This window comes from Spermophilus citellus, assembly GCF_964194105.1.
Source record: "Spermophilus citellus genome assembly, chromosome: 4".
Lineage (NCBI taxonomy): Eukaryota > Metazoa > Chordata > Mammalia > Rodentia > Sciuridae > Spermophilus > Spermophilus citellus.
In genome coordinates, this window is record NC_138185.1 from 145,865,515 (window position 1) to 145,937,603 (window position 72,089).

Consider the following 72,089-nt stretch of genomic DNA (forward strand, 5'->3'; position numbering starts at 1 on the left):
CTTTTCATTTTTACAGCTTATTCTTTTTAGTGTGAATTCTAAAACACTCTTATTTTAATTTGCTCGTTTTTTTTTTCATCTGATACGTTTTAAAAGTCTCTTCCTATATATAGGATTCTTTCCATTTTTATTTCCCTTAATTTGTTTGTTGAAAACATTTATCCAAATGGCACTTGGCTCCAGAGGTTTGACTAAAACACATTTGTTTCTGTTTATAGGTTTTGTGTTCATGCATCAGGAAGCATATTTATGACTTTCCTCTGTTATTAGCAGCTCTTAATGTTCAATATGAATATATATATATAAATGTATATGCCTAAGTATATTATATATGTAGTATGTTATATAGGTAACACATATATAATATAAATACTATGAAAGAGAGAGAGTTTGATTTGAACATCAATGCTAATTCAACCCAGTAAGCATCTTGCCTTCTATTCCATATTTGTATCTCTCTCCTTTCATAGTGATAACCCGGGTTCCTTACATACATACATTTATTTATTGGATTAATTATATGATGCACATGCATTTGTTTCAGAATTACTACGTTAGTACCACTGTAAAAGAAAAAAAGCACATAATATGAAGACAACTTTTTTTTAGTTATTTTATTTTTTAATGAAATTGTGTTAACCTGAATGCCCAGGAAAACTCATGTATTGGAAGTATGGCCCCCAATATAGCAATAACAGAGGTGGGGCTTTTAGGAAGTGATTAATTTGCTCATTTAATTCGTAACCTCAACAGTGTATAAATTGATTTTGATGGATTAATGATTTGGACTAGTAGGTGGTAACTGTAAGCAAGTAGGTAATGTTGGTGGAGGTAGGTCCCTGGGGGTGTGACCTTGGATTGTATCTGTCCCTGCCCTGGTCCCGCTTGCCCTCTCTCTCTCTCTCTGTCTCTGTGCTTTCTGGCTGTGAGAAGAGCAACCTTTGTCTACCACACTCTTCTATCATGAAGTTCTGCCTCACCTCAGACCCGGAACAGTGGAATTGGCTGATCATGGGCTGAAGCTCTAAAAACTATGAGCACAAAATGAACTTTTCCTCCTTGAAGTTGTTCTTGTCAGGTATTTTGATTACAGTGATGAAAAACTAACAAAAATGATATGGATTCAAAATATTATGTTCAAAATTAATTGTAAAATAAAATAGGAGCAGTCAAAATTAATTGGATCAGTTCATATTTTTTTTTCTTCAGTTTGGTTATGTCACTGGGTTATTTGAAATGTATTTGGATTCATTTGTATCTCTTTGCATTCAGTTTAAGGGTTTTTATCAAGGTATGTTTGTTACTTAATGTTACATTTTGAATATGTAAAATATGAAACTGGACTAAAAATTTAAAATTATTAATAAAGGCATTCTTACATGTATGTTCCATTCTCCTATGTATCTTCTACTATTGCTAAGAGCCATAGCCACGTAGTATGATGCATGGCATTTTTGGTTGAAAGGTGACGCCAGCAAGCCATTGAGATGATATGATTATGTTAAGATCTGCATTCATACGGATATTAGACCCCTGCTGTCCACCTCAGCCTGCTAGGGACTCCTGGAGAGTTCCCAATGGTTGGGGAAGTGCGGTAGGAGGGAATTCCGGAGAAGGGATTTCCTGTTGGAGTGGGTGCCCCGAGAACAGCCACGGGTGTGGGTTGGCATATTTTCCCAGAACATACAGGGCATTGGCGGGAGTTTTAAAATAAAGTTTGTTCCTGATTGAGTGGCTCGTGATTTTGTGCCCAGCCAGACTGTGGCATACTATATCAAAATCTGGGACATTTTTGCAGCATTTAATTTTGAACAAATGAGAGGTCGCCGCCACCTCCCGCGGAGCACCATAGAGCAGACTCTTCACCGCGCGAGTGACCTGCCGAGTTAAATGAAACAGCGGATAAGATGAGTGACAATTTAAAATCCAAGTGATCCGAGAACACGCACTGAGCCCTGATCGGCTGAATTCAAACTCCCGGTCACCTGCTTCCCGCAGACAAACAGCTATGACTCAGCATTAATCCATCCGGCTGAAACAACTGGTCAGCCCTTCTCATCCTACGAAGGTAAATGCCTACCGAGCCTTCATAAGTAGTGGCCATAGGTTTGAAACGGGGCTTGGGAGAGACAGTAAGGACCCACCCGTTGCATTGGTCGCCCGGCAAAGGGAAACGAACTGTCGCCATTTGCAAGAGACACCACTATGGCAGAGAACTGACGTCATCAGACTGCTGCGGGGAGATAACTTCATTGAAACCTGCAGCTACAGGTGTGTGATCCCCTAGCCTTCCCTCTCCACACATTGGGGAAACCTTAAGGGCCCCTCCCAGCTCTCCCGTAAGGGCCCCTCCCAGCTCTCCCGTGAGTGCTACAGCCAGCCCAAGGGAATCATAGGTGGTGCGAGACCCGCGGCGCGGAACTACCGCTCCCACCAGGGCTGACTGCTGAGGTCTCTTGCACCAGCTACGGGGAAGTGGATACCGGAGGGCAAGTAAAATCCGCTGAGGATTCTCAGCCCCAAGCTCTACAAACTTAGAGTTTGAGGGAATGGCAAACTGGAAGAGTGTGCCCAGTCGTTCATGAAAACAGGGCTCCTGGGAGCAGCAGACCTGGCGTGTAGCCAGTATTGTGGTGAGAGGGGCCTGGCTAGAGAAAAAGTGGGAAGTGACTAGACACAAGAGGAGGCCCTAGTCACTCAGGATTGGAGACTCGCCCAGTCTGGGAGGAGCTGCTGCACAGTGATTGGTTCCCGCGTATTGACAGGAGAAACTTGACCTGGTGGGCACAGCGCCACCTACTGGAAGAGAAGTTAATCAAACTCTAAGATGGCATTTATTAGGTTTTTTTTCTTTTTCTTTTCTCTTTTTTTTTGATTTGGGTTTTTCTTTCATTTTCATTTTTCTTTCTTGTTGTTTTATTAATTTTTTTTTACAAAATATTTTTTTTAATTTTTTTTCTACTAATTTTAATTTTAATTTTTTAAATTATTATTATTATTTTTTAAATTTTTTTTCTTTTTTTAGTTCCTATTTTTTTCTTCTTTAGTCTTTTCATGTTTCTTATCCCCCTTTCCTTGAATTCTACCTGCCTACTCTCATTCTCTTTAGTGACTTCTTCCCTTCCCTTCAAATACCTTTCCTCCCAAGCATCAAATTAATTTATAGGAGTAAACAGTAACACAGCAGTCAAACAGAACAAGAAGTAACATGAGAAGCTTCAAAAAACAAGGAAGAAAAGGAGTACAAACAATGCAGGACAGCCTAAATATTCAGGAGGACCTAGAGTCATCAGAAAAATGGTCATATAAAGAACTCAAGGAACACCTTAGACAGATGGAATGGAACCTTAAAGAGGATACAAAGACAGCAAATTCAAGCAGCGAAAGAACACATTGAGAATGAATTTCATAAACAGATAAAAGAAGAAGTTAATCATCTTTATCAGGAGATAGAGATTATAAAAAATAATCAAACAATAATTCTAGAAATGAAGGAAACGATAAACCAAATTAAAAACTCAATTGAGAGTATCACTAACAGAGTGGAGCAAGTAGAAGCCAGAACGTCAGATAATGAAGACAAAATATATCATCTTGAAAAGAGTCTAGCCAACTCAGAAAGGCTGGTAAAAAATCATGAGAAAAACATCCAAGAGATATGGGATAACATAAAAAAATCAAACTTACGAGTCATCGGGATAGAAGAAGGTACAGAGATTCAAACCAAGGGAATGAGTAACCTGCTGAATGAAATAATTACAGAAAACTTTCCAGAAATAAAAAAGGAAACAGATATACAAACTGAAGATGCATACAGGACACCGAGCACAAAAAATCACAGTAGACCAATGCCAAGACACATTGTTATGAAGATATCCAATATACAGAACAAAGAGAAAATATTAAAAGCTACAAGAGAAAGGAGACAGATTACATTCAGGGGTAAACCAATAAGGTTAACAACGGATTTTTCATCACAGACACTGAAAGCAAGAAGGTCATGGAATAATGCATTTCAAACACTGAAAGACAATGGATGCCAACTAAGAATTCTGTATCCAGCAAAATTAAGCTTCAGGTATGACAACGAAATAAAAATATTTCATGATAAACAAAAGTTAAAAGAATTTGCAGCCAGAAAACCAGCATTGCAAAGCATTTTGAGCAAAACACTACAAGAAGAAGAAATGAAAAACAATAACCAAAACCATCAGTGGGAAGTGCCTCAGTAAAGACAGAGGGCGAGGGGAAAGACAATCATGGAGAAACAAACTAATTTTTTTTAAAAAAAGGATAAACAATCAAACATGGATGGAAGTTCAAACCATATATCAATAGTAACTCTGAATGTTAATGGCTTAAACTCTCCAATAAAGCGACATAGGCTGGTATCATGGATTAAAAAAACAAATCCAACAATATGCTGCCTCCAGGAGACACATCTGATTGGAAAAGACATACACAGGCTGAAGGTGAAAGGATGGGAAAAAATATACCACACACACGGTCCTCGTAAGCAATCAGGGGTGGCCATCCTCATATCGAATAAAATCGACTTCAAGACTAAGTTAATCAGAAGGGATAAAGAAGGTCATTATATACTGTTAAAAGGAACGATTCACCAACAAGACATAACAATTATCAATATTTACGCACCAAATAATGGTGCTGCGACATTCATAAAACAAATTCTCCTCAAGTTCAAGAATCAAATAGACCACAACACAATAATTATGGGAGACTTCAACACACCTCTCTCACCATTGGACAGATCCTCCAAACAAAAGTTGAATAAAGAAACTATAGAACTCAATACCACAATCAATAACCTAGACTTAACTGACATATATAGAATATATCAACCATCATCAAATGGATATACTTTTTTCTCAGCAGCACATGGATCCTTCTCAAAAATAGACCATATATTATGCATTAGGACAACCCTCAGTAAATATACAGGGGTGGAGATAATACCATGCATTTTATCTGATCATAATGGAATGAAACTGGAAATCAATGATAAAAGAAGGAAGGAAAAATCCTACACCACATGGAAAATGAACAATATGTTACTGAATGATCAATGGGTTACAGAAGACATAAAGGAGGAAATCAAAAAATTCTTAGAGATAAATGAAAATACAGACACAACATATCGGAATCTATGGGACACAATGAAAGCAGTTTTAAGAGGAAAATTCATCGCCTGGTGGTCATTCCTCAAAAAAAGAAAAAAACAACAAATAAATGAGCTCACACTCCAACTCAAAGCCCTAGAAAAGGAAGAGAAAAACAACAGCAAATGTAGCAGAAGGCAAGAAATAATTAAAATCAGAGCAGAAATCAATGAAATTGAAACAAAAGAAACTATTGAAAAAATTAACAAAACTAAAAGTTGGTTCTTCGAAAAAATAAATAAGATCAACAGACCTTTAGCCATGCTAACGAAGAGAAGAAGAGAGAGAACTCAAATTACTAACATACGGGATGAAAAAGGCAATATCACAACAGATGCTACAGAAATACAGAAGACAATTAGAAATTATTTTGAAAACCTATATTCCAATAAAATAGAAGATAGTGAAGACATCGATAAATTTCTTAAGTCATATAATTTGCCCAGACTGAGTCAGGAGGATACACACAATCTGAACAGACCAATATCAATGGATGAAATTGAAGAAGCCAAAAAAGACTACCAACCAAGAAAAGCCCAGGACCGGATGGGTATACAGCGGAGTTTTACAAAACCTTTAAAGAAGAATTAATACCAATACTTTTCAAGTTATTTCAGGAAATAGAAAAAGAGGGAGCTCTTCCAAATTCATTCTATGAGGCCAACATCACCCTGATTCCGAAACCAGACAAAGACACCTCAACGAAAGAAAACTACAGACCAATATCTCTAATGAACCTAGATGCAAAAATCCTCAATACAATTCTGGCGAATCGAATACAAAAACACATCAAAAAAATTGTGCACCATGATCAAGTAGGATTCATCCCTGGGATGCAAGGATGGTTCAACATACGGAAATCAATAAATGTTATTCACCACATCAATAGACTTAAAGATAAGAACCATATGATCATCTCGATAGATGCAGAAAAAGCATTCGACAAAGTACAGCATCCCTTTATGTTCAAAACATTAGAAAAACTAGGGATAACAGGAACTTACCTCAACATTGTAAAAGCTATCTATGCTAAGCCTCAGGCTAGCATCATTCTGAATGGACAAAAGTTGAAGGCATTCCCTCTAAAATCCGGAACAAGACAGGGATGCCCTCTATCTCCACTTCTATTCAATATAGTTCTCGAAACACTGGCCAGAGCAATTAGACAGACGAAAGAAATTAAAGGCATAAAAATAGGAAAAGAAGAACTTAAATTATCACTATTTGCAGATGACATGATTCTATACCTAGAAGACCCAAAAGGATCTACAAAGAAACTACTAGAACTAATAAATGAATTCAGCAAAGTGGCAGGATATAAAATCAAGACGCATAAATCAAAGGCATTTCTGTATATCAGCGACAAAACTTCTGAAACGGAAATGAGGAAAAACACTCCATTCACAATATCCTCAAAAAAAAATAAAATACTTGGGAATCAACCTAACAAAAGAGGTGAAAGACTTATACAATGAAAACTACAGATCCCTAAAGAGAGAAGTAGAAGAAGATCTTAGAAGATGGAAAAATGTACCCTGTTCATGGATAGGCAGAACTAACATCATCAAAATGGCTATATTACCAAAAGTTCTCTATAGGTTTAATGCAATGCCAATCAAAATCCCAACGGCATTTCTTGTAGAAATAGATAAAGCAATCATGAAATTCATATGGAAAAATAAAAGACCCAGAATAGCAAAAGCAATTCTAAGCAGGAAGTGTGAATCAGGTGGTATAGCGATACCAGATTTCAAACTATATTACAGAGCAATAGTGACAAAAACAGCATGGTACTGGTACCAAAACAGGCGGGTGGACCAATGGTATAGAATAGAGGACACAGAGACTAATCCACAAAGTTACAACTGTCTTATATTTGATAAAGGGGCTAAAAGCATGCAATGGAGGAAGGATAGCATCTTCAACAAATGGTGTTGGGAAAACTGGAAATCCATATGCAACAAAATGAAACTGAATCCCTTTCTCTTGCCATGCACAAAAGTTAACTCAAAATGGATCAAAGAGCTTGATATCAAATCAGAGACTCTGCGTCTGATAGAAGAAAAAGTTGGCTCCGATCTACATATTGTGGGGTCGGGCTCCAAATTCCTTAATAGGACACCCATAGCACAAGAGTTAATAACAAGAATCAACAAATGGGAATTACTTAAACTAAAAAGTTTTTTTTCTCAGCAAGAGAAACAATAAGAGAGGTAAATAGGGAGCCTACATCCTGGGAACAAATTTTTACTCCTCACACTTCAGATAGAGCCCTAATATCCAGAGTATACAAAGAACTCAAAAAATTAGACAATAAGATAACAAATAATCCAATCAACAAATGGGCCAAGGACCTGAACAGACGCTTCTCAGAGGAGGATATACAATCAATCAACAAGTACATGAAAAAATGCTCTCCATCTCTAGCAGTCAGAGAAATGCAAATCAAAACCACCCTAAGATACCATCTCACTCCAGTAAGATTGGCAGCCACTCTGAAGTCAAACAACAACAAGTGCTGGCGAGGATGTGGAGAAAAGGGTACACTCGTACATTGCTGGTGGGACTGCAAATTGGTGTGGCCAATTTGGAAAGCAGTTTGGAGATTCCTGGGAAAGCTGGGAATGGAACCACCATTTGACCCAGCTATTGCCCTTCTCGGACTATTCCCTGAAGACCTTAAAAGAGCGTGCTACAGGGATACTGCCACATCGATGTTCATAGCAGCACAATTCACAATAGCTAGACTGTGGAACCAACCCAGATGCCCTTCAGTAGATGAATGGATAAAAATAATGTGGCATCTATACACAATGGAGTACTATGCAGCAATAAAAAATGACAAAATCATAGAATTTGCAGGGAAATGGATGGCACTAGAGCAGATTATGCTTAGTGAAGCTAGCCAATCCCTAAAAAACAAATACCAAATGTCTTCTTTGATATAATGAGAGCAACTATGAACAGAGCAGGGAGGAAGAGTAGGAAGAAAAGATTAACATTAAACAAAGACATGAGATGGGAGGGAAAGGGAGAAAAAAGGGAAATTGCATGGAAATGAAGGGAGACCCTCATTGCTATACAAAATTACATATAAGAGGTTGTGAGGGGAATGGGAAAATAAACAAGGAGAGAAATGAATTACAGTAGATGGGGTAGAGAGAGAAGTTGGGAGGGGAGGGGAGGGGGGATAGTAGGGGATAGGAAAGGTAGCAGAATACAACAATTACTAATAGGGCATTATGTAAAATTGTGGATGTGTAACCGAAGTGATTCTGCAATCTGCATTTGGGGTAAAATTGGGGGTTCATAACCCACTTCAATCTAATGTATGAAATATGATATGTCAAGAGCTTTGTAATGTTGTGAACAAACAATAAAAAAAATTTTGAACAAATGAACAAACTAATCCTTTGTAAAATTATCTGAATCTTTAAAAAAATTTGAGTACTATGCATGTTTACTTGATTTGTATTTTTCACTTATGAAATAATCCCATAGCACTTCACATAGCTCTCTTTTATATTTCATTGCTTCACAGTACTCTTTAGTTTGTATGTTTCACAGACTATTCATCCTATATTGTCAATATTGGCATATTTATGCAGTTTCCAACATTGCAATCATTCTTGCATGTGTATTTTAGTTGTGTTTCTCCAAGGTGTTTGCTACGGCCTGTGGATGAACAGCTAACTGAATGCAGGCTGTGATCCAGCTTGCGAAAATAAAAGTCAAAAGAAATATACTAAAATATAAAGACAAAAGACTCAAAAATGAAGCATTAGCAGGATCCTGGGGGTGAACCAAGCTCTAATGGAGACTGGATCTAAGTAAGGAATGAAAGTCACACATTTATTATATAGGTATAAGCATTAAAGGGTTTCAGTGTGAAAAACTTCTTGAAGTGAACAGGTTGAAGTTGAGAAAAACCACTTGGTTGGAGTTCAGCAGTTTACACCCCTTTATTCTACCTCGTGGCAGCTGGCATTTGAAATCAAGGCTTTTGAACTAGTGAATTCATGACAAGCCATGGAATTCTCCCTATCAACAGAAGTCACCTTGCAATTGGGCATTCCTCTGGCACTCTTGGATGGCAGAGTCTCACTGTCCAGGTGAGATAGTTCAAAGAAATGATTTATTTACTGCACACAACACCAGGGTAAATTCTTAACAATGAGTCAAAGACTAATACTTACATGTTTTTTTAGATATTGTTAAATTTCCTGCACAAGAGTTGAACTGTTTTTTATTCCCAAATAAACTGTTTCTATATAGTATCACCAAAATGTTTGGGATTTTTCCCAACCTGATAGGAGAAAAACAGTATTTCATTGTGGTTTTAATTTGTACTTGTTTTATTATGGTGAAGATGAAATAAATTTATGTTTATGAGATAATTTTATATCTATTTTGGGTGTGTACATATATCTCTCTTGCCAATTTCTTCATTTTTCTTTTAGTTGAGGCAGAATTCACATACCACTTACCATTTTAAAGTGAACAATTCAGTGTCACTTGGCACATTCACAGTGTTGCACAATCACCGTCTCTTTAGTTTCGATGCATATCATCCTAGAAGGAAACTGTATCCATTGAATAGCGTCCATTCTTCCCCTTTCTACAGCCTCTGGCAACTACCAATCTACTCCCTGTCTCTGAATTTACCATATTACAGAGTGTATCAGCACTTCATTCTTTCTTCTAATGGTTGAGTAAGTTTTATATATATAAACTCCATTGTACACATAATATGTATCACATTTTGTTTATCCATTGAACTATTGATGGACATTTGAATAATTTACTGTTTTGGCTGTTGTGAATGGAGCTGTTAAGGACATGTATGTACATGTTTTTGTTTGGGAAACTTAAGAGGAGAGAGCCTACAGAATGAGAGATCATTGCCACTTACTCTTCAGACAGAGGATTAATATCCAGAATATATATATAAACTCAAAAAACTTAACATCAAAAAAGCAAATAACCCAATCAATACATGAGCAAAAGAACTAAACATACACTTCTCAAAAGAAGAAACACATAATGGTCAACAAATATATTAAAAAATGTTCAACATTCCTAGATATCAGGGATATGCAAATCAAAACTACATCTCACTCCAGTGAGAATGGGAATCATCAAGAATAAGTGCTGGTGAGGATGCAGGGAAAAGATCTATTCATATATTGTTGATGGGACTGTAAATTAGTATAATCACTCTAGAAAGCAGTATGGAAGTTCCTCAAAAAACTGGGAATGGAACCACCATATGACCTAGCTATCCTACTCCTTGGTATTCATAGAAAATATCTAAAATCACCATACTGCAGTGATGCTGCTACATCAACGTTTATAGCAGCACAATTCACAAGAGCCAAGTTATGGACTCAGTCCAGGTGCTTGTCAACTGATGAATGGATAAAGAAAATGTGATATATATTACACACACACACACACACACACACACACAAACACAAAATGGAATTTATTTAGTCATAAAGGAGATGAACTTATGTCATTTGTGGGTAAATAAACGGAACTGGGAACAGCATGCTAAGTAAAATAAATCAGACCCAGCAAGGGTCAAATGTTTTTTCTCATATGTAAAACAAGACAAAAATAAGGGAGGGGAAGAAAGGCAGTGGGGAGAATCCCATGAAAATAGAAGAGAGAAGAGTGGAGGAAGAGGATTAAAGGGGAGGCAGGAAGGATGGGAAAGGGAGGAATGATGGAATAAATCCGACCAAACTATTCTATGTGTGTGTATATATATATATCTCACAGTGAATTTCACATTTATGTATGTCTATAGTGTATTAATTAAAAATTATAAGTAAATAGAAGAAGAACTGACAAAATAGAGAAAAGGGAATGGGGAGGGAGGAAAGGAGGGCAAGGGGAAGGAAGTACTGTGGATGGAATTGGGACAAATTATGTTATGAGTTTGTATAATTATGTTAAAATGAACATTAATATTATGTATAAGTATAATGTACTAATAAAAAATTAAACATATCCCTTCTCAATTCTTTTGCATATACCCAAGAATAAAATTACTGTGTCATATCTTTGCTTTCTTTAGTATATTTTGAGGGACTGCTAAAAGGTTTTCCAAGTAGCTGTATCCCTTTATATTCTCATCAGCATTGTGTGGGGAATCCAGTTCCTTCAGAGCTTTGCCAACGTTGGTTATTTTCCATCTTCATTTATTATAGCCTCATGGTGGGCATGAAGTGATATCTTGTGGTTTTAGTGTACAGTTCCCTGGTGACTAATGATGTTCAGCATCTTTTCATGAACTTCCTGGCAATTTGCATATTTCCTTTGAAAGAATGTTTATCCAAACTCTTTACTTTTTTAAAAAAACTGGATAACTTGTCTTTTTGTTGTTTAATTATAAGCGTTATTTATATAATCTATACCCTTAGAATGAGATGAACATCATTATCCTAAGTATATGTATGATTGCACATGTGGTGTGACATTGTGTACATCCAGAGAAATGAAAAGTTGTGCTCCACTTGTGTACAATGAACAGAAATGCATTCTGCTATCATGTATAACTAATTAAAACAAATATAAAACACCATATGCTTAGAGGTTTTGCAAGTGTTTCTTCTATTCTGTAGGTGTGTTTTAATCTACTTGATAATGTCCTTTGTTGCACATAAGTTTTTAATGAGGATGAAGTCCAACTGATAACTGTCAATCTCTCTCTCAATTTATTTTTATTCATTGCTTTTACTTTTGATGTTTTATTGAAGTTCTCATTGACAATCCAAGATCATGATTTATTACTGTTCTTTTTTTTTCTGAGAGTTTAGGGATCTAGCTCTGATATTTATATGTCATTGATTCAGTTCAATTTTGCTGATAGTATGAGGTAAAGGTTCACCTTTATTCTTTTGCAAGTACCTATCCAGGTGTCTAAGCACCTTTTATTGAAAAGATCATTATTCTTTATTGAATAATTTTGGATCCCTTATAAAGAAATCAGTTGACCAGAGATGCTTTCAGTAGTCTAGATACAAGTTTTCAATTTTGTTGATCATTACAAGGAACCAACTTTTAGTTTTGTTAATGTATTTATTATTATTCTATCCTATATTTCATTGATCTCTACTGTAAATTTTATTTCTTATCTTCTGCTAGCTATGCATTTAGTTTGACATTTTTAATGCTCATGAGCAAATAGTTTGTTCTTTCTTTTAGAGTTCAATGAGTAAAATTTGGTTATTGATTCATGTCTTTCTTCCTTATTTCTTGTAGATGTTATAAATTTCCCTCTGAGTACTGCTTTTGACATATGCATTTTGGTATTTTGTATTTTTGTTTTTATTTATGTCTAAATATTTTCTAATTTCTCTTGTAATTTCTTTTTTGATTCATTGATTGAATAACAGTGTGTTAATTTCCAAATATTTGTGAATTTTGCAGGTTTTTAAAAATTTCTTGCTTCATTTCATTGTGATGAGGTACTTTGCATGAGTTCCTATAAATTTTACTGGGCCTGTTTTATGGCCTAATATTTTTATCCTGGAGGATGTTCCATGCTCACTTGTACTCTGCTGCTGATAGAAAGAATGTTCTTTATACAACTCTTCAGTTCATTTTGTTTATAGTTTTGTTCAACTTCTCTATTTTCTCCTTGTACATGTATCAACATTCTATTTTTTATTGAAGCTTGCATTTTGTAATCCTCAAATATTTTTTTTAGAACTGTCAGTCTCTCCCTCTAATTTTCACAGTACTTGCTTCAGAGCTCTATGTCATTTTAATTTTTTAAATTTTTTAAATTTTTATTTTTTGATACTGGGAATTGAACTCAGGGGCACTCAGGCACTGAGCCACATCCCCAGCCCTATTTTATATTTTATTTAGAGACAGGGTCTCACTGAGTTGATTAGCATCTTGCTTTTGCTGAGGCTGGCTTTGAAATCATGATCCTCCTGCCTCAGACTCCTAAACCCCTGGGATTACAGGTGTATGCTACGGTGCCTGGCTTGTTAGATCTTCCTGATTAATTATTTCAATTATCAGTATATAATGTCACTTAAAATATATTTTGTTAATTCACTTTAGATATCTTTTGTATACTATTTGCATGGAATATCTTTTCTCATACTTTCGCTTTCAAACCATTTGATCTAAAGTAAATATTTTGCAGACCACATAATTGAATAATTAAAAAAAAAACAATTCTGTCTCTCTCTTCTAGATTGAAGACTTTAAACCATATTATATATACCGTATATTTACCTTTTCTATATGTTTTAAAAGACATTTTCTTAGTGGTTTCTGTAGGGACTGAGATTAACATTCCTAATTTAGAATAATTTAGTTTAAAGCAATTCACTTAACATCAATAACACACAAAATCTCTGCTCTTAACCCTGCACCTCGCCATCTTCTTTATGTTGTTAATTTCATAAGTTACATCTTTATAAATTGTGTTCCTATTAGCATATTTTTACAGTTTTTTATTTTATGCATTTGTTCATTAAACCATAAAGATATATAGAATATAACAGTAGTTACAAATACTGGCTTTCATATTTATTTATGGGTTACATTTACTGAAGTTATTTATTTTTTCATTTGGCTTTGGGTTACTTTCCAGTGTCTTTTGATATCTATTTAAAGGCCTCTCTTTAGTGTATCTAGAAGTGCAAACCCACTATTTATGAACTTCTTTAGATTTAGCTCTCTTTTTTCATGTAGGAATGTTTGATTTCTTATTTATGCTTGAAGGATAGTAAGTAATTCTATATTCTGGATATAGAATTCTTGTGGACTTCTTTCCTTTCATCGCTTTAAAATGTCATCCCCAAACTTGTTAGCTCCAATTACTTATGGATATCTGTTATTAGTCTCATTGATGACTCTTTGTAAATAATAAATTGTCTCTTTCTTGCAACTTTCAAAGATTCTCTTTGTCTTCAGCTTTTGACAATTTGATTATATATGTCTTAATGGTAGATATCTTTGCATTTTTTCCTTTTTGGAGTTTACTGAACTTTTTGAATGTGTAGGTTTGTTCTTTAATTCATTTGGATGTTTTCTACTATGTCTCTTCAAGTGATTTTTTTCCCTTCTCCCTTCTGTCTTGTGGTGTCCTTTATGTCGACATCTTGATGTTATTACACAGGTCCATAGGTTTTGTTTATTTACTTGATTCTTATCACTTCTTTCCTGCTCCCAGAGAAAATGAATTAATTTAATTTGCTTCAGGTTCACTGATCATTTTTCTATCTCCTCAAATCTTCCTTCAAAACCTTCTAGTGATTGTTTTCATTTGGTTATCGTACTTTTCTGTTCTAGAATTTCTATTTGGATTTTTAAAATAATTTCTGTATCTTTACTTGTATTATGTATATGCATCATTTTCTTGGTTTTATTTAGCTCTTTGAACTTATTAAAAACTGTTAATTTAAGGTCTTTGTACAATATCTTTGGTTTTTCATGTACATTATACATATATTTTGTGAGTGAAGGATATTTTCTTTTTTTTTTTTGCATGAATCTTAATTCTTCATTAAAAACTTGACATTTTAGATATTACAATGTGGTTATCCTGGAAGAAAGTTCTTTTTAAATTTGCTATGGCATGTCAAACTTTTTTTTTTAGTAACTTTTATCTGTATTCTCTTGAGGAGTAGTACTAGGGATTTAACCCAGGAGAACTTTACCACTGAGCTATATCCCCCAGCCTTTTTTTTATTTTTTTGAGATAGGGTCTCACTAAGTTGCATAAAGCCTTGCTAAGTTGCTGAGGTTGACCTTGAACTTGTGGTTCTCCAGCCTCATCCTCCCAATCTGCTGGGGTTAGAGGCATGAGCCATCACACATGGCTTAATATCTATATTCTTTCTCACATTTTACCTCTGAAGGCTCTGTTCAGTTAGCTTGTGTATATTTAGTGTTTTTTTAAAAAATTGTTTTGTGGCATTAGGGATTGGACACAGGGCCCCAAGGGCTCAGGCATGCTAAACACTCAACCACTGAGCTGAATACCCAACCCTTGAAGAAAGAAAAATCCAGCAAAAAACCTCTCTCAATATTTGCTGATTGAATGTGTACTGGGGTACTCCTTCAGCACTCAGCCAAGCTATGTATAACTTTGCTTGAGTCTTGACTTTTTATTTTACCTGAACCTAGAAATCACCAAAGGCAAAAGCCTAGTGTCTTCTTGGTCATTTTCTCAGCATGTCTGCCACCCTGGGCATGCATTTGGATTTTGAAGTTCTTCAGGATAAGTTGGTTCTTTTAAATATCCTAACTTTCTAAAGGAACTCTTTTCTTTGCATTTCTCCAATGTTTCCGGTAATGTGTAGTTTGCCTCAATTGTGACCTTTTTACCCCTGAGAGATGTGGGTTATTGATTTGCCTTACAATATTTTCAAGGAATACTTACCACTCTCTCATTCTGAGTTCTGCATTATGTGGGAAAAAAGGACCTTAGATCATTCTTTCAGGTTAGAAAATTCTTTCAAGAATAAAGTTTGTGCAGAGCATGTGGCTCATGCCTATAATCCCAGCAGCCTGGGGAGGCTGAGGCAGGAGGATATCAAATTAAAAGCTAGCCTCAACAATTTAGTGAGGTCCTAAGGAACTTAGCAGAACTCAGTCTCAAAATAAAAAATAAAAAGGGTGAGGGATATGGCTCAGTGGTTAAGTGCCCTGGGTTGAATCCCAAGTACCAAAAAAAAAAAAAAAAAAAATTGTCCCCTTGAGTCAAAAACTAGAGTATCAAAAGCCACAGAGCCCTACTACCATTTTAAAGTTGTTGCTTTCTTATTTAAACATTCACTTAGTGGCTAAATACACATTCACTGTTTTCTAAAGTTCTGACAAAGTTGTTTCTGATAGTTTTTTCTGACTTTTTCAATGTTTCAGTAGAGTAGTGGGCCTTTGGCATTTGCTTGCTGTGATTTACATGGATGTTACTGCTTGTCCATTTAAAGAAATATGTTAGGTGTCTGGTATTCTTTGATTTTAAGAGTTCTATCCATGTTAGTAAAATTGGTTCTTAGTTTGTTATATATCTTGTAAATATTTGCCCCCAATTTGCTTTTTGTATTTTGAATTTGCATATGATGGATTTCTAAAAAATGTTTTTGGTTGCAAAACCTTCAAGCTCTTCCTAGTTGTTCATAAAATATATGATAGGTTATTGTAAACTACATTCATCCTACTGTGTTATAGGGTACTAATTTTATTACCTTGATCTAAATGTATTTTGTATTGATTACTAGTCTCCCTCTATTGCTCTCCAACCCATCACTCACAGCCTCTGATAATCACTGTTCTACATTGATTATTTTAGCGTCCACACATGAAAGAGAAGATATGGTAATCGTCTTTCTGCATGTGAATTATCTCACTAAATGATATATCTTCCCATTTCATCCATTTTGTTGCAAACCATAGGATTCCATTCTTTTTTTAATGGCTGAACAATATTGCATTGTGTACATTTACCACATTTTCTTTATCCATTTGTTGATAGGTATCTAGGTTGATTCCATATCTTGGCTTTTATAAATAATACAGCAATAAACATGTCTGTGCAGGCATTTTTAGGTATGTTGGCATCATTTCCTTTAGATATATTTACAGAGTGGGATAGCTGGATTATATGAAATATCTATTCTTAGCTTTTTGAGGAACCTCCATACTGTGTTCCATAATGGCTATACTATTTTACATTCCCACTAACAGTGTATAAGAATTCCCTTTTCTCCATATATTTTCCAGAACTTGTTATCTTTTGTCTTTTTGATCATAGCCATTCTAATTGGGGTGTAGATGGACACAATACCTTTATTTTATTTTTATGTGGTGCTTTCACATGCAAGGCGAGCACTCTACCACTGAGCTACAATCCCAGCCCTAATATATCATTTTTTAAAAGTTTTATTTTCCTGTGGCTAATGACAATAATTTTTCATAAATTTGCTGGGTAACTGAATTTCTTCTTTTGAAAAGTGTCTATTTCATACTGGGTTACTTGTTTTTTTGTTATTGAGATTTCTGGTTCCTTTTATATTCTGGATTCAAATCTTTTGTCAAATGAATAATTTGAAAAATGTTTTATCATTCTGTATGTTTTCCCTTCATGTTGATTGTTTCCTTTGATGTGCAGAAACTTCTTAGTTTGATGTAGTCCCATTTATCTATTTTTGCTTTTGTTTTCTGTGCTTTTGTGATCTTCTCAAAAAAAAACTTGTTCCTTTCAATGTTTCCCCTATTTTCTTCCAATAGTTTTCTAGTATCAGGTCTTACATTAGATACTTGATCTATTTTGATATTATTTTTTTTCCATATAGAGTGAGAAAGATAGGTGTCAAATTTAAACTTTTGCATATGGAAATCCAATTTCCCCACCAACCATTTATTTAAGAAGCAATTCTTTCTCCAGTGGGTATTTCTGACAACTTTGTTGAGTATCAGTTGGCTGTAAATGCCTGGGGGTAATTTCTTGGGGACTCTATTCTGTTCCCTTGTTTTATGGATCTGTTTTCATACCAATTCATGCTGTTTTGATTACTATAACTTTGTATATTTTGAAGTCAGATAGTTTGCTGCCTTCTGACTTAGCCTTTTTTTCCCCTCAGTATTGCAGTGGCTGTTCAGGGGTTTTTTTTTGTGTGTGTTTCCATATAATTTTTACTATTTTTTCTAGTTCTTTAAAATATCATTGGTAATGACATTCCTCATAGAAATAGAAAAAGCAGTTTCATGAAATTCATCTGGACAAAGAAGAGAACCAGAATAGCTAAAGTAATCCTTAGCAAGAAGAGTGAAGCAGATGGCATCATTATATCAGACCTTAAACTATAATACAGAGCAATAGTAACAAAAACAGCATGGTATTGGCACCAAAAGAGATTTGTAGAACAATGGTATAGAATGGAGGACACAGAAACTAACCCACATAATTACAGTTACATTATATTAGACAAAAACGCACATTGAAGAAAAGATAGGCTTTTCAAAAAATAGTGCTGGGAAAACCGGAAATCCATATGCAACAATATGAAATTGAGCCCCTATCTCTCAACATGCACAAAACTCAATTCAAAGTGGATCAAAGACCCAGGATTTAAATCAGAGACACTGTGCCTAGTAGAAGAAAAAGTAGGCCCAAATCTCCATCATGTCGGATTAGGTCCCTACTTCCTTAATAAGACTCCTATAGTGCAAGAAAAAAAATCAAGAATCAATAAATGGGATGGATTCAAACTAGAAAGCTGCTTCTCTGCAAAAGAAACAACCAGTGAGGTGAATAGAGAGCCTACATTTGGAAACAAACAACAATAAGTGTTGGCAAAGATGTGGGGAAAAAGGCACACTCATACATTGCCAGTGGGACTCCAAATTGGTGCATCAAATATGGAAAGCAGTATGGAGAATCCTTTGAAAACTTGGAACGGATCCACCATTTGACCCAGCCATCCCACTCCTCAGTATATACATGAAGGACTTAAAAACAGCACACTACAGGGACACAGCCACGTGAATATTTATAGCAGCACAATTCACAATAGCTAAACTGTGGAACCAATCTTGATGCCCTTCAGTAGATGAATAGATAAAGAAAATGTGGTCTATATACACAATGGAATACTATTCAGCATTAAAAGAGAATAAAATCATGGCATTTGCAGGTAAATGGATGGAGTTGGAGACTATAATGTTAACTGAAGTTAGCCAATCCCAACAAACCAAATGCTGAATATTTTCTCTGATTTAAGGATGCTGATTCATAGTATGGGAGTATTAGATGATCCTAGATAGGGCAAAGGGGAGGAAGGGGAAAGGAGGAGGCATGGTTGTAGGAAAGACGATGGAATGATATGGGCATCATTACCCTAAGTACATGTATGAAGACATGAATGGTGTGACTCTACTTTGTGTACAACCAGAGATATGAAAAATTGTGCTGTATATGTGTAATATGAATTACAGTACATTCTGCTGTCATATATACCAAATTAAAAAGTTGTCATTGATATTTTGATAAATATTTCATTAAATCTGCAAATTACGTTGGTAATTTACAGAACTTTTGACTATATTAATTCATGAGTGCAGGAAGTCTTTCCATAGTTTTCAACTTCTTACATCAGTGTTTTGTAATTTGCATTGTGGTTGTCATTTATTTCTTTGATTAAATTTCTTCTGGTGTGTTTTATTTTTGTGGCTATTGCATATGAGCTTAATATCATGATTTCTTTCTCATTGACATAATTTTTAGTGTATACAAATGCTATTGATTTATGTATGCTTACTTTGTATCCCTTGACTCTATTGAATTTATCAGTTCTAATAGTCTTTTTGTGGATTCTTTACTTATTTTCAAACAGGATAATTTGATTTTTGCCCTTATTATTTGTAAGCTTTTTGTTTATTTCTTTGGCATAATTGCTCTGGCTAAAACTTCCATCACTATGTTGAATAAGAGTGGTGATAATGGATATCCTTGTATTGTTTCAAATCTTAGTGGAAAAACTCTCATCTTCTCCATTCAAATGGCTGGTTATGGGGTTGTAATATATAGATTTTGTTGAGGAATGTTCTTTCAATACTTAATTTGTATAGAGCTTTTATCATGAAGACATGTTGAAATTTATTGAATGTTTTTTCTGCATCTATTGATATAATGGATTGCATTTATTAATCTGCACACAGAGAAACATTCCTGTGTTCTTGGGATGAATTTCCTATGATCATGATGAAAGACGTTTATGATGTTCTGTTGGATTTCATTTGTCAGTATTTTGCTGAAAAATTTGCATCTATATTCATTTACCATATTAGTCTATAGTTTTCTTTTTTTGCCTTATCATTATCTTGTGTTTGTATCAGGGTTGTTCTGGCCTCACAGGATGAGTTTGCAAGAATTCTCTCCCTTTCAATACCTTGGAATAGTTTAGGAGAAATTGGTGTTAGTTTAAATGATTGGTAGCATCTAGTAGTGAAGCTATCTGGTCATCAGATTTTCTTTTTAGGAGACTTTATTACTGATTCAATCTCATTGTTACTAGTTTGTTCAGGTTTTCTATGTCATCATGGTTCAATTTTGGTAGGTTATATGTTATCCATTCCTTCTATGTTTTCAAATTTGTCGGCTTATGCTTGTTTTACAATAATCCCTAATGCTCCTTTTTATTTCTGTGGTTTCAGTTGTAATGTCTCTGTTTTCATCTCTGATTCTATTTATCAGCATCTTTTTTTTCTTAGTCTAGCTAAAGATTTGCCATTTTTGTTTATATTTTAAAAAACTAACTCAAATTTGTTGATATTTTATACTTTTTTAGTTTCTTCTCTCATCTGTTAGTTTTTTTCTATTACTTTTGGATTTGATACTTTCTTATTTTTCTAGTTACTGAGGTGCAGCAAAAACTTATTTGTTTTAAGTCTTTCTGAATTTTCTGATTTAAATATTTTCTGGTAAGCTTTTCTGTTAGAATTTCTTGTGCTATATGCTAAGAGTTTTGATGTGTTGTGTTTCCATTTTCATTCATTTCAAGAAAACTTTAAAATTTTCTTTTGATATCTTTCCTGAGACATTGGTTTGTCAAGAAGAATTTATTTAATTTCCATGTATATGATTTGGATATTTTCTAAATGTGTCCTTGCTATTTTTATTTTATTTTATTTTTGTATAGTTAGATTGCACTGTGGTCAGAAAAGATACTCAATATGTTCTTGTCAATTTTCCACTACTGTAGCAAATACATAAAATAATCAACTTGTAAAGGGAAAAGTTTCATTTTGGCTTGTGATTTTGGAGTTTCAAGTTCATGAATATTTAGCCTTGTTGCTTTTAGAATTGTGGTAAGGTGGATCATCATGGTGAGATTGTGTGACAGACAAACTGCTTACCTTATAGCTAGGGATCAAGAAAGAGGAAGAGACAGGGGTCACACAATCCATTTCAAAGATATGCCTCCATTGACTTGAAGACCTCTCTTAGGACCCTTGTCTTAAATGTTCCTCACCTTCCAATTGTGCCACATGAAAAACAAGCCTTTAACACAGGATCTTTTAGAGGACATTCCAGATCCAAACCATAGCATACCACAATCTCAATTTTTAAAAATTTGTTGAGACTTCTTTGTGATTCTGTAGATGTCTTTTAAGTTCATCTGATCTATTCTGATAAAACTTGCTTGTGCTATTAGGAAGAGTGTTTATGCTGAATTTGTTGGATGGATAGTTCTGTAGATGTCTATTAAGTTCATTGGTTTAGAATACAATTTAATTCTGCTGTTACTTTATTGATATTCTGCCTGGATGATTTGTCTATTGCTGAAAGTGGGGTGCCAAAATCCCTTACTGTTAATATATTGGAGTCTATCTCTCCATTAAGATCTATTAATATTTGCTTTATATATTTGGTTGCTCCTGTTTTGGCCATATACATGAATGTGTGTGTGTGTGTGTGTGTGTGTGTGTGTGTGTGTGTGTGTGTATGTGTGTGTATGTATATATACACACAAATATGTAATATATAATATATATTTGTTACTTCCTATTGTTGGATTGACTCCTTTATAATTACATAATGACCTTCATTATCTCTTTTTACTGCTTTTGATTTAAAGTCTATTTTATATAGGTATGGCTACTCCTGCTTTCTTTTGGATTTCATTTTCATGGAGTATCTTTTTCTATCCCTTTGATTTTAGTCTATGCATAATCATAGAGGGGAAGTGAGTTTTTTTTTTTTTGTAAACAACATAGCTGGGTTTTGGGTTTTGATTTTATCCATTCAGTGTTTCTATGTCTTTTAATTGGAGAAATTTAATTCATTTATATTCAAGGTAATTATCAACAGAAATCATTTTCCTACAGCTATTGTATAAGTTGTTTTCTATTTTTTCCTTCCTTCCTTCCTTCCTTCCTTCTTTCCTTCTTTTCTTTCTTCCTTCCTCCTCCCTCCCTCCCTCCCTCCCTCCCTCCCTCCCTCCCTCCTTCTCTCTCTCTTTCTTTCTTTCTTTCTTTCTTTCTTTCTTTCTTTCTTTCTTTCTTCTTCTTCTCTCATAGTCTTCCTTTGTGTTTAAGTGATTTACTCTAGTAATATGTTTTGATTCTTATTATTTTCGCTTTATCTTTTAGAGATTTTTGCTTTGTGGTTATCATGAATTTTGCAAAAAACTTACTGATTTAACACCTTATTTTGTAATGATAGCAACATAACATGATCTTTAAGGTAGGGAATGAACTAGAGGGAGGAAGACAGAGAGGGGCATGGATATACTAATGGAAAACCTCTACACTTGCAGTCCATTTATCCCCCCATTTTTGAATTTTTTATATCTCATTTTACATATTTCTACATTGCCCATCTCAATATGTTAATGTAGCTATTATTATTTTAATTATTTTGTGTTTTCATTTTCTGTCAATGTGAATGGTTTGTATACCATTGTTACATTAAGACATTCTGGATTTGTTTGTGTACTTTCTATTATCAACAAATTTAATGCCTTTCCCTGTTTTCTTCTTATCCATTAGTGTTTCTTCCTTTCAGTTTGGAAAACTCCCTTTAGAATTTCGTATAGGACAGATCTGGAGGACATACATTTTCTATGTGTTTGCTTCTTTGGGAATGATTTGTCTCTTTATTTCTAAAGGATAGTTTTACTGGGTACAGAGCTCTCAGTGGACTTCCCCCCCACTTTAGTGCTGTGAAAATTTCATTCCACTCTTCTGGCTTGTAAGATTTCTGTTGAGAAATCACTTGTGAGACCAGTTGAGACACACCTACGAGATGTTTCTTTTTCATTGCACCTTTGAGAATCTTCTCTTTATTATTAGCTATCTTGGGGCAGACTTGGTTGAGTTAGATTTGACTGATGACTTTAGACCTCTCTGTACCTGGTGTTTGTATCCTCTTTTAGGTTTGGAAAGTTTTCTGTTGTTATCCATCTATGCTCTCCTAATGTTCCTAAAGCTTTTTTCATTCCTCTACATTCTTGTTTTCCTTCTCTGTGTACCTTTTTTTAAAAAAATTAAATTTGTTTTAATTATTTATACATGACAGTAGGATGTACTTTGATACCTCATATATAATGGTGTATAAATTCTCATTCTTTGATTGTACATGATGTAGAATGATGGGTTGTATAATTATATATGTACATAGGGTAATAATGTCCCTATTCTATTATCCTTCCTACCCCCATACCCCATCTCCTCCCTTCACTCCCCTCTACCTAAACTTACTAATTCTTCCTTAGTGGGGGTGGGGGGGTGGGTCCCCCCACTCCCGCCCCTGCAATCATTGTGAGTTAGCATCTGCATATCAGAGAAAACATTCAGCTTTTGTTTTTTTGGGATTGACTTATTTCACTTAGCATGATATTTACCAGCTCCATCCATTTACCAGGAAATGCCATAATTTCATTATTTTTTAACGCTGAGTAACATTCCATTATATATACATGTGCCCCATCTTTTTTATCCATTCATCTGTTTAAGGGCACCTAGGCTGGTTCCATAGTTTAGCTATTGTGAATTGCTTCTCTGTGTACTTTTGAGTAACTTCCGCTTCATCTATCCTGCTGCTAATGCCTTCTATCATGTTTTAAATTTTGCTGTATTTTTCAACTTCAAGATTTTGATTTGATTTTTTAGTTGCTTCCATCTTTTGTGGAGCTTTTCTGTTATAATATTAAAACATTTATCTATGTTCTCTTAAAGTTCACTTAGTTTCCTTAAAACAGCTGTTTTAAATGATCCTCCCAAGCATTTGCTCATAATGTTTGCTATCTGGTTAGTTTTGGTGCCTTATTTTGACTGTTTGATGAGGTCATGGTTCCCTGAAAGTTCTGGATGCTTATTGGTGTGCAATGTTGGCTGTGCACCGAAGGATTAGGTATTCACTCCTGTTTATAATCTGGCTTGGTTTGTTCCCATCTTTCCAGAAGTTCTAATCACGTTTCTTATTTCTTCAGCCTGCATTGTCTTCCACTATTTCAGCACTAGATGGTGCCCTAATTCCAAGTTTTTGGTGAGTCCATGGTTGATATTTTGTCACTGTTTTTGTGGTTGACTATGATACCATGATATACTGCATTGCCACAGCCCTACAAGCAATAGAGCCAATTGATCGTGGACTAAAACCTTCAAAACTATAAGTCAAAGCAAATCTTTATCATTTAAAGTTGATTATCTCAGGTGTTTTGTGTTGATAAACTAAAGTTGACCAAGAGACACCAAAATAATAAACAACCAAAGCAAAAAATAGACAAGGAGAAGTGTGTTAAATTCAAACATTCTGCATGGCAAACAATTAACAGAGTAATAATACATCTTACAGTTTGGTAGAAAATACTTTTAAACTATACATCTGATAAGGGGCTTATATGCTAAATTTATAAGGAAATCATGCTATTTAATAGCACATACATGCAAAAACTATAACATGGGTACAGAACCTGAAGAGACATTTCTCAAAAGATGATATAAATACCAAATAGGCATATTAAAAGATGCTTATCACATTAATTATCAGAAAAATTCAAATAGAAACCACAATGACACCAAAAACCCTGCTAAAACATCTCTATTACAAGAAAAGACAAAAGATAACAAAAGGTTAAGATGCAGAGAAATGGAAATCTTTGTACACTGTTGCTGGGACTATATATTGATATAGCCATTGTAGAATTAGTATATATCTCAAACAATTAAAAAGACTTATCATATAATTCTATACCTTGGTCTATAATTGAAGAAAATTCAATCAGTATGTCCAAGAGATATCTGCATTCCCATGTTCTCTACAGCATTACTTACAATAGCTAAGACATGGAAACAGCATAAGAGTCCACTGAAAAATGAATGGATAAAAAAATATTTGACACATATACACAGCAGGATAATATTCAGCCTTAAAAAGAAGATCTTGCCTCTTGCTACATGTGGATGAAAATGGAGCCTTTATGCTAGAAGTGACAATCTGGAGGAAGACTGCGGCATCTACTTAACATGTGGAATCTAATGTGGTAAAACTCGGGGGAGACCTGAAGTGTTCTTGTTACATGTGCACACTGGTAACATGCACATACATATGCATACTGGTAATTATGTAAGATGATGCATGTTAATTAATTCAATTGTAGAGGTTATTTCACAGTGTCCACGTATATTGACACATAAAGCCATACAGCTTAAGTACATGCGATTTTTATTTGTCAATTATATATCAGTAGAGATAAAAAAGAAGTTAGAAAAAGACAAGCAAATTAAACTCAAATGAACAGAAAGAAAGAAGCATGACAGATAAGAGCAGAAATCAATAAAATAGAAAGTAGACAAAATATATTAAATTAATGCATTAGGGTTCTCCAGAGAGACTGAAACAATAGCGTGTGTATGTGCTTCTATTTCAAAGAATTAACTCAAGCAAGTGTGGAGTCTGGCAAGTGTAAATCCAGCAGACTTGAGACCCAGGGAAGAATAGATGTTGCAGCTGATGAGTTTGAAAGACTGGAGTCTAGAGATAAAATCTCATATTCTTTTTGCTCTTCCTTCCTTCCTTCCTTCCTTCCTTCCTTCCTTCCTTCCTTCCTTCCTTCCTTCCTTCCTTCCTTCCTTCCTTCCTTCCTCTCTCTTTCTTTCTTTCTTTCTTTCTTTCTTTCTTTTTTTTTTTTTTTTTTTTTGCTTAAGGACTTCAACTGATTGAAGGAGGCCTCTCTACACTTTAGAGGTTCTTCTATTTTATTTAAAGTCTACTGATTTAGATGCTAATTTCATCTAATAAAATATGTTCAAAGGACTATCTAGACTAGCATTTGCCAAAATAGCTGGGTATTATAGCCTAAGTTGACCCATAAAATTAACCACTATATAAAAAAAACACAACTCTAGCAAAGCTTAAATCTTTGAAATATTTAGTAAATTTGATTAAGTCCTTAGTTAGGTTGATCTGTAAAATAGAAAAAAAATGACTGAATTAGAATGAAAGAGGAGATATCAATGAAGATACTAATGATGTTAAAAATCATAAAGTAATATTGAAAAGAATTCTATGCTAATACATTTAACAGTTTAGATGGAATTGACAAATTTGTCAAAAAGTATGTTTTTCTCTTGGAACAAGGCAAAAATATCTTCTCAAGAATCCTGTTCTTCATTGTACTGGAAATCTTAGGCATTGCAATAAGAGAAGTAAAAGGAAGAAAATGATAAAAAAATTTAGAATTGTTTCCACTTATAGATGATAGCATTACCGGTTTGGCAAATATTAAAAATCCTACAAAGCAATCACTAGAAAAAATATATGAATTTAATAAACTTATTAGAACATGATATTCATAAAAAAATCATATAGCTGTAGGATTATCTTTTCACAAAATTGTGCAGTGAAAATTATATAACACTACTGAAAGAAATGAAGGAAGAGCCAAGTACACAGAGAGATACACATTGGAATACTCAGCCGGCCATTACAAATTTCAATTAGAAACCTCTGTTTCTCCCTGGTACCCTCCCCCAAAAGAAAAATAAAACCTGAAAAAACAAACAAACAAACAAATAAAAACAAAAAGAAAACCATTCTGTCATTTCCTTGATGTCTCAGTAGAACTCAGTTCTCACTTTTGCCTCTTTTAGCTCATGAGGTTGTCAGTGGCTCTGCTGTGTTCTCTTTCAGCAGCTTCTCTCTGCCTGATTTTTCAGCCTTTTGACTACACCAAGAATTGATAAATGGTAGAAAATGATATGCAAAAGTTGGGCTTATCTCAGTGAACTTTTCTTTTCTTAGTTCCTCAATTCCTAGCTGCTTCTGATATTTTCAAATCTCTCTCTCTCTCTCTCTCTCTCTCTCTCTCTCTCTCTCTCTCTCTATGTGAATCAAATACTTAGTCTTTATTCACTTTTCCTGGTTCTGTCAAACACTTTTTCTAGAGTGTGTTCAGACGATGTCAGCACTGCTTTGGTTGTGTTGACTTTTCAATCTGTTGACTTCTCTCATTTACTCTCTTCTGCTTTTTTAACTCCATGAATTTATTTACTGAATAATCCAGAATATTTGTCCTCTTGAATAGTCTATGCTTTGCATTTATTATTTTCCTACATTTTCACTGATGCACTATAATTGGGCATAATGATAGGATTTATTGTTACATTTTTGTACATGCACATAACAACATATAATTTGGCCAATATCATGCCCCAGAACTTCTCATTTCCTCTCTGCTTCCTACCCTTTAGTTGCTTTTCTCTACTGATCTCCTAAAGGTCATCTCTTTTTTAAAAAATTTTATTCTAATTAGTTATATATGACAGTAGAATGCATTCAGACACATTGTACTCAAATAGAGCATAACTTCTCATTCCTCTGGCTGCATATGGTGCTGAGTTACATGGGTAGTGTAATCATACATGTTATTGGGTAAAAATGCCTGTTGCATTCTACTATCCTTCCCATGTCCACTACCCCACCCTTCCCCTCAGTCCCCTCTGCACAATCCAAAGTTTTTTCATTGTTCCCTACCCTCTCTCCCACTGCGGAAAAGCATCCACTTATCAGAGAAAACATTTAGCCTTTGGTTTTTTAGGATGGGCCCATTTCCCTTAGCATGGCATTCTCTAGTTCCATCCATTTACCTGCAAATGCCACAATTTCGTTCTTCTTTAAGGCTGAGTAATATTACATTGTGTATATGTACCACATTTTTAATCCATTCGTCTCTTGAAGGGCATCTAGGTTGGTTCCACAGTTTAGCTCTTGTGAATTGAGCTGCTATAAACATTGATGTGACTGCGTCATTGTAGTATGCTGATTTTAAGCCCTTTGGGTGTAAACTGAGGAGTGAGATAGCTGGGTCAAATGGTGGTTTGATTCCAAGTTTTCTGAGGAATCTCCATACTGGTTTTCAGAGTGACTGCATCAATTTTCAGTCCCACCAGCAATGTATGAGTGTTCCTTTTCCCCCCAACTCAAAAAAAAACTTAACACCAATAAATAAATAAATAAATAAATAAATAAATAAATAAATAAATAAATAAATAAAAATAATGCAGTCAATAGATGGGCTAAGGGACTGACAGACACTCCACAGAAGAAGAAATACAACTGATCAATAAACACATGAAAAAATATTCATCATCACTAGCAATTAGAGAAATGCAAATCAAAACTACTCTAAGATTTCATCTCATTCCAGTCAGAATGTCAATTATCAAGAACACAAGCAATAATAAGTGTTGATGAGGATGTGGGGAAAAAGGTACACTCAAAGGTCATTTCTTACAGCAGTTCAGCCTCTCAATGCTGGTGGAGTGTGATGTGATTCAATTGTATTTTCTTCAGTAATGATCTGGGGAAAGTCACTGTGACAATTTGTAGGGGCTGTCGCCAGACAGTAGCTTTATCAACAGACATTTATTTTATCAGTTATGGAGGCCAGATATGAAGATGTTAACTGGAAAGGTTTCTTCTGAGTATTTTCACCTGGGCTTATCGATTGCGATTTTCTACCTCTGTGGTCTAACTCCCAGGGTCTTTTGTGCTTCTTTGCATTATTTTCTCCTCTTATAAAAAGTTTGAGGGACATATTTCTGAGGGTGACTTTGAACTTGTGTTCCTCTGACTTGCTGGAATTATAGGTGTGCACCACCAATCTCTGTCAGGAAAAAACTGTAGGCTGAGACAGGAGGATTGCAAGTTCAAAGCCAGCCTCAGCAAAGGCGATGCACTGAGCAACTCAGTGAGACCCTGTCTCTAAATAAAATACAAAAATAGGGCTGGGGATGTGGCTCCATGGATGAGTGCCCCTACATTCAATTTTCAGTACCAAACAAACCAACAAACAAATAAACAAAAACTGTAGGTATGGTTTTTACTGGTGATGGAAATCTGGGTTTCCTCTGAGGGGCTGAGGCACATGTACAAAATGTCCTTTTTGTCAGGTTGACTTAGGTCATTGCTCTATGGGTCCACAGGAATATCTTTCAATCATGGATGATACCTTTAATGGCCTCCATGATTATTATCTTTATTTCTCAGGACTGAGAACTCCAGATTTGAAGAAAATGAGTTATGGTAGGACATCTTCAAAAGTCAAAAATCAGAATGAGCAGGTTTTGACAATATCCAAAGTCTGTAATAACAAAATGAATGAAGCTCAGCTTTTGGAATCATAAACTTTTTGTTTTCTCCTCTGGTGAGAATTCTTGGGTTCGATGAGAAGACATATCATTTCCTGGTTTTCTGGATGCCCAGCATTCTCCCTGTGGTTCTATCAGTATCTGTAAAGCACAGAAACCTTGAGCTCCAGAGTGTAGGAGAGGAGGTCCAGAAATGGATCTGAAGAATCTATGCTTTGTATTTATGTCATTGAATTCATGTAGTGTTCTCACATATTTCTCTCTGCTACAGTTTTCCTATAGACTGGCATTAGAGAGTGTTTATTAATCAGGCTCATTTTTATACTTCGTGTTATTTTTTTCCTATTTCCTCCATGTGATATAAATATTGGCCAATGTGTTAAGGTATTGTCAGCCTATCTTTTTCTTATAAGTTTTTTTTTCCTGAAAACTGTTAATCAATCATCTTAGTGTCTATTGATTGCTGCCTTAGACCCATTGATTCATTATGAATTTCAAAATATTGATTTTTTTAGTTCTATAGTTCTCATTGCAACTAGTATCTTGAATTTCTTTTTTTAAAATTTTATATTTTGAGAGAGGGTCTCACTAAGTTAATGAGGCTGGCTCAGATTTGCCATCCTCTTGCCTCCCCTCCTGAGATTATGACCTTCATTTCTTTTTTAAAAAAATGTTTTGTTAGTTGTAGTTGGACAAAATGGCTTTTTAAAATTTATTTTTATCTGGTGCTGAGGATCAAACCCAGCACCTCACATGTGCTAGGCGAGTGCTCTGCCACTGAGCCACAACCCCAACCCCAGTATCTTGAAATTTCTTTACAAATATTTTTCTTCACCAACAATGTATTTACCTCCTCTCAAAATTATCATATAGGAAGGACATAATATATTACTTGGGCCTTTCTTTTTTTTGTCATCAAGTTTCAGAATATTTAGTAGACATATTAATTACTTCCAAAGGATGGAAATATACTATATTTTATTTTGATAATTATTGTGATTTTTATGGATACTTTTATGTAGTGAGGCTTCAATCTGTTAAACTCATCATTCTTATTATTTATGCTTATATGGTTTCATTTCTGGTTAACTATCAACTGTTGAAGTTGGCTCCTGTTTTTTTTTTTTTTTGACATGAACCCAATATTTTTATTTAGCTTCCTTTCATTGAGACCTGAAAAACATGTTCCAGAACAATCATGTGTGTTTCTGCTTCAGATCTATAATGAATTATTTATTTAAGAATCCCTGATTCTTCTTAGTGGAAAATAGCATTTGAATGCTGCACAAGACCATTAGGTGAATTCATTGCTACTGGGCTGTCCTTGCTTCAAGGTCTTTTCAGTGGATAGAGTTAAGAAATACTTTTATTATTAGTAAAAGAAAACTAAGTTAATACTTCATATTTCTAATTCAATAAGAAAAGATTATTTGGTGTTTTAATTAGTATCTTTTTTATTGCTGACAATTTTGATTCTTATTGATATTAACACAATTACTTACTCAAAATATTTCTATAACAGTAAAACTAATATTTTTACTAGTAGCAAGTAAGAAGTTTTGGTTCTTTTTATGTTTTCCATTCTCAGGCTATATTCCACATCACTTTGACTTTGTCTTAGTGTCTAATGAAATGATTATTTTCTCTGATGTTATACCACCCAATTAAAAATGCCACTAAATTACTTGTTTTGGTTTAAATGTGATTTTCTTTTGAGATTGAAGTTTCTTTTCCTGTTGATTTAATTTAATTTTAAGTATATAGAAAATAGTTACATGATTCCAAAGCCAAACCAAAAGATATATTCAGAAAACCTGGCTTTTATCCCTGTGCCTTGCCTTGTTTCTTTATCCTGCCAAAATAAAACTTTTTGTTGTTTTTCATGTTCTATTTCAAATGTTTACTTAAATATTTATACATCTACATATACATATAAATCTAATATATATGTATCTCCATTTTAACATAGAAATCAGCATTGTATGTGGCACATTATTGTTTTTCACTTATGAAATATCTTGTCTATTATTCCAGAAAAGTATTTGGAGATATTAGTTGCTTAAAACTGCATTAATATATAATTTATGTGAGGAGTTCATTTTTACTGATCTTATCTTAGGTATTTTTCATTTCTTGCTATTAAAAACAACATCTCAATGCTTTAAGCCTTGTGGTTGGTTGTTTTGTATTTTTGCTAATATATCCTTAGAAGATTTCCAGATAAAAAATAAATGGAATGTTAATTTTTCTAGGTAGTGCTAAGAGGTTTTACCATTTTTTTTCACCAACAAGGCATGAGTACCTCTTTATAGGTTCATCAACAGGTTGTTTTATCACATACTTAGGTCAGATATTCAATACCATATAGACCAGATCCAACATTTAAATTGTAGGAGCTCTGTGTTTGGGATTGGGTCTCTGATACTCTTCATTATTGTGGCATGCTTGGTGGCTAGGAAGTTTCTGTGCAAAGGTACAGAATGCCTGGCTGCTGGGAAGTTTCTGTGGAAACGTGCAGAATGCCTGGTTACTGGGAAACTTCTGTGTCAAAGACATGGGATGCCTGGCCACTGTAGCAATGCTCTTTAGAAGGGTTTCCACCTTGACTTTGGGCACATAGCTCCTGGGAATAAAGGAAGTTGCTTGCTTGATAACTACAATGTTTCATCAAGCTCTGGTGCTCCTGGAGCTGCCCGCCTAATAGTAACTTCAGGCAATGGACTTTCTTGAGAACTGCACAACACTCCTAAAGTCACATATTGTAACTGTGAAATGTAACTGCAGTATAAGCAACTTTATTGATACTCTAAACAATAATAATATTGTGGTTTTGGTTGATGACCTAATGTAACCTATTGATATAAATAAATGTGGCCGCTTGGACAAAGAGCTACTCTGCCACCTTCCCTGCCCCTTCACCTTGTCTCTGTATCTCCTTTCTTTGAGATTCTTTACATTAAGTATCACTGTACTTTGCATATATCTCAACCTAAGAGAGCTTGAACATTTTATCATGTATGTATTTAAATATGGTGTTCACCTTTTAAAGTATGAACTGTAAGTTTATATTAGTTGTCCATTTTTCTATTAGTTTGTTAGATTTTTGGAAATTCTTTACAAATTAGAACTGTTACTCCTTGTGATGTGAGTTGCAAATACCTCTCATTATCTTCTTATTTTTTTTTTTTAGATATTTTTATCAATTCATTAAAAACCAATTCTACATAGTCAATTGTATTAATCTTTATCACATTTATAGACTATAAAGACACTAATTCATGTTTTCTTTTAATATTTGAACTGTTTTCCCCCATATTGCTATACAATTTTTTCCCCACTGTCAGTTTAATGGGTCCTTCCTTTTTTCACTGATTTGAAATACTGTCATTAACATATACTATTTTTCTTAGGTGTTTTAAATATGCTTATAAATCTCATCATCTTTTTTCCTGGAGTAGAAATAATCTAACCCTTTTATTATCTGACTCTCCTTATCTATTAATTCAAGCCAAACTTTGACAATACATTCCTTTTTCCTTAGGATTCTCACTGGGAAGAGGAGAGAGTTGTCAGAATCATTTGTTAAGTGTCTTTTTTCAACTGGTATTCTTATCTTCTTTCATACTGATTGTTTAGAGTGCCTTCTGAGGATGGCAAAGTCTGAATGCAGGAGTGCATACATAAATACACACACTGGCACAAAAATACACATCCTTCCTCTTAGGACTGCTGTGCTCTCAATGAACATTTGCTAAGAATAGAACATACTGCATTCCTCAGTTGTGTCAGGGAAAAAATAATGGTTGAGAACTTTTGACTTTGTTGATATATAGGGTTTATATAATAATTATAAAATTACTTAATATTTATTGAGGGATGAATATGCCACAAATTGTGTTATCTGATATATATTTATTATTTATTCATTATTTCATTTTCTCTCTCTCTTTTTTTAGTACTGGGGATTGAACTCAGGGGCACTGGCTGGACCACTGAGCCATATCCCCAGCCCTATTTTGTATTTTCTTTCTTTTTTTGTGGTGCTGGGGATTGAACCAGGACCCTGTGCATGCAAGGCAAGCACTCTACCAACTGAGCTATATCCCAGCCCTTGTATTTTATTTAGAGACAGGGTCTCACTGAGTTGCTTAGCTCCTCCCCATCGATGAAGCTAGCTTTGAACTTGTGATTCATGTACTATTGTGCCCAGCTCATTGTCTCTTATAATAACCATATGCAACAAGTATTATTATCTCTTTGTTTTAAAATATGGAAACTAAAGCTACAATAGCTAAATAATGTACTTAAGATATGGAGGAAGGATAGCATCTTCAACAAATAGTGTTGGGAAAACTGGAAATCCATATGCAACAAAATGAAACTGAATCCCTTTCTCTCTCCATGCACAAAAGTTAACTCAAAATGGATCAAGGAGCTTGATATCAAATCAGAGACTCTGCGTCTGATAGAAGAAAAAGTTGGCTCCGATCTACATATTGTGGGGTCGGGCTCCAAATTCCTTAATAGGACACCCATAGCACAAGAGTTAATAACAAGAATCAACAAATGGGACTTACTTAAACTAAAAAGTTTTTTTCTCAGCAAGAGAAACAATAAGAGAGGTAAATAGGGAGCCTACATCCTGGGAACAAATTTTTACTCCTCACACTTCAGATAGAGCCCTAATATCCAGAGTATACAAAGAACTCAAAAAATTAGACAATAAGATAACAAATAACCCAATCAACAAATGGGCCAAGGACCAGAACAGACACTTCTCAGAGGAGGATATACAATCAATCAACAAGTACATGAAAAAATGCTCACCATCTCTAGCAGTCAGAGAAATGCAAATCAAAACCACCCTAAAAAACCATCTCACTCCAGTAAGATTGGCAGCCACTCTGAAGTCAAACAACAACAAGTGCTGGCGAGGATGTGGAGAAAAGGGTACACTTGTACATTGCTGGTGGGACTGCAAATTGGTGTGGCCAATTTGGAAAGCACTTTGGAGATTCCTGGGAAAGCTGGGAATGGAACCACCATTTGACCCAGCTATTGCCCTTCTTGGACTATTCCCTGAAGACCTTAAAAGAGCATGCTACAGGGATACTGCCACATCGATGTTCATAGCAGCACAATTCACAATAGCTAGACTGTGGAACCAACCCAGATGCCCTTCAATAGATGAATGGATAAAAAAAAGTGGCATCTATACACAATGGAGTACTATGCAGCAATAAAAAATGACAAAATCATAGAATTTGCAGGGAAATGGATGGCACTAGAGCACATTATGCTTAGTGAAGCTAGCCAATCCCTAAAAAACAAATACCAAATGTCTTCTTTGATATAATGAGAGCAACTATGAACAGAGCAGGGAGGAAGAGCAGGAAGAAAAGATCAACATTAAACAGAGACATGAGATGGGAGGGAAAGGGAGAGAAAAGGGAAATTGCATGGAAATGAAGGGAGACCCTCATTGCTATACAAAATTACATATAAGAGGTTGTGAGGGGAATGGGAAAATAAACAAGGTGAGAAATGAATTACAGTAGATGGGGTAGAGAGAGAAGATGGGAGGGGAGGGGAGGGGGGATAGTAGGGGATAGGAAAGGTAGCAGAATACAACAATTACTAATAGGGCATTATGTAAAATTGTGGATGTGTAACCGACGTGATTCTGCAATCTGCATTTGGAGTAAAATTGGGGGTTCATAACCCACTTCAATCTAATGTATGAAATATGATATGTCAAGAGCTTTGTAATGTTGTGAACAACCAATAAAAAAATAAAATTAAAAAAAAAAGATATGGTTAGTAAGAGGTAAGTAGAGTTGACCCTAGTTATTTTTATTTTTATTTTTACTTTAAAAAGCTAATCATGAAAAAAGGATACAGGTGGATTCAAGCAATACACTTCATGCCAACATACCAAAACACTGGATCCCTTTAAATTCTTTTTGTCGCTTATAAGGTGTTGTCATATACCACAGGATATCAAGTACCTTCAAGGTAAATTTCATGTTGGTAGCCTTACTCTTCCTATCATTCTCTGATAATTCACTCATAGAGTAAGGATTGTTATAGTGGCAGGAAGTAAACTATAAATTGTTAAGCCTCTTACAATTTTTTAACCTTTTAAAAATTTACATAAATCCATATCACTAAGCATACTTTCTTGAGATAGTCATGTGGTAATTCCTTTATTGATGTTTTTAGTGTAAATGAGACAAATAAAATTGAAAAATATTTGTATAAGCCAGGCTAGTTTTCATCTTGACCTCTGTTTCACACAAAATTATCCATGAAGGCTCCCAGATACTAATGGATTTATGCCTTCCATTGATGTAAAAATTTGTAATGTCTTTTGAATGCATGATATTAATTTTACATTTGTATCCAAAAATAAAGCACACAAAGATGTTGAAAGCTAAATTGATGCAGCATATGTGTTTAACAATTATTAAATGATGTGGGAATGGAAGTAGCAATTTTCGTGAACTTTTCTAAATAACTTACAAAATTTACTACATATTATGTCATTATATCAAATCAATCTCTCAGTTACAGAAGACCTAAGATGTTATCCCCGATTTCCTATTCCATTTTCCCAGCCGTCTCATTGCAGTCTTCATGTCTTTGTTTCTCAGCGTGTATATAATTGGGTTCAAGAGAGGAGTGACCACAGAATAAAACACAGCAAGGAATTTATCTAATGACTTAACAGGGAATGGCCAGGCATAAATGAAGATGCATGGTCCAAAAAACAAAAGAACTACTGTGATGTGAGCAGTCAAAGTGGACAAAGCCTTGGATGATCTATCCGAAGGGCGACGCTGGATGGTCATTAGGATGATGGTGTAGGAGATGATTAGGAGAACAAAAGAACACACAGTGAGCACACCACTGTTAGCAATGACCATTATATCCAACCTGTAAGTGTCTGTACAGGCAAGTTTGATTACCCGAGGGAGGTCACAGTAAAAGCTATCCACCTCATTGGGACCACAGAAGGGTAAGTTTACTGCAAAGGCCAACTGGCTCACTGAGTGAAGGAAACCAATCGACCATGCAGTGGCTACAATGCCAACGCACACATTGCCACACATAATTGTAGTGTAGCGTAGGGGTTTACAGATCGCTGTATATCTGTCAAAGGCCATGGCGATGAGGATCACCAACTCACTCCCACCAAAGAGGTGAAGGAGAAATATCTGTAACAGGCAGCCCTTGAAAGAGATGACTTTACGTGTTCTGAAAAAGTCAGCAATCATCTTGGGGGCTGTGACTGAAGACAGAGACAGATCAATGAGTGAGAGGTTGGCCAGCAAGAAGTACATGGGGGAGTGAAGGTGTGAGTCTGAAGCCACTGTTATGACAATAAGAAGGTTTCCAAGCACAATTCCTACATAGAAAACAAAGAAGAACAGAAACAGGAAAATCTGGAGTTCCTGAGAATTGGAGAGTCCAAGGAAAATGAACTCAGTCACCACAGAGTGATTTGCTTCACTTATTGATACATTCCAGGAGATGGTCTCTACAATTCCCTTGGAGAAGAGAATGAAAAAGAAATCAGAATTGTTATATTCAATCCAAAGCTTCATTCTGTGCACTCTCCTCACTCATAGAATGAGTGGTTCACTATATAAAGGTTTTATAATTTAAAATCTAAAGTTAGAACTTTATCTCACACCATTTCCCTGGTTATCCCTTATAGTTAGGTTATCGAAGTCTTTACATTATCTCCACTCATATTTCTTATTTCTAATAAAATATGAGTAACTCTATTACCCTCTTTGCCAGGTTGTCTGTACTGTTACAGTACAGTACAGTACATTCATCTCATTTTTCTCTCAAATTCAAAAACTGTTCAAATTCTCTAGCAAACATTTTCCATTACTTGATGATATTAAAGTTCTTGGAATATACCAAAATGAAATGCATGATGAAAAATAGAACAAAAAAGTGAAAATATCAAGATAAAATTTTAAAAGTGTGAGAGGATAAAAGGATGGGATATCCAAAGGTGGAGCAAGAAAGAAGAAAATGTGGTCAAGTTTACATGAGAGAAAGTGTGAAATTTAATGGGAGATAACATATGAAAGGGATTCTGGAAAACTATGAAGAGCTATTGAAGACTTATGAACAACTGTTTAGTAAATTAACTCTTCTCAACGTGAACAGGAAGGGGGAGACTTGAAGTCAAACTGATGGTTTTAAGCCCAACCATAGGTGATAAGTTCAGGTTGTGATTGTGTGAACAGAAACAAGGTGAGGGAAGATTTGTGAGTGTCCATCAAACAACACCTTAGGGTGGGTAAGATTGGAGCTTCTGTGCCAGGAGGCGTGGCTTCAAATCCAGGCTGTATCTATTTATGTTGGTGGATGACTTCGAACAAGCCACCTAGATACTTTGGGTCATCTGGAAAAGGCTTGCTAAAAGGATTAGATGTGACCATGAATATAAATTTTCTATACCATAGTAACTGGTAAATATATAGAAGTCATTGTTCAGGGAAAATAATAGAAAATGTGTCAACAGTATGTAGGAGATGATAAAATATTATTCATATATTTTCACTTTGAGCATTGTGGTGGATTTAACCTTGATAATAATTACAATAACTTTAAAGTAGCAATGTTTAACATAAGAATGACTTTTTGGAGTAGAAATAAATTTGGAAATGAGGTAAAGAATAATGGTAGTCGTCTATACAGAGAGAGGAGCTGTTGGGGCATCTTTGTAAGTTGCTCTCTCCTAGGTTAGAGGTCAAATGGTGACTCTTGGACATGATTTGAGAGAGTCATTTCAATTATGTACTTAGGAGAGAAAATAAATACTGTTTCAAGAAGTATTGCAGTAAAGTAGGGAGTGTAATGTATCCTAGATGTGAAAAATAGCCCTGAGAATACTTGTCAGATTGGGTGGAAGTAAAATGTAAAGGAGGTAAATGGATGGACAATGCTCTATTGGAGATATGAAGATATACAAAGTTACACTTGCCAAATTTCTCAGAGGAAATACTATTTTTATTTGGATAGTTATTTAATCATAGTTTTCCATTGCCCTTGGAAATTACACTTTCCATTATCCTGGATTCTATTTCTTAGTCCTACTCACTCAAACAGCACATTACTGTTTACAAAGTCCAATAAAGATTTAATAATTCTAATTTCCCCAAGCACAAAGAACCTAACGATGAAATAAGTCATGAATATTCATTTTAGTTCCCTTCTGCTAACACAATAATAAATAAAATAGTACTACTTAATGAAAATACAAATGGTACAATTTCTGATTGTCAGATCATTTCTGATGTGATGAATTGGTTGGGATTTCTTTTAGAGTCAAAATATGCAATTTAGAATTGACTTTAGTATTTACCGATGTGAAACTCAATTCGTAGATTGAAAAGTGCATACTTGAAATTATGTCTCCATGGGAAATATGCCAAGGATAGTTGGCCCAAGGTTTCTCCTGTATGGCAAAAATATTTTCTATCATAATTGTAAGTAAGAATTCAGGAATGCTATTCTCTAACAAAAGAAATTTCTTACTTATTTAAAACATCACATACCCTAAGCTTATGCTGTTCCAATTAGAGCAATAATAGAGGACTCTGCTGTAGGAGACCCTTCACCATAATCCTTTCAAAGCTCATTTATGACTCTTCAAAAGTGATTCATGAAGTTTTATTTTTTATTTATTTTTAATTGTTTTACTTAGTTACACATGACAATACAATGATCTTGACATATTATACATTTGAATCAGATGGGATATACTTTCTCATTTTTCTGAGTACACATGTTGCCGAATCACATTGGTCATGCAGTTTTAGAAGCAGTGTACTGATTATAATAGTAAGCTAATTGGAGGAGTTTTGGGAATCTTAATTTTTAAATTAACACTGATTATGTTGATCACTAAGAGATAGCCACATCTAAAAATGAAAATCTTCCCCCTATTAGAACTTTTTTTTTCTTAAATTTTTTTACCCTTCTTTACATATACATACCATATATCTTTATAAGGTGTCATTGAGATAGAAGTCAGGAACTTGGTTTCTAGTACAAATTCACTGCGTGATTTTGGACATGGCATTCAAAATCTTTGATCCTTAGTTTTTTTATTTTAAAAATGAATTAAGTCAATCAAAAGCTGTCAAAATCTTTCCCCCTTTAATAGTATGATTTGCACCTTTATATGAAAGAAATGTTCCAAACCAACTTTCATTGGGATTATAAGGAGCTGGGCAACAAAACAAAACAAAACAAAATATAACACTAGATTTGGGGAAAATAAGGCTAGGATCACCAATTAAGGAGGGTAGAATACAATAGCCCAGAAAATTTGGGAAAAGGATTCAACAATTGCTTCCAGTAGAACACTAAATATAATGTGTTATTTTTCCTTAAATTTTTCACATTATTTCTTCTAAGAATTTAAGCCAACCCTATACAATCCTTCCATTTTCCTGAAAATAAACACCTGAGTAAATTTTGTAAAATGAATTTCTACAGATAGAAGTATATCATTGTCAATAAAATGCTACAATTTGGTTAGTTATACTAATATATTTCAGTTTCATCAATCCACCTACCTCTTTCATAACTGGAAGAGAGTACAGCAATTTTCAGAAAAAGAGGAGTACAAATTTCATTTTATTTGTACTCTCTCAAATTGTTAAAATTACTAAGAAAATACCATTTAAATGAATTATTCTCCTTAGCAAACTATCTGGTTAATTATAATCCCTTTCTAAAAGTGACCAGAATCAGCCAAAAGGATCTGAAGTAGTCAGGCTGAGCTTTGAGTACTGAGACTTACTCTTATAGTCTCACAGGTTTTCCCTTGGTCATAGAGGAAATTAATTTAATTTGAGTTAAGGGATATCACAGTAATTTCTTGGTGCATATGAATATTTTTACTATTTCACTGAGTCTAAAGGTGATTTTTAAAACAATTACAGTAAAACAGATGAGATAAAGTTATGAAATTAAAATATAGATAGGTTAGTAAGGTAGTGAGTAATATACACTTGGATTCTATAAAAAGAGAATAACTTAGAACATTGGAGACCAAGTTGTGGAGAATATATAGGAAAAACACTTTGACCAATAATAGAAAGCCTCACTTTTTATGACTTATTTTACAACTTTAATTACTATATTGAAGATAAGAATGAGTGGCAATCCAAAAATTAATGTTTATTAAATCTGTCTTAGGAATGCATTCAAGTGACATCTCAATTGTGTTTCTTGACCACCAGGGTTTTCAGATTTAATCTTTGTTTGAAAATTATTTATTATAATTTATTGTATATGAAGCAGAATGCATTTCAATTCATAGTACATATATAGAGCAGAACTTTTCATGTCTCTCATTGTACACAAAGTAGAGTTACACCATTCTTGTCTTCATACAGGTACTTGTGTAATAATGTCCATCTCCTGCCCTGTCCCCCCACCTTCCTCCCTTTTTCCCTATGTAAAGTTCCTCCATTCCTCCCATGCTCCCCTACCATCCCCATTATGAATCAGCATCCTCATGTCAGAGAAAACGTTCAGCATTTGTTTTTTGGGATTGGCTTACATCATTTAGCATTATATTTTCCAACTCTTTCCATTTACCTGCAAATGCCGTGATTTTATTCTCTTTTAATGATGAATAATATTCTATTGTTTATATATACCACAGTTTCTTTATCCATTCATATGAGAAAGGGCATCTAGATTGGTTCCATGGTTTGGCTATTGTGAATTGTGCTGCTATAAACATCGATGTGGCTGTGTCCCTGTAGTATGCTGTTTTTAAGTCCTTTGGTATAAACTGAGGAGTAGGATATCTAGGCCAAATGGTGGTTAAATCCCAAGTTTTCCAAGGAATCTCCATACTGCTTTCTATATTGGTTTCACCAATTTGTACTCCCAACAACAATATATGAATGTGTGTTTTTCCCCACAACCTCACCAACACTTATTTTTGTTTGTATTCTTTTTTTTAAATTTTTTTTATTGGTTGTTCACAACATTACAAAGCTCTTGACATATCATATTTCATACATTAGATTGAAGTGGGTTATGAACCCCCAATTTTACTCCACATGCAGATTGCAGAATCACGTCGGTTACACATCCACAAATTTACATAATGCCCTATTAGTAATTGTTGTATTCTGCTACCTTTCCTATCCCCTACTATCCCCCCTCCCCTCCCCTTCCATCTTCTCTCTCTACCCCATCTACTGTAATTCATTTCTCTCCTTGTTTATTTTCCCATTCCCCTCACAACCTCTTATATGTAATTTTGTATAGCAATGAGGGTCTCCCTTCATTTCCATGCAATTTCCCTTTTCTCTCCCTTTCTCTCCCATCTCATGTCTCTGTTTAATGTTACTCTTTTCTTCCTGCTCTTCCTCCCTGCTCTGTTCATAGTTGCTCTCATTATATCAAAGAAGACATTTGGTATTTGTTTTTTAGGGATTGGCTAGCTTCACTAAGCATAATCTGCTCTAGTGCCATCCATTTCCCTGCAAATTCTATGATTTTGTCATTTTTTATTGCTGCATAGTACTCCATTGTGTATAGATGCCACATGTTTTTATCCATTCATCTATTGAATGGCATCTGGGTTGGTTCCACAGTCTAGCTATTGTGAATTGTGCTGCTATGAACATCGATGTGGCAGTATCCCTGTAGCATGCTCTTTTAAGGTCTTCAGGGAATAGTCTGAGAAGGGCAATAGCAGGGTCAAATGGTGGTTCCATTCCCAGCTTTCCCAGGAATCTCCAAACTGCTTTCCAAATTGGCCGCACCAATTTGCAGTCCCACCAGCAATGTACAAGTGTACCCTTTTCTCCACATCCTCGCCAGCACTTGTTGTTGTTTGACTTCATAGTGGCTGCCAATCTTACTGGAGTGAGATGATATCTTAGGGTGGTTTTGATTTGCATTTCTCTGACTGCTAGAGATGGTGAGCATTTTTTCATGTACTTGTTGATTGATTGTATATCCTCCTCTGAGAAGTGTCTGTTCAGGTCCTTGGCCCATTTGTTGATTGGGTTATTTCTTATCTTATTGTCTAATTTTTTGAGTTCTTTGTATACTCTGGATATTTGGGCTCTATCTGCAGTGTGAGGAGTAAAAATTTGTTCCCAGGATGTAGGCTCCCTATTTACCTCTCTTATTGTTTCTCTTGCTGAGAAAAAACTTTTTAGTTTAAGTAAGTCCCATTTGTTGATTCTTGTTATTAACTATTGTGCTATGGGTGTCCTATTAAGGAATTTGGAGCCCGACCCCACAATATGTAGATCGGAGCCAACTTTTTCTTCTATCAAACGCAGAGTCTCTGATTTGATATCAAGCTCCTTGATCCATTTTGAGTTAACTTTTGTGCATGGTGAGAGAAAGGGATTCAGTTTCATTTTGTTGCATATGGATTTCCAGTTTTCCCAACACCATTTGTTGAAGATGCTATCCTTCCTCCATTGCATTCTTTTAGCCCCTTTATCAAATATAAGATAGTTGTAACTTTGTGGATTAGTCTCTGTGTCCTCTATTCTATACCATTGGTCCACCCGCCTGTTTTGGTACCAGTACCATGCTGTTTTTGTCACTATTGCTCTGTAATATAGTTTGAAATCTGGTATCGCTATACTGCCTGATTCACACTTCCTGCTTAGAATTGCTTTTGCTATTCTGGGTCTTTTATTTTTCCATATGAATTTCATGATTACTTTATCTATTTCTACAAGAAATGCCATTGGGATTTTGATTGGCATTGCATTAAACCTATAGAGAACTTTTGGTAATATCGCCATTTTGATAATGTTAGTTCTGCCTATCCATGAACAGGGTATATTTTTCCATCTTCTAAGATCTTCTTCTACTTCTCTCTTTAGAGTTCTGTAGTTTTCATTGTATAAATCTTTCACCTCTTTTGTTAGGTTGATTCCCAAGTATTTTATTTTTTTTTGAGGATATTGTGAATGGAGTGTTTTTCCTCATTTCCGTTTCAGAAGTTTTGTCGCTGATATACAGAAATGCCTTTGATTTATGCGTGTTGATTTTATTGCCACTTTGCTGAATTCATTTATTAGTTCTAGTAGTTTCTTTGTAGACCCTTTTGGGTCTTCTAGGTATAGAATCATGTCATCTGCAAATAGTGATAATTTAAGTTCTTCTTTTCCTATTTTTATGCCTTTAATTTCTTTTGTCTGTCTAATTGCTCTGGCCAGTGTTTCGAGAACTATATTGAATAAAAGTGGTGATAGAGGGCATCCCTGTCTTGTTCCAATTATTTGTATTCTTAATAGCTGCCATTCTGACTGCAGTGAGATGAAATCTTAGAGAAGTTTTGGTTTGCATTTCTCTAATTGCTAGAGATCATATATTTGTTGATTAATTGTATATCATCTTCTGAGAAGTGTCTGTTCATTTCCTTGGCCTATTTATTGATTGGGTTATTTGTTTTTTTGGTGTTAATATTTTTGGGTTCTTTATATATCCTAGAGATTAGTGCTCTACCTGATGTGTGTGTGCTAAAAATTTGTTCCCAAAAAGTAGGATCTCTATTCACCTCACTGGTTGTTTCTTTTGTTGAGAAGAAGCTTTTTAGTTTGAATCCATCCCATTTCTTGATTCTTGATTTTGTTTAATAGGAGTCTTATTAAGAAAGTCAGGGCCTAATCTGACATGATGGATATTTTGGCCTACTTTTCTTCTATTAGGCACAGGGTCTCTGGTTTAATTCCTAGGACCTCGATCTACTTTTCATTGGGTTTTTTGCATAGTTGAGATAAAGGGGCTTAATTTCATTTTGTTGTATATGGATTTCAATTTTTCCCAGCACTATTTGTTGAAGAGGCTATCTTTTCTCCAAAATATGAGAATATGGTGCCTTTCTCTAATATAAGATAACTGTAATTATGTGGATTTGTCTCTGGGTCCTCTATTCTGTACCATTGGTCTACAAGTCTATTTTGGTGCCATACAATGCTGTTTTTGTTACTATTGTTCTGTAGTATAGTTTAAGTTCTGGTATAATGATGCCACTTGCTTCACTCTTCTTGATAAGGATTGCTTTAGCTGTTGTGAGTCTCTTCTTTTTCCAGATGAATTTCATGACTGCCTTTTCTATTTCTATGTGGAATGTCATTGGGATTTTGATTGGAATTGCATAAAATCACTGAATAGTGATTTTGGTTGTATGGTCATTTTGACAATATTAATTCTGCCTATCCAAGAATAAGATAGATTTTTCCATCTTCTAAGCTCTTCTTTAATTTCTTTCTTTAGATTTTTGTAATTTTCATTGTAGAGGTCTTTCACCTCTTTTTAAAGTTGATTCCCAAGTATTTTATTTTATGTTTTTGAGGCTATTGTAAATTGGGTAGTTTTCCTAGTTTCTCTTTCAGAGGATTTATCATTGATGTACAGAAATGCCTTTGTCTTATGAGTATTGATTTTATATCAGGCTACTTTACTGAATTTATTTATTATTTATGGAAGTTTTCTGGTGGAATTTTTTTGTCTTCTATGTATAGAATCATACATATCATTGGCAAATAGTGATAACTTGAGATTTTTTTTCCTATTTTTATGCCTTTAATTTCTTTCTTCTGTCTAATTGCTCTGGCTAGAGTATCAAGAACTATGTTAAATAGAAGTGATGAAAGAGGGCATCTCTGTCTTGTTCCAGTTATTAGAGGAAATGCTTTCAATTTTTCTCTATTTAGAATGATGTTGGCCTGAGGCTTAGCATACATAGCTTTTACAGTGGGATATGTTCCTATTATTTATAGTTTTTCTAGTGTTTTGAACATGAAGATTTGTTGTATTTTGTCAAATGCTTTTTCTGCATCAATCAAGGTGATCATATGAATTTTATCTTTAAGTCTATTGATGTGATGAATTATACTTATTTTCCCCCCATATGTATTCTGATTCCTTTCTCTTATGGCTTTTAAAATTCTCTCCTTATTCTATATGTGAGGCATTTTCATTGTAATGTGACTTGATGTAGATCTGTTGTGATTTTGTACATGTCATGTCCTGTAAGCCTCTTGTATTTGATTTTCCAATTAATTCTTTATGTTTGGTAATTTTTCTAATATTTTTTCATTCCTTTGGTTTGGAACTCTATGCCTTCCTCGATCCTAATGACCCTTAAATTTGGTCATTTTATGTTATCCTATAATTCTTGAATGTTCTGCTCATTGTTACTTACCATCTTCACTGTGTGCTTAGTATTCTTTTCAAGACTATATATATTGTCTTCATTGTCTGAGGTTCTGTATTCCAAGTGATCTAATCTGTTGGTGATGCTTTCTATTGAACTTTTAATTTGGTTTCTTGTTTCTTTTATTTCAAGGGTTTCTGTTTTTTTTCAGAACTTCTATCTCCTTATTAAAGTAATCTTTTGCTTCCTGTATTTGCTTATGCAGCTCTTTATTGAAATGATATTTCACTGCCTGTATTTGCTGTCTTATATTATCATTTCAGAGAACATTTTAATTATGTGCATCCTAAATGCCATCTCTGTCATTTCTTCTGTTTTTTTCTGGCCATGGATTCTAATAATGTAATATCTTGGTTTGTTGGGGGTATTTTCTTCCCTTGGTTTTTTTTCATGTTGTTTGTGTCTTCCTTTCTAACACTTTTGTTCTGAGGTGTTACGATTTTTATAGTGTTCCTGCAGGTTTCCAATACCTCTCCTTTAGGGAGAGAACAATATGAATAGATCCCAATACAAACAATATACAGCCTAAACCAAATAGCTGCTATTAAGATGTTACAGTTTTATTACAATAAACTGAAATGGTTAATTTCAATTATTATCTACAATATAAACAGTAGGTTTGTAAAAGGGTCTACAGTTTCCACTGGTGGACAAAGAACTGGGGGTAAGGTGTAGGATGAGATGTTGAGGGGGTAAAAATGAGGATATAGAGTTATTAGATTTTAGAAAGCATGAAAGAGGAATCTAAAGAAGTTGGTTAGTAGCAGAAGAAGAGACAGATGATTAGGGGGAGATAAGGAAATGGGAAGACAGTAGAATACAGAAAATAAACAAACATATATTAAGATAAGTTAAAAAATGTTAGAATAGGAGATAAAAGAATATTCAACACTGTTGCCAGCTGGCTGGGCTGGTGAGGTGAGCTGGGTTCAAAGGAGCTGACTGTATCAATAACTAAGAAAATGGTGAAGAAACCATGCAACACATGAAAATGAGTTTCTAAGGTGAAGAGCAGGACTGCTTGGTAACCCCAAGGGTCAGTTCCATGCTGAGCAGCACTGGAAGGAGAGAACATGAACCTGGATTCTTTTTATTTTATAGGGGGGGCTCACACAAAGGAGGGTTGATGGAATGTTCTTCACCAAATGAGGCAGGGAATCGGGTTTTGAAGGTGAAGTCTTTGTGATGTCTTGTGGGCAAGAGATTGGTTGACATCTTGGCTAGTCATACCTATCTCAGGTGCTGTGTGAGATCACAGGCAGAACCAGAGGAAAGGCACTCTTTTGTCTCACAGCCCAATTAGCACCCAATACCAGACCAGTGCCCTTGTATACTCAAATGCTCACGGCTCACACACACAGATCATGGATGGCTTGCAACACAACACCACTGTAATATACTATTCATATATCCCAGTCCTCAGTAGCCTAATTCATGAAATGTTTTACAAATATTGGGGATATGATGGCAGGAGAAGAGAGAGAGAAAAATATATCTAAGGAAGATAGAAGTGATAGCAGGAGAAGAGAGAGAGAGAGAGAGAGAGAGAGAGAGAGAGAGAGAGAGAGAGAGAGAGAGAGAATATCTAAGGAAGATAGAAGGATTGTTTCTGTTGGATATCACTATCTTTACAGCTTCCCTTCTCATCCATAGGAGGGGTTGTCAGTTGTTAGTTAGTATCTCTACCCTAAGGATGGTGAAGGTTATTAGGGTAAGAGGGTTGGCCTAAGGATCTCCTTTGGGGCCTGCTCTTGTGATGTGGGCGCTTGGTCTTTTCTCCTTACATTACCTGTAGATCTTGTAATTCCTGGTCTCCAATTTAGTCTCTAAACTGTATCTCACTCTTCCCCTCCCTTTCTACTTCCCAATCAGGAACATTTCTCTCCAGAGGTCTTATGGGCTGAGTCTGGGAGCTGCACACCCGTCATGGAGAGCTGTTTTATATTGGGCAGCTCAGATGACAGTTTTGTCACCTAGCTTTCTGAGCTACAGACTGGCTGCATAGCCACAGGTGCTGTGCCAGGTGAGAGGCTGCCTGGGAGGAGGGAAGTTGAGAACTTTCAGTACCTTATAATGCTTACAAGCCCCAGCCAGTGTTCCAAGCTGGGTGTTGCCCCAGTTAAAAATGGTGACAAAGGTGTCCCAAGATGGAGGCAGCTTCTTTTAGTGATGGGGTGTGGGGTGGGGGTGGGGGCTGGGCTGAGGGGTTGAGTGGTGTGTTCAGAGATGCAGCTCTGTGGCCTGCAGTATTGTGACTGGTGAGAGTCACTGGACCCAGTGCAGTGTCCCCAGGTGCAGGCTACTGTGTATAGGGGACTGTGGCAGTAGTTCAATGTCCCAAGTTGGAAGCAACCAGAGGACCCCCCATGTTGGTAGACTGGGGTCCACACGTGAGTGGTGGCTGGGGTTCCTGGATGTGGGCAGCGGCTGGGAATACTATGTGGGTGGGTGGCCAGCAGTCCCTGTGCTGGTTCTGATGGTGGTGGTCCTACTTAGGCACCAGAGGACCTGTGTGGATGAGTGGCTGGGAGTCTTGTGCTGACGCTGAGACCTGGAGACCTGAGTGGCATAGCAGCCATGTTTCCTGCATGGAAGCAGCTTTTGGGGGGTCCTCTAGTCACTCACAGAGAAACAGTATTCCCACTTTTTGAATTCCAGGTCCAGGTCAACACAGAATGCAGCGTTTCTCTAGCCCACCATCTCGGGTCCCCTCCAGATTTAGTCTTAAAGATGTCAAATACCTTATCTGTCTTAAACAACCTAGCTTAAGAGTAGGCACAATTAGTAAGCTTTTGAGATCTAAGTGTGGTATTTTTCCTCTAGAAATAAGTTCCTACAAAGACTTGTAGAATCGAAGAGTTTTTTTTTTTTTCAAATCAAATAATTTAAGGGTAATAGAATAGACTTGTACTGATAAAAATGTGAAACATTCACAAATTTTGCATCATGCATGGTTCTAGTCTATTCTAAAAACATTTTACAAAATACATTGAAAATCAAATTGCAGAGAATAACTAAGAGTTGTAACATAGTGTTTATCTTCTTATTTATCTAGGAATCATTTCTCCCTCAATTTAAGTATTTATTGGTTAACACAAGCAAAAATAAGTGTTGGCGAGTCTGTGGGGAAAAAGGTACATTCAGACATTGCTGGTGGGACTGAAAACTGGTGAAACCAATATGGAAAGCAGTATGGTGATTCCTTGGAAAACTTGGGATGGAACCATCATTTGGCCCAGCTATCTCACTCCTCAGTTTATAACCAAAGGACTTAAAATCAGCATACTACAGTGACATGGCCACATCAATGTTTATAGCAGCTCAATTCACAATAGTCAAACTATGGAACCAAACTAGATGCCCTTTAACAGATGAATGGATAAAGAAAGTGGGTATATATACAAAATAGAATATGACTCAGCCTTAAAGAAAAATGAAATTATGGCATTTTCTGGTAAATGGTTGAAGTGGGAGAATATCATGCTAAGTGAAATAAACTAATCCCATAAAACCAAAGGGTGAATGTTTTCTCTGATAAGTGGATGGTGATCCATAATGGGGTCAGGGAACAGAGAAGAATGGAGGAACTTTGAATTGGGCAGAGGAGAGTGAGTGAGGGGAGGGGTGTGAAGGCTGGAAGGATGATGGAATGAGATGGACATTAGTACTGTAGATACATGTATGTATCTCACAACTTGTGACTCTGGATCATGTACTGTCAGAGGAGTGAAAAGTTGTGCTCCATATGTGTACACTGTGTTAAAGTGCATTCTGCTGTCATGTATAACTAATTAGAACAAATAAAAATGATAAAAGTAAGATATTATTTTTAAAAATGTCTTGGTTTATATAAACCCATAGATTATCCATTGGATCCACATAATTTCCATGAGAAATATGTATTAATGGCCAGTGATGCCTATTATTAGTAAAAGATGCTGATGAAGTTAAATCATGTATAAGTATAAGCATTTATACAAAGACATAAAATAACCATATGAAAACTAAATATAGTCATTGCTGGTAACTACAATGACTATATTTATGCAGGTTAGATGGAAATATATAACACTTAGTTTTTTAAATGATTAAAAAAGTTGTTACAACTCCATCTGAAATAAAATTCTTTGATTTTAATAGTTTCTGTTCTACAAACTTCCCAAGAGTTTTAAAGGAAATAAAAAAAAATGTATGCATTCCATAGTGCTATTATTTACAATGGGGATCTTGATAGTCTGTGATATTCATCCTGTGCTCTTGTCAAGGAAAGGTACTATGTCCTCTCCCTAGAACTTGAAACCCGTCTACTCAGCCTTCTCATTGCCAATTTCATATCTTTATTTCTTAAAGTGTAGATGACAGGATTTAAGACAGGGGTGACAACAAAGTCCACAATAGCAAAAAAATTATCCAATGACCTAGTGGGGAAAGGCCACACATAGAGAAACATGCATGGAACAAAAAACATCACTACTACAGTGATGTGAGCTGACAAGGTGAAGAAGGCTTTGGATAAATCATTTGAAGAATGTTGTTGGACAGTGACCAGAATAAAGATGTAGGAAATAATTAAGAAAAAGAAGGTGCCCATAGATATAAAGCCACTGTTGGCAGTGACTACAAATTCTAGTCTATAAGTGTCCATGCATGCAAGTTTAATAACCCTAGGCAAATCACAATAAAAGCTCCCCACATTATTGGGGCCACAGAAGGGTAAATTTATGACAAAAACAAACTGAGACACAGCATGAATCACTCCAGTGACCCAAGCAGCTATTACCAAAAGTGTGCATGTTTTGGAGTTCATAATGGTTAGGTAATGGAGAGGCTTGCAGATGGCTGTGTATCTGTCATATGCCATGGCTATGAGCAGCACCATCTCCACTCCCCCCGTAACATGGATAAAGAACATCTGTATCATGCAATCTTGGAAGGAAATGACTTTATAGTCAGTGAAAAGATCAGAGATCATCCTAGGAACTGTGGTAGATGAAAGGCCTAAGTCAATGAGTGATAGGTTGGCTAGAAATATATACATGGGGGAGTGTAAGTGAGGATCAAAAATCACTGTGAACACAATGAAGAGGTTTCCCAGAATAATTCCCATGTAAAATAAAGAAAAGACAAGAAGAAGGAAAAACTGCATACCCAAGGATTGTGCCAGTCCTAGTAACACAAATTCAGTTATCACAGAGGCATTTACTTGGTCCATTGAATCAGAAAGAAGGGAAGACAATGAAATGACCTGAAAGAAAAGAAGGAATCAACTTAGAGGCACTAAAAATAATGTTTTAAAAGTTGATAATTTTGATTTGATTACTAACAAAATTTTTATTTAGTTGATAGTAGACCATTTACAAAATAATGGGAACCCAAGGTATAAAAGATTTATGTAGCACGGACAAGACTGCACTTAGAGCAAATTTATTGTTGTTAATGCTCGTATTTGTTCAAATTCATAAATTCTCAGTTAATTTAAGGAGCTGGAAAGAAGCCATATGTGGTTGTTTAGCCTGTAATTCTAGCAACTCTGGAAGTTGAAGCAGAAGGATTACAAATTTGAAGCCGACCTTGGAAATTTATCAAGACCCTGTGTCAAAATAAAAAATAAAAATGGCTGCATATGTAGCTCAGAAGTAGAATCCTCCTGAATTCAGTTCCCAGTACTGAAGGAGGAGAAAAACAAAGAGGTTGGAAAAATGCATAAAACAAACTCAAGGAATTCAGGGAAAAGAAAAGAATAGTTTGAAAATAAACATTAATGAATATAGAGTCCCAAATAATTGGAAGATTGTATATGAACACATAAAAATGCTTTTCAAAAATTAAAAAATAAACACATTTAAAAATATAATAATGATAAATTTAAATAAAAATTATACATTAGAACATAATTGCATAATAATAGCTAAGACATTTCTAAAAACTGACTTCTGCCTATACCTGAATAATGTACCTGAAACCAACTCATGAATCATTTTGTACTTAAATTTGAATTCCATAAAGAGACAGAAGGTTGGATCTTCACAGTATGAAAAAGAGTTAAAACCATTCAGGAGAACATAAAAATATCTAATAAATAAATGTGTGAATGATGATGCAAAGAAATAATTGAAAAATGTAAGCTATAAATATATACATATATGCACATATATAGTACATTTGTTCATATGTTTTTATGTGTATCTTATAAATCAAAGAAATATGATAAAATGTAATACTATTATTTTCTTATTAAATTAGAAAAAACCTTACAATTATTATTATCAAGACTGTCAAAGACTCAGTGAAATAGGCACTTTCATACATTGTTGGAGGAGATAGAGACTGATTTCAAACCTTGAAGAAAATTTTGAAATCAGTTATCACGAATCTTGATCCATACTTATTTAGTGCAAAACTATTTCTTCTGGAATTCTATTTATATAGATGACGTCTTCAAGACAAAAATGTGCATTGTACTTTATTGATAGTGGTAAAAGCTTGAATCAATTTAAATACCAAACACTAGGTTTAAGTATGTTATAATATATTCACTTGATGAACTGTAATACATCTATTAAACTAATTATTGACAGAAGAATTTACAATAGCATCAGGAAGACTGCTTTAATATATTAAGTATAATAAAGGTAAACAAATTTCATAGTCCAACTTTTCAGATAATGGTAATTGCTTTTGATTATTTAAGAGTTTTAAAGTCTGCTTTTAGATTTTGAAATGTTTTTCAATTATTATATTATATTCATGTTAATTTTTTTCAAACACATCCAATGGCAAGGGAAGATGAAGGAATGAATGGTTTATCAAAAAATGCTTGAAAACCAGGATTGACTCAGAAGAGGACAAACTGAATAAAGGATTCTAATACTTCCTTTTACAAAATCCCATTTTTCATAGTCAAGATTATCTAGTGAGTACATATAGTTAAATAAGTTAAGGGTTTTGTTTAAACTTCTTAAACCTTCTTGGAACTTCCACTGGAAAAATCTCTCCTCTGCTTTACTTTGACCAGGGTTGGCCATTCTGAATAACATCTGGTTATAATGAAATAAATAGAAGGAAAATGGATGTTCCAGTACTTTCATCAAGTTAAGAGTGAAGAAAGTTAGTGATGTTGCAGTGGGGATATTAAGAGAGATACACTAACTTGTCAAAGAAATGGAGGCAGTAAGGTGCAATGGAATAAGAAGAGAGAATCTTTTAGTAAGAATATGACATATGGAAACAAATTGATTTGCTTTCTTTCCTATTTCTGCAATACACAATTATTTTTGTGGCCTCTCAATTTCTGCATTGTATTCTATCTTCTCCCACCTAGATATTCTCCTGAATTTTCTTTCTAGCATTTTCTCATTGTATTATGTACATTTAAAAGCTATGCTTAACACTTTCAGTTCATTCATACTACTTTCCTTGGAGTTCCCATCCATATTTCAATCACTGGGACCACGGGGGCTTGAGGAAAAAGGATTCTGAGAGGGAAATGAAACCTCAGAAACATTGTAGAGTAAGATACCATTGCTGGAAGGATTCGTTCTGATTTTCCCTACTCTGCTGAGCAGAATGTGTTTGGTGACTTATTAAGTTCAATTTTGTATTGTTTGAGAAATAAAGTTGAAGAATCATGTTGACTGCTTAAAATCAAATGTTTTATTCCATTAAACTCAGACACAACATACAAACCAAATACTCTAGGATTCCCATCACGAAAGTGGCCTTTCAGTTTATAAAAGCAATTATAAAGCAACTAAAAATAATGGAAGTGTTTGAATTATTTTGTAAGTTAGAAATTCACTTCACTGTTAGGTTAATACTGCTGAAAAGGTATTTGTTTTAGAGTGTAAGTTTTTTAAATAAGAAAACCCCAAACTACATGAACTTTTAAGCCTAAAGACCCAAAAATTACATTTATAAACATATAATTTTATCTATTAATAATGGTCTTTAATCATTCTGAAATGGGATAATTATAAGCCAAAATATGGGACTATGAGTGGTGGTATTGGAATCAATAGCATGTTTTAAGAACAGGTAGAAGAGGATCTACAGAAAGGAAAAGTAAGGTGAACTTAAAAGGGAATTAGAGAATAAAAGGAATGACAGGAGAAGGAATAAGAAAGATCCCCAGGGAAGAAACAAGGAGGATAAAACCGTGATCAAAGGAAGCACTGGTGGAACAGTGTACATCTTTGTGTAGTTGCCTGTCATGGTGTAAAACAATATGTGTTGATGGATGTGAATACCTGAGTGGAATATGCTTAGATTTTTAAATACTGTTTATGTATATTTTCACTGGAGGTTTGAAAAATAATAGAATATCTAGCTATAGGGAGAATAATTGCTGATGTGAAGAAAAGTTAAAAATGTAAGCATATGAGTGACTAGATGTGACCCTGAGGTATGGTGGGAAAGAGTGGATAGTTGGACAATGCTGGTTTAGCCCACTGACCAGTGAGATATCTCCTAAAAAAACATTAGAAAGCAACTGATCAAAATAATGCCTTTATCCTCCAGGCAACATTTTACTTACCTAGTTTTAACATTTGTAGCTGTTCATAAATGTAAAATTAAAGTTCAGGAGTTCAGGGTATTTCTCTGCAGTGTCTAGATATATATTACTTGGCTAAAACAGTTCAAAGCATATAGACAAAGCTCACAAAATAAGTTTATGTATGTATTTCTAAAAGTACCAACAAAATTGTTCTCATACAAACAGAATCATAGCTCCCACAAATATATATAGAGGGAAATTACCTTTTTTTTTCCAATGCTGGGATTGAACCCAGAGTCTCATGCATGTTAGGCAACATTCCACCACTGAGTTACATCTCCAGTCTGGGAAATTGCATTTAATAATACTTCTTTGCCAGCTTATACTTCTTAATAATACTTCTTTGCCAGCTTATACTTGATGGGAATCTAGTTATAAAAAACTGAATATTTAAGTAAGTCAAGAAAGTTTCACTCTTTTTTTGTAGACATCTGGCATATTATATATTATTGCTGAAGGAATCCGATGGTCTAGGAGAACCTGTTTGGAGGAAAAGATCAGTATTTAGTTTCTCTCCCTTCTCAGGAAATACTGGAGGTTTTGTTGAGCTCCTAGGAGTTCTTCACGGGCCAAGTCCCCATAAAGTTTGTCATTGTTCCTATTGAAGATTTAAAATTTGTCAGTCACTCAGGGCTTGGGTACACATATCTTCAAAGAGGGAACATGGACACATATTGAAGTAAAAGGATTATCAAAATTGTATAGAAGTGGGAAAGACCTTTGAAATGAACTCATCTAATCACTTCATTCTAAAGGTAGAGAAACAATTCAGTGTGATTAAATGACTAGCCAGATGTCAGATGTCAGATGTCCTAGACTCCAGTCTATTGGTTTTCAATAATGCTCTTATCTGCACAGTAGAAACAGTCATAAAAAAGCTAGATTAATTTATATTTGATAGATCACTCTAATTTATTGAGAAGACCTATTCCTTGAGTTCTTATTTTGTTTAACACAAAATTAGCCTTCCATTCCTAAATGATTATTTTTGATCCCCCCCTTACTCCCTTACCCCTGCACACGAACATTGCTTTTCCAAATTTCTTTATTTCTCCAACAACCTGCCTTGTTATGGAAAAATTTCATTTTAGAACCCAGGGCCACCAGCTTCTCTCTACCATGTCTGGGCATGGGCCAGAATATTTCTGAATCTGAGCATAGCCCTTCAGTTTAGATACTGTCTGGAGCCTACGAACACGGGGAAAGTGATGCCCAAGCTGAGAGAACCATGCCAGAATATCAGAGGTCAATGCTTGAGATTATTTTCCTCTGACTTAAAAAAGAATCTGGACTCCTATTAGGGTGGGAACATTTGAGACAGGATGTCGGCTTTGTAGAATTGAAAATCAAGTTTACAATGAGTGGGAAAGTACAAAAGACAGAAGCACAAGAATCTGGAAAACTCTTCACACCAGGGCATGAATAAAAAATATCAAAGGCATATATGCTTGGAATTAATTCAATAAGGCAATGCAGCTAAGTGACTGAAATTTCAAAATAGGAGAAAGAGAGTATGGAATAGAAGGACAAAATATTTCAGAAAGGAGAAATTACTGATACCGATATTTTACAGAAAGACAGAAATTGAAAGGATGTTGAAAGGGATTGAGAAATGAAAGCAATGATAACAGGGCAATTTTGTCATTTAAAAACTTCTTTCTTACCAGTCAAGTCAGAGGAGATGCATTTTTAGAAAAAGGAGAAATTCAGATAGCTTACATTACTGTAAACAATACCCCAAAAGACAAAGGTATATATAAGTTTTTTTTTTTAATAATGGGAAAGAAGTAAATTAGCTGCACATGAGAGTGACCCACTGATGGTGCTGAGATTGCTAACACTCATCTCGTTATTAGTGTCTCCTGGGAACTAAATCTTTGAGTCACACTGGTTTCCCCAAGAGAAAAGCCTCAAAAGAATTGCCTGGTTATAGAACAATGGGGAAATGGGATGATTTTAAGGTAATATATTGTCTAATAGAAAATAATCCCCACTGGGCTGGGGATGTGGTGCAAGCAGTAACTCACTCACCTGGCATGCGCGGGGCGCTGGGTTTGATCCTCAGCACCACATAAAATAAAATAAAGATGTTGTGTCCACTGAAAACTGAAAAATAAACATTAAAAAATTCTCTCTCTTCTCTCTCTCTCTATCTTTTTTAAAAATAATAATCCCCACTGAGAGTAGATAATCTTGGAGTATAAATTGCTTAGAATCACTGTCTGTCTTTGTTTAGAATTGTATTCATTTAAAGCTGCATATAATTTTCTTTTAAAAAATTTTTTTAATAGATGGACATGATACCTTTATTTTGTTTATTTTATGTGGTGCTGAGGATCAAGCCCAGTGCCCACATGTGCTAGGCAAGCACCCTACCATTGAGCTACAACCCCATCCTTAGAACTGCATATAATTTTCTCTTGTTCAGAAATGAGGAATGAGAAATCTTTAAATCAGCAGAAAAATTAGGAAAAATTAGCAAATTAATTTTAGAAAAGTAATGACATTCTTAAAATTTAAAAGAAAGACAAAAAGCGGAGAATAATGTAGGCAAGTGTATTAGAAAAATAAGAATGCATAGTTAATTACATGTATATTTATATATGTAAAATTAAGTAACACAATTTCATTGCTCAGGGGAAGCACAACTACTCTTACACGAAAGTTCTCCTGTTGACCTATAGAAGTCACTGTGACAGGACAGAGTCCCTTAAATCATTCTACCATATAAATGTGCTTCTATCCTCATGTGTCTTTGTTCTAAGTGGGAGATTGGAATACCCAACAGAATAGCATATTAAGATGAATAAAGAAGGATCTAGGCAGAAATAAAGTTTAGAGAGTTGCCAGACAGGTACAGTGCATACTGTGATTTGAAGGCTATCACCTTGGATGTGGTTTATGAATTTTCTTAGAACCAGAAGGCTTTTGTGTAACAGTGGAGCAGAAGCTACCAATGTTGAGTTCATGAGACCAAGAAGAAGCAGAGAAAGTAGAGACCGATAATTGAAGAGTACTTCAGCTGAGATTCGTTTAATTTTGAGTTATACTAATCCTGCAAAAGGATTTCAAAACTTGAAAAGATAAAGGTAGAGACATTTAACTGAAAAGAGAAAAGCAAAATGAAAAGAGAACTTCTTTAATCATATGACCATTGATTGAATGTACAAGGAAAGACCAAGCCCCGTTTACTAAATTATTCATCTTGCAATTTTTAAAAAAATTTTGTTGGGTCTATGATTTTATAGCAGTAACAGACACAGCTCTTGCTCTCATGGAACTTAAAATATAATGAGGAAGACATATTTTTAGTAAGAAATTAAGATTAATGTTACAAAAGTGATTATAGTGAGTGCTAGAGTAATGCACAATGAGAAGAGCCCTCCTGAACTCAGGTTTAGGGAAGCCTTCCCTAGTAAAATGATGAAACTGATGATCTTGAAGAATGAAGAGGTGTCAATAGGCAAAACAGGAGGACAGATGTTTCCTACAGAATGATTAGTCTGTATAAGCCTCAGAGGAGAAAGTTTGAAGTTTTTGAGCAAGTAAGGGAAAATCTAAGTTGCTCTGAAATTGCAGGGAGACTGTATATTGTTCTCTGAAGCTGAAAAATGGGGGTGAAAGCTGAGTCTTGGTTAGTGTGATACATCCTGAAAAGGAGTTTGTATTTTTATATAAGCATGTTAAGGGTCTTTAGCAAAAGGCTCATATGCTTCAGTTTAAAAAGTCTCTAATTATTTCAGTGTTGATAATGGAAATTTAGGAAAACAAGATTGAAAGCAGGAAGACTTTATAGATTATAATATTCTTTCCCACAAATGACATGTGAAATTTTGGACAAGAATGGCAGTATTGCAGATGAACACCAGGAGACCTATTTAAGGGATGTTCAGAAAGTGGATTTAATAGGACTTGATGATTTATTGACTAATTAGCATTCAGGGGGATCCATCATTATTTCCAGATTTTGGTTTGTGCAACTAGGTAAAATTTGGTGCCACTTATTGTGATAGGAGACACTGAAAGAAGAGTAGGCTTGAGAAGAAGATGGCTAGTTTAGTTTTATACCTGTTGAGTGGAAGGTGCCTATGAGACATCCAGGTAAGTAGGTACTTAGATTTGTGGATTAAGAACCCAAGAAATAGAAACCTGTTTGGGAGCCCCTAGTGTTCAGGTGGTAATTAAAGTCATGGGAATGGATAAACACCTAGGGACAGAATACAAGTGAAAACAGGCCAAAGATGAAATTCTGAGAAATATCAGGATTGGTAGTGGACCAGATAAAGGAAACTCCACAAAGGATACTGGGAAGGAATTGCCAGAAGACTGGTGTTCCAGAAGACTGGTAGACTACTTGATAGAGGGTAATGTAAGCAATGATTAAGAGATGAAAGTACAATACATGTAAATAAGGAAAAAAAGTAGAAAGAGTTATAATTGATTTATTTACACAGAAAAAAACCCAGAGATTATTTTTGGATGTTTCCTGGAAAATAAGTATAAAATAACATAGTATTTGATTTTTTTAATTGAGTAATTTTCATTGACAAAGTAATAGAAACAATATATGAAAAAAAGTATGCATAACTTCAATAAAGTTTTTATTCCAAATGTAGAAATTCTAAATTAAAACTGAATATGTCTCACCATTTTTGGTTTCATTTTGCTCCAAAATGTCAACCACAGATATAAAACTGCAAGGAACAGGAAATCACAGAAAAGGAAATCGGGACCTCCAATATTAGGGTCACATACTTGGGTGATTATTTGACTGTGAATATTTTTAGAATAAACTGGGATGATTGAATATTGGAAGTTTATAATTTTAAGAATAAGAGAGAGGGAGAAAAATATTGCAACAACACTTTTCTACCTAAAGTGTTGATAAAGAATTCATTCTTTATCTGTAATCACTCAAATATGAACACAAATATGGAATAGCATCCAAAACAATAAAGTTCAAGATGAAATAAATCTGAATTCAAGGTGTTATATAGATAATATATGGTTGGTTTTCCTCTTATCCTATTTTAAACTAAAGTTAAAATAGAAATTTAAAAATGTTTTGCTGGTTTATAATTTATTTACTCTCACATGTTATATATTTGGTTCATAAGCTTATTATAAGATATATTAGTTTCAGGTATTTATTACCAGCTAAAAGTAATTACAATTAGTATGTCCCAGAAAATGTTATCAGGAAAATGATGTGTAAATATCAATTTTAATCTAGCAAATCAGCTGTTTTATCTTCCTATCACTCTTATCAATGAAAATATACAAAATTATCCTCTGTGATTGGCAAATTGAAGTCACCTTTGACTTAAAAATCAATTTCTATAGGTGGACCTTTGATAAACTATCTCCCCATATAGTGGTTCTTATCATAGTAATGAAAATAGTCACATGGTTCTCACTGTTCTTGGTGAAACTGAATAACCTTGTACTCTAGATTTTTAAGGGACGGGTAATAGCAAAGTCCAAATTGAATACTTATCTTGAGCTTTTAGGAAAGTCTGCACATAGAGAAATATTCACGGTATAAAAACCAAATCACTAATGTGATGTGAACTGACAATGTGATAAATGCTCTGGTGAAGTTTCCTGAAGAATATGTCCAGATGGTGATCAATGTGAAGATATAGCTTATAATTAAAAATAAGAAGGTAGCCATGGATATAAGCCCATTGTTAGCAGTAATACAAACACTAGCCTGTAAATGTCTACATAAACAAGTTTTATGGCCCAAGAAAAATCACAGTAAAATATCATCTTCCTTTTAGATTCACAAAAGGGAAAGTTTATGGAAAAACCAAACAGATATACAGTATGGATTATCCCCAATGTCCATGTTGATGCTACAAAAGATACACACATTTTGGGGCTCATAATGAAAGGGATTACAGTTTGTAGTGTCCCAGTCATGCCATAGGCAATGTGCAACATCATGTCAACTCCATGATATAAGTTAAAAATATCTGTATCATGAATTTGGGAAAAGAAATGATATTATAATCAATGAAAAGATCAGAGATCTTTTTGAATAATGTCATTGATATTTTGATAGGGATTACATTGAATTTATAAATCACTTTGGTAATAGATACACTTGAATCATGTTGATTCTTTCAATCTTTGAACACAGGATATCTTGCAAATTTTTGTGTTCTCTTCAATTTGTTTCATCACTTTTTGATAATTTATATTATAGAGATCTTTTAATTATTTCGTTGAATGATATTGATTATTTTTTAAAATTTTTTTAGTTAGAGTTGGACTCAATACCTTTATTTTTTTATTCATTTTTGTGTGGTGCTGAGGATCAAACCCAGGGCCTCACATGTGCTCGGCAAGTGCTCTACCACTGAGCCACAACCCCAGCCCCTGGTATTGATTGCTTGATTTCCACATCAAGTAATTTGCTATTAACATATAGCCATACCTCTGATTTTTGTATGTTGATTTTGTATTCTTTGCTGAATTCATTTATTAGGTCCCTTTGTATTTGGGTGAAGTTTTTCAGGTTTTTATATATAAGATCATGTCATCTACAAACTGTGGTGACTTGACTTCTTTTCCAATTCGGATGCCTGCTTTATTTCTTTCTCTTTTGTGACTTTTCTGGCTAGGGCTATGTTGAATGAAAGTGGTGAAAGTTGGCATGCTTGTCTTTTTCTATATCTTAGAATGCTTTCAACTTTTCCCCACTCAGTGTAATGTTAGGTGTTGTCTTTCTATAAATGGCCTTTATTATGTGGAGATACATTCCATATCTAATTTGTTCAGTGTTTTTCGTTATGAAAGGATGTTAAATTTTTATTGAATGCCTTTTCTGTAGTAATAACTGTGTTGTTTTGCCTTTCATTCTGTTGATATGGTTTACTAATTTATGTGATCCAATCATTCTTGCATTCCTGGGATGAATCCAACTTGATCATGATTAATAATCTGTTTAATGTGCTGTTGGATTAAGTTTTCTATTTTTTTTGAAGATTTTTGCAAGTACGTTCATGAAGGATATTGGGTTGTAGTTTTCTTTCTTTTCTCTCTCCTTCCTTCTTTCCTTCCTTCCTTCCTTCCTTCCTTCCTTCCTTCCTTCCTTCCTTCCTTCCTTCCTTCCTTCCTTCCTTCCTTCCTTCCTTCCTTCCTCTTTCCTTCCTTCCTTCCTTCTTTCCTTCCTTCCTTTCTTTCTTATGTTTCCTGGTCTGGTTTGGTATTAGGGGAATACTGGCTTCATAGAATGTTTTTGGTTTTGGAAGAATTCATTTCTCTTTCATGTTTTGGAGTAACTTAAGAAAAATTGGTATTTGTTCTAATTTAAATGTTGGTAGAATTCAGTAGTGAGTTCATCTGATTCTGAGGTTTTCTTTGATGGGAAACTTTTTATTATTGATTCAGTCTCATTTATTATTATTGGTCTATTAAAGTTTTTTATTTTCTTTATGATTAAGCCTGGGTAAAGTATGTGTCTGGGGATTTTCTCATCTTTTCTAGATTATCAGATTTGTTGGCATATTGTTGTTCATAATAATTTCCAATGATCTTTTGTATTTATGTGATGTCAGTTAAAATGTGTTCCTTTTTATTTCTAATTTTATTTATTTGATTATTCTCTGTTCTTTTCTTTATCTAGCTAAAAGTTTGTGTATTTTGTTTATTTATCAATTTTTTGTTTTTTGTTTCTTTGTATTTTTTAAAATCTTTATTCTGCTCTGATCTTTATTACTTCTTTCCTTATACTAATTTTGGGTTTAGTTCATTCTTGTTTTCTAGTTCTTTGAGAACAGTGATATGTTCTTTATTTGAAATCTTTATACTTGTTTTTGATATGAGCAATGATTACTCTAAAAAGTACTGCTTTTGTTGTATTGCTATGTTATGTCTCCATTTTAACTTTTTTCTGGAGTTTTTAAATCTCTTTCTTCATTCATTCCTTGATCTTTTGGTTTTTCAGAAGTAAATTGTTTTATTTTAATGCATTTGTGGTTTCCAATGTATTTCTTATTATTGATCCCCAGTTGTATTGCTTTGTTTTCAGAAAAGAAATTATTGAGACTTCTTTTGTGGCCTATCATGTGATCTATTTTGTATATGTTAATGAAAAGAATGTGTATTCAGCAGCTGTTGAATGGAATATTTGAAGTTTTTATTTTTACCCTCAGGAATTCTAATTTCTGTGCTTCCCCAGGGAAGTTTCTGTTAATTCCTCCTGCTAATGGGCTACTTATACTACAGCTATTGTTATAGTAACAATATAATATATTAGATGCAGTAATTAAAGTATTTTATAACAAGACTATTGTATAACAAGTGCTATGTACTAGAATATACCCTTCATAAAGATAGTTTATTCATAACGTCAGGAAGAGTGCTTGGTACACAGAAGATCATTAAAGGTGAAATTTATAAATTTTGCATAATTTTAAAAAGGTATTTCATGATGAAATTTCAAATATTTTGGGCCAATTAATTTACTTTGGAATATACACATCCAATTTGTGTTTGTGTAAAAAAAATCCAACTTTTTATTTGTTCAAAAGTTAATTATCTTTCACAGTATATGAATTTATTCTCTTTTGTTTTGAAAATATACCTCACTCAGGAGACAAAATTTATCTCTCTTCCTGGGTGTTTATTATTATTTTAATCATTGTTTCTTTATTGAGCATGATTTAAGGGCCCACCGATGAGCATACATTCAGTAGTACAGAATTTCCTTTCTAATTGCTAGATTCATTTTTGAATGTGATATTTCTTTTCTCCATTCCATAGCATATGAGTTAACTTTTCCATTTTATGTGTTTAAGAAAGGCAAACTAGGAATCAATCTAGAACTTTGCTAGGAGTTATAGATTGATTTTTGTTCATGATATTTGTTCTTATAATTAGTTTTTATGTGTGGGTCAGTTTTAAAACTTCTGTACAACTAAGGATTGTCATTTAAAATGAATACTGGTGGGGCTGGGGATGTGGCTCAAGTGGTAGCGCGCTCGCCTGGCATGCGTGCGGCCCGGGTTCGATCCTCAGCACCACATACCAACAAAGATGTTGTGTCCGCCGAGAACTAAAAAAAAAATATTAAAAATTCTCTCTCTCTCTCTCTCTCTCTCTCTCTCTCTCTCTCTCTCCTCTCTCACTCTCTCTTAAAAAAATGAATACTGGTAATTACAGTTTGATATGCTATATAATTGGTACATTAGTTGGAAAAAAGCAGGATGAATGACAATTACTTATTAATGTTTCTCACCTTGTTTTATTTCAAGAGGAGTGTTGAACAACAATTGATAATCTGACTCTTCCACTTCAGTGCCTGCATGATGGACTCATGAATGAAGTAGGTATGAGTGGCAGAGATGAGATCTTTTCATAAGTTTTTGGTCATGGTCTTTTCTCATTAAAAGAGCTGAGCTATAGCCACTGTTGAAAGAGACATGGTCAACAAAACATGGAATAAGGCCTCTTATTTTGGGTTATGATAGCAAAGGAAACAATAAATGAGTTTTTATCAGGTGATTGGGGTGTGGGGGTGGAAGGCCAGACAGAGAATTATGTGTGTAATGAAAAACAAAAATATTCAGTGTGATGTGAGCTAATAAAGTGACAAAAGTTTTGCATAGTTACCCGAGGAACATTCCCAGATAGTGAGCAAAATAAAGACATGGGAAAGGAGAAGCAGGATGAAGGTGCTCATGGTCGTGAAGCCACTGTTGGCTGCCACAACAAACTTACACTTGACCCCATCTATGAATGAAAGTTGTAAGATCTTGAAAAAAATCACAATAAAACTATTTTACTAGGCACAGAGAAAAGCAATCTTGTAGCAAAACCAAATTGAAGCAAAGACTGGGTCACCCTTCTCACCCAGCCAGTGATTACAAATGAAACATATTTTAGGATTCATGGTTTTCAACTAACGGAGAGGCTTACATATTGGTACCCATCTGTCAAATGCCATGACTATGAGTTACATCATCTTCATGTCTCCCCAGACATGGATGAAGCATGTCTGTGTTATGTGACCTTGGAAAGAAATCACTTTGTATTCATTTGAAAGGGTTATGATTTCTTGGGGGATAGTAGTAGAGGAAAGGCACCCATCAGTGAGGGACAGGTTGGTCAGCAGGAAGTACATGCAGGACTCTAAAAGAGAGTAAAAAATTACCCAAAGCAAATGAAAAGGTATCCTAGGATGAACCATAAGTAGAGAAAAGAACAAAGAAAAATGAGGAAAAGCTTTGTTTCTCTAGAACAACTGAGTTCAGTGATCATAGAATCATTTAGTCAACCCAGAGATTGGGACAGAAAAGTGGATTTTTGAGTGATCTGAGGAGAAAAATTTAAAAAAAAAAACATAAGCCTCATCCGAACAGACATAGATAACCTATTTAGCCTGGTAATTAAATTAGATATATTTGGGGATAGAAAAATGAAGAATATTGAAGAAACAAAATCAGCAATAAATTTATCATGTAAAGGAGGAATAGTCAGGGGGAAAATGTGATAAAATTTTGCAGATGGAGTCAAAGGGGGTACTTTTGTTTTCATCTCAGAATTAAAGTAATTTTTCTTTCTCTAAAAGATTTCTGAATAATTTTCTTTATCACTACTTCCCTTGGTGTTCTCCCACCAAACATCATACCATTGTTGATACTTTCATATTACCGATGCCCCCTGACTTATGATGTGGTATCTCCAGATAAGCCATTATAAATTGAAAATGTCATGTTGAAAATGCACTTACTATGCACAACTTATCAAACGCCATGTAGTTTAGAAATACAGTATACTGTAAAGTATCACTTGTTTTCCATTGTGTTTGTGTGGCTGGCTGGGATATGTGGCTCCCTGCTACTGCCCAGTATCTGAAGACAGTATCAAACCATGTATTGCTAGCCCAGGAAAAATGAAAAAATTTGAAGTGTTGTTTCTACTAAATTCCTATCACTTTTACACTATCATGAATCAAAAAAATTATAGTTGAATTCTCATAAGTCTTGACCATCTGTAATTATATAGTTGCTTACCTGCACTATCTTAGCCCATTAATAGTCTCTGACTTCACTAGACTTGTATACACATCCCATTGCTTCCTACCTAGGACATTTAAGATTTAAATGGAACTCAGGTACTTGGTTCATGACATGATATTACATGTTATCATGACCATTTTTAAAAATTTTTATTATTAGTTCTTCAAAACATTACATAGTTCTTGACATATCATATTTCATACATTTGATTCAAGTGGGTTATGAACTCCGATTTTTACCCCGTATACAGATTGCAAAATCACATGGGTTACACATCCACTTTTTACATATTGCCATACTAGTGTCTGTTGTGTTCTGACCATTTTAAGTTAATAGATTAATTAATGATGAATTAAATAAAATATTGGAATCCAGGTGGAGTGGTTATGTGTTTGTAGTCCCAGATATTTGAGAGGGCAGAATCACTGGAGCCCAGAAGGTCAAAGTAAGCCTAGGCACAATAGCAAAACTGAGAGGGGAGAAGAATTTAATAACATTGTCATTTTGTGCCTCCTACCTACATTTAACACATTGAGTTAAGCACATTATCTGTTTTAAATGTCCTAATGAATCCATAAGATGAATTTGGTTTTATTATCCCTGTTTTACAAAAGAAGAAACTGAGCCTCAGATGAATGAAGTGGCAGAGCCAGGACAAGGATCCTGACCTGAAGGACTTTAGAATCCCTGATGCTAACCATGGCACTGTGTTCTTCAAGGTCAGCACCTCCAAGTATTCTGTTGATCTCCCCAAGGATCTGGATTAATTAATTAACCTTTTTTTTCCTTCTTCACCATCAATTTTTCACTTTGCCTGACACAATGCACAGAGAATACTCTCTTCTGAAAATCAAGTATATAAAGAATGAGGGTGGGATAGGAATTTATTATGATTTTATTCTACCCTTAAATACTTAAAGGCAAATAAAGGATTTATTACATTTATTGATTAAACCCAAACAACCTAGGTTCTATTCCAGAAAATCATTTTGGAGAAGTTATTGAGGATACAGCATCGTCACATATAAGATATAGCATACAATGATAACTTTTCAGTCATACTTCTTAATTACTAATTTTTTAAATTTCATATTGTCTTTTATTTTATTTATTCTAATTTGTTGTATATGACAGAAGAATGCAGTTTAATTCATTTTACACATAAAGAACAGAATGTTTCATGTCTCTGGTTGTAGACAAAGTAGAGTCACACCATTTGTATTTTCATACATGTACTTAGGGTAATGTCCTATTCATTTCATTATCTTTTCTACCTCAATTCCCCTTTCCCTTCTGCTCCCTTCCCTTTTCCCTATCTAAAGTACCTCTACTCCTCCCATGCTCCCTCACCATCCCCACTATGGATCAGCATCCTCATATTAGAGAAAACATTCAGCATTTGGTTTTGGGGATTGGCTTACTTCATTTAGCATTATATTCTCCAACTCCATCCATTTACCTGAAAATGCCATGATTTTATTCTCTTTTAATGATGAATAATATTCCATTGTCTACATATACCACAGTTTCGTTATCCATTCATCTACAGAAGGGCATCTAGATTGGTTTCATGGTTTGGCTATTGTGAATTGTGCTGCTATAAACATCGATGTGGCTGTGTCCCTGTAATATGCTGTTTTTAAGTCCTTTGGGTATAAACTGAGGAGTGGGATACCTGGGCCAAATGGTGGTTTTCCAAGGAATCTCCATACTACTTTCCATATTGGTTTCATCAATTTGCAGTCCCACCAACAAATATATATGAGTGTGTCTTTTTTTCCCACAACCTCACCAACACTTATTTTTGTTTGTATTCTTTTTTTTAAATATTTTCTTTTTTATTGGTTGTTCAAAACATTACAAAGCTCATGACATATCATCTTTCATACATTTGATTCAAGTGGGTTATGAACTCCCATTTTTACCCCAAATACAAATTGCAGAATCACATCAGTTCACATTCACAATTTTTACATAATGCCATATTAGTGACTGTTGTATTCTGCTGCCTTTCTTATACCCTACTATCCCCCCTCCCCTCCCCTCCCATCTTCCCTCTCTACCTCATCTGTTGTTGTTCAGTTCTCTCCCTTGTTTTTTCCCCTCCTTTCCCCTCACAACCTCTTATATGTGATTTCGTATAACGTTGAGGGTTTCCTTCCGTTTCCATGCAATTTCCCTTCTCTCTCCCTTTCCCTCCCACCTCAGTTTAATGTTAATCTTTTCCTCATGCTCTTCCTCCCTGCTCAGTTCTTAGTTGCTCTCCTTAAATCAAAGAAGACATTTGGCATTTGTTTTTTAAGGATTCGCTAGCTTCACTTAGCATAATCTGCTCTAATGCCATCCATTTCCCTGCAAATTCCATGATTTTGTCATTTTTTAGTGCTGCATAATACTCCATTGTGTATAAATGCCACATTTTTTTTATACATTCATCTATTGAAGGGCATCTAGGTTGGTTCCACAGTCTAGCTATTGTGAATTGTGCTGCTATGATCATTGATGTGGCAGTATCCCTATAGTACACTCTTTTAAGGTCCTCAGGGAATAGTCCCAGAAGGGCGATAGCTGGGTCAAATGGTGGTTCTATTCCCAGCTTTCCTAGGAATCTCCATACTGCTTTCCATATTGGCTGCACCAATTTGCAGTCCCACCAGCAATGTACAAGTATAGCCTTTTCCCCACATCCTCACCAGCACTTATTGTTGTTTGACTTCATAATGGCTGCCAATCATACTGGAGTGAGATGGTATCTTAGGGTGGTTTTGATTTGCATTTCTCTGACTGCTAGAGATGGTGAGCATTTTTTCATGTACTTATTGATTGATTGTATGTCCTCCTCTGAGAAGTGTCTGTTCAGGTCCTTGGCCCATTTGTTGATTGGGTTGTTATCTTATTGTTTAATTTTTTGAGTTCTATATATATTCTGGAAATTAGGGCTCTATCTGAAGTGTGAGGAGTAAAAATTTGTTCCCAGGATGTAGGCTTCCTATTTACTTCTCTTATTGTTTCTCTTGCTGAGAAAATACTTTTTAGTTTAAGTAAGTCCCATTTGTTTATTCCTGTTATTAACTCTTGGGCTATGGGCGTCCTATTAAGGAATTTGGAGCCCGACCCCACAATATGTAGATTGGAGCCAACTTTTTCTTCTATCAGGCACAGGGTCTCTGATTTGATATCAAGCTCTTTGATCCATTTTGAGTTAACTTTTGTGCATGGCGAGAGAAAGGGGTTCAGCTTCATTTTGTTGCATATGGATTTCCAGTTTTCCCAGCACCATTTGTTGAAGATGCTATCCTTCCTCCATTTCATGCTTTTAGCCCCTTTATCAAATATAAGATATAAGTTGTAATTTTGTGGATTGGTCTCTGTGTCCTCTATTCTGTACCATTGGTCCACCTGCCTGTTTTGGTACCAGTACCATGCTGTTTTTGTTACTATTGCTCTGTAGTACAGTTTGAAATCTGGTATCGCTATACCTCCAGATTCACACTTCCTGCTTAGAATTGCTTTTGCTATTCTGGGTCTTTTGTTATTCCATATGAATTTCATGCTTGCTTTATCAATTTCTACAATAAATGCTAATGAACTTAGATGCAAAAATTCTCAATAAAATCCTGGTGAATCGAATACAAAAGCATATCAACTCTTTCTTGCCTGCCTTGCCCCCTTGAGGGAGCTGCAGCTGAGGAGCCATCATTGAACCCACCCATAGAAAAGCATCAAATAAATTTATAGGAATAAACAGTAACCCAGCAGTCAACCATAACAAGAAGCAACATGAGCAGCTTCAAGAAGCAAGGAAGAAGAGGAGTACAAGCAATGCAGGACAGCCTAAATATTCAGGAGGACCTAGAGTCATCAGAAAAATGGTCATATAAAGACCTCAAGGAACACCTTAGACAGATGGAATGGAACCTCAAAGAGGATACAAGACAGCAAATTCAAGCAGCGAAAGAACACATTGAGAATGAATTACATAAACAGCTAAAAGAAGAAGTTAAGCATCTTTATAAGGAGATAGAGATTATAAAAAATAATCAAACAATAATTCTAGAAATGAAGGAAACGATAAACCAAATTAAAAACTCAATTGAGAGTATCACTAACAGAGTGGAACAAGTAGAAACCAGAACATCAGATAATGAAGACAAAATATACCATCTTGAAAAGAGTCTAGCCAACTCAGAAAGGCTGGTAAAAAATCACGAGAAAATCATCCAAGAGTTATGCGATAACATAAAGAAACCAAACTTACGAGTCATCGGGATAGAGGAAGGTACAGAGATTCACACCAAGGGAATGAGAAACCTACTGAATGAAATAATTACAGAAAACTTTCCAGAAATAAAAAAGGAAACAGATATACAAATTGAAGATGCATACAGGACACCGAGCACACAAAATCACAGTAGACCAACGCCAAGACACATTGTTATGAAGATATCCAATATACAGAACAAAGAGAAAATATTAAAAGCTACAAGAGAAAGGAGACAGATTACATTTAGGGGTAAACCAATACGGTTAACAACGGACTTTTCATCACAGACACTGAAAGCAAGAAGGTCATGGAACAATGTATTTCAAACACTGAAAGACAATGGATGCCAACCAAGAATTCTGTATCCAGCAAAATTAAGCTTCAGGTATGACAACGAAATAAAGATCTTTCATGATAAACAAAAGTTAAAAGAATTTGCAGCCAGAAAACCTGCATTGCAAAGCATTTTGAGCAAAACACTACACGAGGAAGAAATGAAAAACAATAACCAAAACCATCAGTGGGAAGTGCCTCAGTAAAGACAGAGGGCGAGGGGAAAGATAATCATGGAGAAACAAACTAAATATTTAAAAAAAAAAAGGATAAGCATTCAAACATGGATGGAAGTTCAAACCATATATCAATAGTAACTCTGAATGTTAACGGCCTAAACTCTCCAATAAAGCGACATAGGCTGGTATCATGGATTAAAAAGACAAATCCAACAATATGCTGCCTCCAGGAGACACATCTGATTGGAAAAGACATACACAGGCTGAAGGTGAAAGGATGGGAAAAAATATACCACGCACACAGTTCTCGTAAGCAAGCAGGAGTGGCCATCCTCATATCGAATAAAATCGACTTCAAGACGAAGTTAATCAAAAGGGATAAAGAAGGTCATTATATACTGTTAAAAGGATCCATCCACCAACAAGACATAACAATTATCAATATTTATGCACCAAACAATGGTGCTGCGACATTCATAAAACAAACTCTCCTCAAGTTCAAGAATCAAATAGACCACAACACAATAATTATGGGTGACTTCAACACTCCTCTTTCACCGTTGGACAGATCCTCCAAACAAAAATTGAATAAAGAAACTATAGAACTCAATATCACAATCAACAACCTAGACTTAACTGACATATATAGAATATATCAACCATCATCAAATGGATATACCTTTTTCTCAGCAGCACATGGATCCTTCTCAAAAATAGACCATATATTATGCCATAGGGCAACCCTCAGTAAATATAAAGGGGTGGAGATAATACCATGCATTTTATCTGATCATAATGGAATGAAACTGGAAATCAATGATAAAAGAAGGAAGGAAAAATCCTACATCACATGGAAAATGAACAATATGTTACTGAATGATCAATGGGTTACAGAAGACATAAAGGAGGAAATTAAAAAATTCTTAGAGATAAATGAAAATACACACACAACATATCGGAATCTATGGGACACAATGAAAGCAGTTTTAAGAGGAAAATTCATCGCCTGGTGGTCATCCCTCAAAAAAAGAAAAAACCAACAAATAAATGAGCTCACACTTCATCTCAAAGCCCTAGAAAAGGAAGAGCAAAACAACAGCAAATGTAGCAGAAGACTAGAAATAATTAAAATTAGAGCGGAAATCAATGAAATTGAAACAAAAGAAACTATTGAAAAAATTAACAAAACTAAAAGTTGGTTCTTCGAAAAAATAAATAAGATCGACAGACCTTTAGCTATGCTAACGAAGAGAAGAAGAGAGAGAACTCAAATTACTAACATACGGGATGAAAAAGGCAATATTACAACAGATCCTACAGAAATACAGAAGGCAATTAGAAATTATTTTGAAAACCTATATTCCAACAAAATAGAAGATAGTGAAGACATCGATAAATTTCTTAAGTCATATGATTTGCCCAGACTGAGTCAGGAGGATACACACAATTTGAATAGACCAATATCAATGGATGAAATTGATGAAGCCATCAAAAGACTACCAACCAAGAAAAGCCCAGGGCCAGATGGGTATACAGCGGAGTTTTACAAAACCTTTAAAGAAGAATTAATACCAATACTTTTCAAGTTATTTCAGGAAATAGAAAAAGAGGGAGCTCTTCCAAATTCATTCTATGAGGCCAACATCACCCTGATTCCGAAACCAGACAAAGACGCCTCAAAGAAAGAAAACTACAGACCAATATCTCTAATGAACCTAGATGCAAAAATCCTCAATAAAATTCTGGCAAATCGAATACAAAAACACATCAAAAAAATTGTGCACCATGACCAAGTAGGATTCATCCCTGGGATGCAAGGATGGTTCAACATACGGAAATCAATAAATGTTATTCACCACATCAATAGACTTAAAGATAAGAACCATATGATCATCTCGATAGATGCAGAGAAAGCATTTGACAAAGTACAGCATCCCTTTATGTTCAAAACATTAGAAAAATTAGGGATAACAGGAACCTACCTTGACATTGTAAAAGCTATATATGCTAAGCCTCAGGCTAGCATCATTCTGAATGGACAAAAGTTGAAGGCATTCCCTCTAAAATCCGGAACAAGACAGGGATGCCCTCTATCTCCACTTCTATTCAATATAGTTCTCGAAACACTGGCCAGAGCAATTAGACAGACGAAAGAAATTAAAGGCATAAAAATT

The 72,089-nt window shown here is 34.8% G+C and overlaps 2 protein-coding genes across 2 annotated transcripts; both read right to left on the reverse strand.

Moving 5' to 3' along the window:
* Nucleotides 1-35,887: 35,887 nt before the first annotated feature.
* LOC308648218 (olfactory receptor 4F4) lies at nt 35,888-36,916 on the reverse strand (the record flags this gene model as incomplete). The annotated part of the gene is made up of 1 exon (XM_081292883.1): nt 35,888-36,916. The coding sequence occupies one exon, from the start codon at nt 36,914-36,916 to the stop codon at nt 35,888-35,890; it is 1,029 nt and encodes a 342-aa protein (XP_081149009.1).
* A 12,912-nt stretch (nt 36,917-49,828) lies between these two features.
* On the reverse strand, nt 49,829-50,767 carry LOC308646198 (olfactory receptor 4F6-like; the record flags this gene model as incomplete). The annotated part of the gene is made up of 1 exon (XM_081288865.1): nt 49,829-50,767. The coding sequence occupies one exon, from the start codon at nt 50,765-50,767 to the stop codon at nt 49,829-49,831; it is 939 nt and encodes a 312-aa protein (XP_081144991.1).
* Nucleotides 50,768-72,089: the final 21,322 nt, after the last annotated feature.